At 44.4% G+C, this 72,089-nt stretch overlaps 4 protein-coding genes, 1 long non-coding RNA gene and 1 pseudogene across 5 annotated transcripts; 5 read left to right on the forward strand and 1 right to left on the reverse strand.

Moving 5' to 3' along the window:
* The first annotated feature begins 28,845 nt into the window (after nt 1-28,845).
* On the forward strand, nt 28,846-30,119 carry LOC127319664 (putative F-box/LRR-repeat protein 23). The gene is made up of 3 exons (XM_051349633.2): nt 28,846-28,951; nt 29,041-29,398; nt 29,484-30,119. Exons 2-3 carry the CDS (start codon nt 29,052-29,054, stop codon nt 29,797-29,799), a joined length of 663 nt encoding a protein of 220 aa, XP_051205593.1. The 5' UTR covers nt 28,846-28,951; nt 29,041-29,051; the 3' UTR covers nt 29,800-30,119.
* A 2,331-nt stretch (nt 30,120-32,450) lies between these two features.
* Nucleotides 32,451-40,910, forward strand: LOC127319672 (uncharacterized). Its single transcript, XM_051349639.2, has 5 exons — nt 32,451-32,680; nt 32,912-33,285; nt 34,990-35,225; nt 38,562-39,568; nt 39,792-40,910. The coding sequence occupies exons 1-4, from the start codon at nt 32,529-32,531 to the stop codon at nt 39,126-39,128; spliced, it is 1,329 nt and encodes a 442-aa protein (XP_051205599.2). The 5' UTR covers nt 32,451-32,528; the 3' UTR covers nt 39,129-39,568; nt 39,792-40,910.
* LOC139830826 (uncharacterized) lies at nt 35,500-37,380 on the reverse strand. Its single transcript, XR_011744309.1, has 3 exons — nt 37,193-37,380; nt 36,638-36,762; nt 35,500-36,040 (listed from the first exon to the last, which is right to left on the reverse strand). It is a non-coding gene; the product is annotated as an uncharacterized lncRNA (long non-coding RNA).
* Nucleotides 39,370-40,910, forward strand: LOC127319671 (ABC transporter F family member 1-like; annotated as a pseudogene).
* Nucleotides 40,911-42,268: 1,358 nt separating this feature from the next.
* LOC127319653 (uncharacterized) lies at nt 42,269-51,305 on the forward strand. Its single transcript, XM_051349623.2, has 4 exons — nt 42,269-42,483; nt 42,596-42,852; nt 49,915-50,150; nt 50,721-51,305. The coding sequence occupies exons 1-4, from the start codon at nt 42,281-42,283 to the stop codon at nt 51,303-51,305; spliced, it is 1,281 nt and encodes a 426-aa protein (XP_051205583.1). The 5' UTR covers nt 42,269-42,280.
* A 3,424-nt stretch (nt 51,306-54,729) lies between these two features.
* On the forward strand, nt 54,730-55,526 carry LOC127319654 (putative F-box/LRR-repeat protein 23). The gene is made up of 2 exons (XM_051349624.2): nt 54,730-55,079; nt 55,217-55,526. Exons 1-2 carry the CDS (start codon nt 54,730-54,732, stop codon nt 55,524-55,526), a joined length of 660 nt encoding a protein of 219 aa, XP_051205584.2.
* Nucleotides 55,527-72,089: the final 16,563 nt, after the last annotated feature.

The raw sequence follows: 72,089 nt of genomic DNA on the forward strand, positions 1-72,089 counted from the left end.
CTGTACTCATCTGTTATTCATAGCTGTACTCTTCAAGCCATGCACCTGTACCTGCGCTATAAAAAACAAAGTTCTTTCCATTGAAACAAAACGAAACACGGTCCCGAACTCCTCCTGGTGCGGACATCTACTAGTCTCTTACTCATAGCCGTACTATTCGAGACAAACGAAACACGGGTGCGTGTTCCCCTTAGTACGGGCCTTTGTACTCGTCTTTCCGTCACCTCTGTACTCCACATGCATTGCACCTGTACCTAGAGAAAACGGAGATCTTTCCAGAGGAACAAACAGAAAGACGGTCCCGTACTCCTATTGGTGCGGACGCTGTACTCGTCTCTTATTCATAGTTGTACTATTCAAGAATTGCACCTATACCTGCACTAGAGAAAACGGATATCTTTATGGGAGAAACAAACAGGAACATGGTCCCGTACTACTCTTGGTGCGGACGCTGTACTCGTCTGTTCGTTATATCTGTACTATTCAAAAATTGCATCTGTATCTGCAATAGAGAAAACGGATATCTGCATGGGGAATTAAATAGAAACACGGTCCCGTACTACTATTTGTGAGGACGCTGTACCCATTTCTTCGTCATATATGTACTCTTCAAGAATTGCACCTGTACCTGCGCTACAGAAACGGAGATATTTACAACTTTGAAACACACTGAAACACGGTAAAGGCGTCCTGATCGTACCTCTCGCAATAGGACATAGCCCGGATCGTACCGAGCGTACACCCTGTCAAAGGCGTCCGGACACAAGATACATTCATATAAAAAAATGTCTATTTCAAACATTTCGGGGATACCAACAAACCAGAAAAAACAATGCAGACAACAGACACATTCATAACAAACAAGGAGTAGTTCAAATAAACAAGCAAATCTGTGTTCAGAAGAAACAGCATTACAACTTTTCCTGACGAGGTAGCACTTCATTGAAAAAGAGGTGAGAACACACTCCCGACAAAAGCTTAAGCAAACAAACTAATAGTTCATACAAGCCATAACTAGTCTTTGGACAACTTAGGTGTGCCTGATCTTGGATTGATAACCAATAGATATCTTCAACTTATCCTTCAGCAAACACCTGATTCCTCGTTCATCTGACATTGCAAGTACTTATGTATATAGATTTATGCTGACTCAACAACAGCCCAGGTGTCATTGATGTTCTGCCTGCTATAAATTGACTTGAACGATCCATCAAAAGCAGGGTGTCTTTTCCTTACAGTAGCAACTTTGTAAAACTTCAACATCAACCGAGCACATATGAAGAAGTGATTTATGGAAGTGTAATCAAATGCGTAACGACTGGAGAACTTCAAGTACAGCGAGCCTTCCTCATCAACAGCCCACTTCACATCTGGCAAGTTTGCAACACGCAATGCATACACAAAATCCTTAGGGCCAGCAAAATACTTCAACTCCACCCTGAGCAAACAATCAGCAGGCCCTTCCTCCACACCAAGGATCCACATTGTTGTCGCAGACAGTGTTGGGTTCTGATGCAGCTCCACATCTTCGGGTGGCGTACCAAATCCCCTTGGATAATTCAGTATATCCATCCCTTCGTGTACAGCAAGGAACTGTTGCACATTGCCGTAGAAAAAGCTATCTTCACTTGGTGGCATCAAACTAAGCGTTTGAACCTTAATACAAATGATCAACTTATCATCATGCTTGAACATGATTCGATCGGAACCCAACAAGTACGTATCAACTGGATTACTGCATCTAACAAGCAGTTGAGAATTGTTGGATGTGTTGATCATGTATCTTATTGGAGCAGTGAAAAGTGACTGCACTGTGTATTGCGTTGAACAAACTCTCAGTTCGAAAAGAGAAACGAACACACACAAGCATCACATCGTTCACTGCACCAGGTTCCAGCCCCAGGTACTCCAAAACAAAACGTGAAACAACGGGCCTCCTAGTCTCCTCACCTGCCATAATGTGCTTCCTGTCTATACAAACATACACATGTGTTACATGAATTCAATGACAGACTTATTAGACTATATTCCTTCACATTCATTTTCCATTTATACCATAAAAACCAAACAATAGACTTTAATTTTATCAGTGCATACATAGTGCATTTTACTTGCAAAACATATTCAGAAAAGAAAAAACAAACTAATTGCATACAGCCACCCAAATACCATAAATGCAACAAAACACGAGTACAAAAAACAACACAAGGACAAAAATGGTACACGAAGCTAGCATGTATTATACCAATAATGCACAGATCTATACTGAACATGTTTCCAAAACATATATGTCTACACATCAGGAGCATGCATCATACTAAAAATACAACCATGTATAGTTGCACAAAAAGCATCATGTACTATTTCTGTGTTTCATATGAGGTTGTCGTACCAGATCTTTCAACTGCAATAAGCTGTCGTACCAGTTCTATCAACATCCATATGTCAACAAACTACCAATGAAATATGACAGCGAAAAAATATGAACAAAACATCAATATTAGGTGGAGGAAAAAATCAAAATCAATTGTCGGATCTGTCTATTTAAGCAGTTGAATGTTAATGAATTTTTTACCAGGAGAAAAAATGCCACCGGTAGAGGAATGAGGGTCTCCGAGAACCCTGGCAGCGAGGAATGAAGGTCTCCGATGTCTCTGGCCACGAAGAATCCTCCCTGCGACGAACCACCGAAGCAAATATCTTCACCCTCCACCCCCCACCAGGCGAACTCGTTTACCTTGCAAAATGTCTCCCACACTACAGTTTGAACAGGGGGAAGAGGGTCCCGGGTCTTATCTAGAACAGAGAGGGAGTAGGTGGTGAGACACGTGCTCCCGCGCAACGCCACCTGTGACATAAATGAGAACACTTTGCCACACACATTAATGATTTAAGTTCAGAGATTCGAGACTTTACGATTCAAATCTCGAGGCAGATCCAACGGCACATTAGCATATCCCAGCAACGTGTCTCCGACTTGCCACCGGGTACTGCCAAGTGCCAACGCGTACCCTGACAACGGCACCATAGCAACCGCAGTATAGTGACATCCCTACCTGCCACGTGCCACCGGGTAGACACGCAACTTGGTTGAACTCCCATCAACATGCTGTACTCGTGTTCGTGCCGCCACTGTACTACATACTTTCAGCAACAGTACTTACCCTGGAGAAACAACAATCTACGCATGAAGCCGTGAAGTCTAAAAAAACCCCAGATTTGCCCTAGAACCGACCAGTCCACGACGCACCGTTCCACCTCAATGGCGACTCCATGCGACTACGGCGATGGGTTAGATGGTGGAAGACGCGGCGGGCATTGCGACGAATATGGCGATAACGTATCGGAGTCCTGCGACACCTCAAACAAAGTCGAGGGCGACGTGTCGCTGTTCCCGGCTGCGTCGCCATCAGCGAAAGTCTGGAAGGTGCGCCCGGCTGAGAGCCATCGGTGGACCTCATCACTCGGCGGCGGCGAGTAAGCTTGCTTCCCTCCTCTGTAATTTTTGCGGCACCGCAACCGAGGAAAATCTAGGGTTTGGCAATTTCCAGAATTTTGATTTGATTTTCATGTGGTTTTTTCGTAGCTTGGAGGATGAAGTGTGGGATGTTAGGTTTCACCTAGATGGAAAAGATAATTTGGAGAGGAAACTAGGCAAATCTTACATTACCTATACCAACATGCTAGCAATGTTAGAGATAAGGGGGTATGGCCGGGGTTACAGCATGTACTTTGTAAAAGAAGAGGGGGCAGGCATAGAAGGGATGGCACTCATAAACAGCATGATTGACGTTGAAGAAATGCTGGAACTGTATAAGGATGCCGGATGTGTTTCCATTTCTGTAACCAAGGGTGAATCATGTCTGCCTGCAGATATAAACAGGAAACAATGTGAAGAACAAATTCCTATATCTGAAATAGGAGTGCCCGTTGTTTATGCAGTAGACATGCAGGGTGTGCTGACTACAAAATACCACTTAGTACATGCTATTCCTATATCTGTAATGTATGAGGATTGTCTGTCGATTCAAAAAAGCCAGGTTCCAGTGATTACAAAAGGTTCAGCTGATGATATGTACTCTAGCACCACCGGGTCACAAAGTTTTCAGACTCCACCGAAGGATGCAAAGTACAATTATGTACATGTTGAGCATACTGATAATTTAGACAAAAAGAAGAGGAAACTTGTTTCTTCATCTGAAGCCACGTCAACAAAGAGACCAAAACATACTGCAAGAGATCATCGCGAGTCTGTGGCACAATATAGACCAAAGAAGTTCAAACACCAATGCAAAGCAAAAAGACTGTACAACCTCTTAATGACATCAAACAAATTTGCATCGTAAGTACCTTATCATGCACTGAATAATGTTCATATATTCAACTTGTTAATTTCAACCTTTTGGATTTCCTTGCAGAACTGAGGTATTCAATGCATCAGTTATGCACAGTGCTATTCCTGACTTCAATTTACCAAACGATGGGGCTGACATTGGTAGACAATTTAGTAGAGGTCAGTTACTGGATGGTACTACATTGGACTACATCATTGACGAGATGAGGAGTACCTCCGATTTGTACGCTACTGGAGAACGAGTGTTGTTAAGCCCAGGATTTATCATGGTATGCATTGCAGTCAACAATATATGTTGCAATATAACAGTGATCATATTGTACACTAACTACTGATATAATCTATGTTTGCAACGTATGACGCAGCACGTTCTCCAGGTGGGTATTTGGAATCAGACACAAGAACAAATAGAAGAAGCCTCTAAAAAAAGGGATCAAACATTTGACTACACAAAAGATTTCGATCTGCAAACTGCACTGGACACTTTCCCTAGATATGTTGACAAAGAAAAGAGCCTTCTTGACGCAAAACTTGTAAGCTCCCTACTTCTAAACGTGCAATACAATTACAGCATACAGAACTACATTTTTCATCTTGCTCCTATATGTCCAATCACCAAACAGACATTGATGCCGTACTTCAAAAATTATCACTATACTTTGTATGTGATGAACAAATACAAAAAAGAGTTCGAAATATTGGACTCTAGAAACTATGCTGACACAAAGGGATGTACTCCACTGTATACAAGGAGCACATACCATACGGAATGCGATATCATAGTAAGTATAGAATAATTTTCTAAGCTTCAAAAATAACAATATTTGTTGTTGTGGATCATTAGCTTGTAATCATTTATTTCCTGATTCCTACAGATGGCAAGGATGGAACTTCTGCTCAAAACAGTATATGGTTTAGACGCATACAATGCAAGTAATCAACCAAAAAGATGGGTTTCCCTTGCAAACAAGCCAGTATATATCAGGTGCCCACACCAAGGAGTAAATCGATGCGCATTTCTTGTCTGATGGGCGCGTATTTATACGATGGAAATGTTCTGTTGGGTAAAAGTGAAGGATATCAGCCAATTCTAAATGATCATGTAAGTGTTAGTGAACTACACATTGTTAGTAAGATACAGTGTTTATAAGATATGCAGTAACTACTATTGTTTTCATCCATTGCAGCCCTTTATAAACGACATTAAAGCTGAGTATATGTACATCTTAATATTCACCGTGCACAACAAGGCCAATTTGCCAGAGGAAATCCTAGCATTAAAACCTCCATGCTCATTTTATGAATGAAGAAATCATAGTAAGAATGTTCACATGTTCACAACTGATATTTCATAAAACAATTAAATATCTCATATATTTATTAACTTGTTATTCACTGTTGCCTACTATATTTTTGAAGCACATCCCCTATGGTGAATGGTGGAACACTACACATGAATCGTATGTGTCGATTCATTTCCACGAATACCTTTTGATGCTGTTTTGGTGGCAAAAACTTGAATACATTGCGATGGTCTTAGATCTTAGTACTTGTGTTGGACCTTCATCGTGTACTGTAAACCTATATTGTGTAGAACTTTGTATACACTATAATCCAGTTTTTTTTATGCATTTTACAAGTAAGTACTTGTGTTGAACTTGCCCTTTTATCTGGTGTTTACTGATGAGTCGCATACTAGTGAATATGCTGCAGTATGTACTTTTATATCAGTACTTATGTATCCCAAGGAACCGAAAACTTCCAGAAAACATGAATAAACACTATGTACTCCTGTTGGTGCATAATATGTACTCGTGCATCGTTGACAACTGTACTCGACCCTTTTAGCACCTGTCCCTTAACAGAGAAAACAAAACATGTACTCCTTGCAGAAATCATATAGGAACATTCATGTACTCCTTTTGGTGCTAAACCTGGATTCATGCAAACTTGACGACTGTATTCGTCCCATGAACCTGTATCTTCTTAGAGAACCCAAAACATGCAGAAAACATGAAAAAAACTTACGTAATCCTATTAGTTCCGAGGGTGTACTCACGAAACATTCACCAATGTACTTGATACAGATCACACCTATCACTTCCCAGTGAACAAAAAAACAATGATGAAAAACATAGAGAAACAGTCCCGTTATCCTCTTTGATGCCAAAGATGAACTCTTAAAACCGTCACAACTGTTCTCGAGTCTTTGTGGAGACACCAGTATGTCACAGAGAAAGCAAATCTTGCAGAAAACATGAAGAAAAACAATCATGTACTCAAGTTGCTGTAAAATCTGAACTCGTGCAACCTTCACAACTGTACTCGTCAACTTGTGGCACCTGTATCTCCACAAAGAACCAAAATATTGCAGAAAGCATTAAGAAACACTCCTGCACTCGACTTGGTGTCAAAACTAACCTCGTTCAGTATTGACAACTGTAATCGATCCATTGTGGCACCTGTATGTTCCCACACATAACCAAATACTTGCTCAAAACATGGAGCAACACACTTGTAATCCACTTGCTGTCAAAGTTGAACTCGTGCAACCTTCACATATGTACTCGACCCATTGTGGCACCTGTAAATTCGAAGATAACCCAAATTTAAAAGAAAACATGGAGAAACACTCTTGTACTCAACTTGGTGCCAAAGCTGAACTCGTGCAACCTTCAGAATCAGTACTCGACACATTGTGGCACCTGTACATTTCCCAAAGTTCCAAAAACATGCAGAAATCATGGAGAAACACTCCTGCACTCCATTTTCTGTCAAAGCTGAACTCGTGCAACCTTTTAACACTCTACTATACCAATTGTGGCACCTGTAACTTTCCAGAGAAACTAAAACATGCATAAAATGTGAAGACACATTATGTACCTCACTCCATGCCAAACTGAACTCAAGCAACCTCCATAACTGTACTCAAGCCGCTTTGGCTCCTATACCTTCCAAGAGAACCTAAACATTGCTGAAAACCTAGAAAAACACTCATGTATTCCATTCGGTGCCAAAGATGAACTCGTGTAGCCTTCACAACTGTAATTGACGATTTTTTACACCTGTACCTTCCCAGAGAACGCAAATCCTGCAGAACACGTGGAGAAGCACTCCTGTAATCCTTTTGGTGCCGTAGCTGTACTCACGCACACTTCTCCACTGTAATCTTTACAAAAAACATCCTGCACTAGTGCTAAGAAAACAAACAGATACACTCATGTACTCCTATTACTGCCCAATCTGTACTCCTGCGCCCTTCAAAGTTATACTCGATGCAGCTTGCAGCTGTACCGTCCAAGTGAAAGACAAAACTTTCAGACCGTAATAATACCAGCACGAGCACTGTATCCCAGACTAAAAGCAAAGTAAAACTAGAAACGTACTGATCTTAGTACCTACCTGTAGAAACGAAAATTTCCGAAAAAAAATGAAGAGAAATCCCTATTCGTCCTTCCACCGTAATCATGTCCATACCACCGCTGTATCGTCTACTAAAATTTTGTGATCACCTATACTCACAGAAATAAAAACAACAATTTAAACAAAAACAAATAAAAATGTCTGTACTTACGACCATTAAATTCTGTACACGAAAATCAAAAAATTAAACGTGAACAAACAAAGGCCGGTGAACTTAAGGCCCTTAACGAATGTACCTACTACAACTGGTACTCGTACTCTATCAACAGGTATACTCCTGTCAATACCACCGTTGAACCTAGTACTGCTATACTAAAGAAAATTTCAATTTCCAAACTACACATTATCACACATTACATTGATTAACAATTATATATAAACACATTGCAGTCAATCATATGAATGATAACAGTATCAGTCATACATTGTACATATATCCAGTAATATCGTATCCCTTGATTGCCCACTTTTTTCTAGGAATTTCAAAGCTTAGCCGTGCATCCAAGGCTGCATATTTGACCTGATCAAAGCTTAATTCGGGTCTTGCCCATCCTTCCTCTCTTATTTTCTTGCATGATTCACCTTTCTTTTCCAAATTTGTCCCCAACACAGCATTTGACAGATCATAGAGTGATGGTATTCTTATATTCTTAACAACTGGATCTAGTTTATGAATATTGATCATCTTCTGCAAGTCGAACGCACACCTGATATTTAATCCATAAGGCATCAGCATCTTGCGATCCATATCAATTGCTGCACCAAAAAACCAAATCTTCCCCGAGCTCAAGAATTTCTTTAACAAACATGGAATCTTTGTTGCCTGAAATATCTGCGAAAATTCAAACTAAAGGTAAACGATGTATATAATTCGGAACAGTTGGTAAAAAACTTGTATGGTGTCATTTGTGATACCTGAAAAAGAATGATGTCATTGGCAACACATAGCTGCAAAACTGCTGCACGTTGCCGTTTATCCTCTGGAAGAAGTTTACCTTTGTTCCTTTCACTTTGTCAGTGAACTCGCAATCAAGACCAACGATCTTTGCGCTGGCGTCGCACAGGAAATCTTCGGATACGCGGTAGATCCACTTCTCCATTGTTGCAGCCCTTGTGGTTACGGTGACCTTGAATTCCATTGAGAGATGCTCGAACGAATATACGGTGTCACTTGTTTGGGGCGCCATAAGGATGGGAGAAGAAAATGGTTCAACTGATGGTTTTGATACCTATCCACTTGGTATGGGGTTCCTTTTATACAAGATCAAGGTGGTGACGATGAGTGAGAACACATCAGTGCCGATTTGTATTCCCTCGTTGGAATGTGATCAGACTGATAATTAATAGCGGATTAATCAATAATAACTGTGTGTTAGACGTACAGACGCAAAAGGGGCATGAGAGCAAGGAATTACGAACAAGGAGGGGGTTATCATCAATTATGCCTACTCTCCTACTAAGTTATCACCGTTGACCGACACAGTGGTGCCTTTTTATTTTTCTGCGCTCGTTGTGTTCGTAGGACTGCAATTGTAAGACGTGCTTCACTTGACTCGGCCAGGCCATGTCTAGCAGAAACCACCGTATCAGTATACCTGACCACACTTCCATAGAACATTTTTAGCCACATTAGATACATATATCAAACTAGTTATTTTTCACTTTTAGAATCACCAAGTAAATAATCTATATTTTGGATTTTCTACAAATGTTACATCGATTATAATGTTGACAAAAAAATACACCTGGTGCTACACAATGTATTTGACATGTTAAATAAAGTGAATTGTGCATAATAAATATATATACACACGGCATATTAATAAAAGCGCCGGCAACAACATGCCGGCCCCTTGGCCTAAGGCGCGAATCAGGCACGCCAGCGCCTCAAAACGCGGGAAAGTTTGGACGTGGGAGCCACATATCAGTAACGCTAGAGCGCCACGAGAGATATTTTCACCCACGACGCCCGGCCGGAAACTCTCCCGCCTGCCGCGTAGGAAATTCTACCGCATAGGAGGTTTCCCGCCTCGCCGACAGTCTATATTATCCCACCACCCCCGCCTCATTGGTTCAAACAACATAGAAATGGAAAAATGTTCAATTCGTGGGACGACGTCGCGCTAGAGAGAACATCAGGTAGCGGTGCAATAAAAGCGCTAGGAGACGCGGCCGTTGCGGGACACGCGGCGGCGACTGGAGGAGGAGCAGGAGGAGTTCCCGCGACGGCGGCGGGAGGAGGTGAAGGAGCAGCTGGGGCTCGATGAGGAGGAACGGCTCTGTATGGTCACTGTAATTGTCGGAGCTGCTCGGTACGGTCACCGAGATGTGAAGTTCCATGGTCTGGCAGTGAGAAACAATGTCATGCATGTAGCCTACAAATTGCTGGAGTTATTCCATGAATACTTGCTGCATATGAGATGATTATTACAGAATATGGGCAACTACTGATAAATAAACACAGGAAAATGACAGTCGTTATTGGGCGGCGCCACCGTCGAAATTTTGCAGGCGGCGACCATATTTGGGCGGCGCCGCCTACAAGCCGCTGTATCCTGTATTCAACATTAAATACCACAACAACATAAAAGTTATAAATAAGCACAGCAAAATTATATATGTGAGCACAAACTGATGACATGTATAAATTCAAACTAGTTGCTTTATATTTGATCATAGCATTACATAGCATTGCATTACATAGCATCTCCAAAAGGCTACTGCATCTCCAAAATGTTACTGCACTACATAGCATTGCTTGCAAACTCTAACTTTGGTTAACTCAAAGCTACTGCATTACATAGCTACTGCATCTCCATCTACCACTACACATGTACACCACAAACTACTTCAAAAGCTAGCAGTACACATGTACTGCTCATCTTCTCCAAAAGCATACATCTCCATCATCTACTGGCTCTTAACCATGGACTTCTTCTTGTACTGCATCTACAATTAGCTTCCACTAGCAGGGGGGTTCCATGCAATCGGCACCCCAAGCGGAGCAGCCCCGTGCTCCATGGATTTCATCAACAATCGAGCCATTTCGATCTTCGAAATGTACCTCAAACCAACCCTTGGATCATCTGCATACTTGCAAACCTCAATGACCTCGGACGTGTGCTCCGGTTCGCCGCCGGCCTTGGCAGCACCGGCTCTGTATGCAGCAATGATATGCAGCGGCATCTCCACCAAATGGCGCACCTTGAACTCGGAATCCCAGCGGATGAGAAGCTCCATACCTCTGCGCCTGCACGCCACCCCCAGACGCTTCATATCGACCATGGACCGAGGAGCAAAGACCTCCTCCTGCGGCAGCCCCGCCATATCCATCAGAGCCGCCGCCGCTTTCTCCTCCTCTTGCCCTTCTTTGGTACAGACGACGGTTGCAGTACGGGCGACAAAGAGGCTCCATCACCTGGCCGACAGACTCGCTGTGGCGATGAAGGAGAGGACGTGCCGGCGGTCTTCTCGTGGCGACGAAGGGGAGGATGTGCCGCCGGTCTTCCGTGGCGACGAATCGGAGAGGTTGTGCCGGCGAGCTCGCGTGGGGGCGAATCGGCCGGCCGGCTGCTGTACGATCGGTCGGCCGGCGGCTCTTGTGGGCGACGAATCGGCGGCGGGCTGCTGTGGGCTCGATTCGGCGGCGGCACATCGGCGACGAATCGGCGGCGGCTGCTGTGGGCGACGAATCGGCGGCGGGCTGCTGTGCGGATCGGTCGGCGGCTGCTGTGGGCGACGAATCGAGCCTGGCCTGCTGTGGGGTCGATTCTGCCGGCGGCTCCAGTGGGCGACGAATCGGCGGCCGCCGTGGCCGAATCGGCCGACGGTGCGTACGAATCGGCGGCGGCTCCTGTGGGCGACGAACAAACAAACACAAAAACGAAGAACTGGGGGAGTGCGGGTTGGACGCGGCGGGTGGAGAATGGGGGCGGGTCAACGCCATGGGGAATGGACTTTGCATTTCTCTCCCCATGTGCTGTTTTGCAATTACGCCCCTACACTTTCTGTTTTCTGCACGACGGTCAGCCAACGCAGTTACTTTGATTCAATTCATGTCAAAGTTGAGTGACCTGCACGTCCTAGCTGCTAAATACACGCTCGCGTACACCACCAGTGACCGTATAAATCATGTATGACAAGTTCGGTGACCTCCGCGGCGTATTTCGGCAGTACGGTGACCGTACCGAGCAGCTCCGACAATTACAGTGACCATTGGTGCATTTTACTCTTTCGGGGATGGGGATGGTCGGGGATCGGTGCGGCGATGGTGGAGGTTTCCCCAGAGATCCCAGTACCCATCGCCAACTTGACCCATACCAAAGTGCTAACACATCGGTCGGTAAATGAAATGTTTATATCACTTGTTATAATAAAAAAAAAGATACAACGGGTGTCGGATAGAAGATGATGTGACACAATTTACTAACAATTACAATCGTTGTTACTAAACTGCGCAACATCACCTTATATCCATACACAGTTTTACCTCAACATAAATGACACGTGAGGGGAGTTGAACTCACAACCTATGCATAATACCTTCGAACCACTAGGACAAACCATTCTGTGTGTTGCAATCCTTATCTAATGTATCAAATACTAGTACTTGTACTACATACTCTTCCCCCATTATTAAATTCTGCTGACTGCCAAACAGGGTTAGGTTTATCCAGTCCTCCGAACCAGGGCGTCGTGCAGCTGCGCTAATCAGCAGCAGCACTGCGCGCAGCATAGCAGCATCAACAACCGACAGGAGCACTGACAAAATCAATCTTCAGGACTGCTGATCTACTATAAGTCCTCTCACCGCTAGTCAACCTGTGTCAATTTTGCTTTTTCTGGTCTTGAATTAGGGTCGTCATGCCGGCTGGGAACCTGCTCTCACAGGCGAGTAATTTAACAGGATCTGTTTAGAAGTGGCTGTAATAAAAGATGTTACTATGCTTCCTATTATTATACGGTTTTGTTTGGTGCTGCAGCTGTACTTGTCTTAAGGTAAGAGATGTACTTCACCATAATGGGACCTGTACCTACCCAACGAAACCGAAAGATTGCAGATAAACAAATAAATAACCAGTTAAAAACAACAACACCTTGAATAACCAATAGATCGTTAATGCTTACAATCTTTGCCTTATTATAAGATTCTTCAATACAACCGAGACATAGGTACAAATAAAAATAAAACATCCTTGACACAAACTTCAATAAAATTTCAACACATGGTTTGAACAAAACAACTGCATTATAACTGACTTAAAATATTTCACTAGCAATACTTCTAAAGTTTTCGGACACTTCTTCATATCTAAAAGCCAAATTCAAATCCATTTGTAACGGTAGGAACAAACCACATAGGAGACTCCACAATATCACCCCAGCCAGCCGCAGCATATTCGAAAGAGGAGCCAATGCCAACTCCACCATTGAGTGACATCCTACACCAATCTGGAACAGCCGTGGTACTTGGTGGAAACGCTTGTGAGTAGCAAACACACGATCGATGTGAAAACCGAAGCTGCATTGACATCGTTGAGACCAGCTGCCTCGGGAGGACCAAGCAGAAACGGGTAGTTTATACCAAGAAACAAAGATGTGCCTTGCAGACCTTCAAGCCTGACCCAATTTGGCGTGGCAGGGTCATCACCATAAGAATCTTTAGCATAGACATGACAACGCATCGATGGGTAAATCAGTAGCTCCCTCCCCATATGATCGATCGGATTACCTTCACTGGGTTCACCATGACCTCTAACATTAATCCAAAGAATAGTGCCTTCATAGCCCGGAGAAAGGAACCACGTGCCGGGAGCAATGTTGTTGCCATCATGAACACCACCATGTAGATTTGGCTGCTCAACAATCTCTGGAGCAGCTATCACCTGAGGAGCAGCACCGGCACCTGTTTTTTTTTTTGCTTAAACGTGGTCAAGATAGATCGGATACTATATAACTATAAGAAAAACGTGATGCAAAAAACAGTATAAAGTAAGTGAAGAAATAAAGAAAAAAAAAACTATAAGCACAAAAATCAAAAACTCACCCCAAATAGTTGGATCCCAAACAAGGACATCCCCTCTGGGTGCAGTAACAGCGTAGATCCTACCACTGGTAAGAATGGCATCAACATACCTTGACGGTGCAAGGTAATCGTTGCGAAGGATCCTCCACTGCACGTCCCTACTACCACCACGCATGATTGCAATCATCTTATCAAACACTGCTATGACATAGTAGTTCCATTTGTTTCCAACCCTGTATGGTTCAGCAGTTATCTGAATCTTCAACAACTGCATGTGTGCCAAATCATACCGATACAAGAAAGGCCCATCAGGAGCGATGCCAACGTTACGAACGGATGGCAGAAGGATCTCCTCGTCTGTGTAGACGTTAAGCAGAGACCACCGTGCTTGCTCTTGAACAACTGCAACCCATTCGCCATTGGAACCAACCCAGTGCTTGTCGCCTGGCCCGACCTGTGTACAAGGTACAAATGCTTTTGCGAAAGGAGCGTCTAGTGGCATCAGCGATGCGTCAATACCCTGCGAATTTTCGAATTTTCTAGTATGAAATACAGTACACAAACATTTTGTTGCAATCCATGAAAAACAATGAATACCTGTTCAGTGCGATCAGCGGGCCATGAACTAGGATCAGAATGCAGCAGACACGGCGATCCAAAAGGAAACCTTGCATCCTCACGGATAGCGTTGCGCATACCTGGCATACCTCGGGACATTCTAGCAACGGTGATGACGTCTGAGTGAGCGCTGATATGCGTCAATGGACCAGAAGCGATCTCAGAAACGACAGAGGAAGAACCCTTCTCCATTGATGAAGAAGAGTGGATATTCCTGTACATCAGTATGTTGTTGTTTCTCAGCGGATGATGTGATAGAGATACAAGGAAATGTTCAGAATATAAGAACTAGAGTTGGCAGTTAGTAGTAGCGGTTGCTAATTATAGACCATGAAAAACACTTATGCGCCAACACCTATGAAACCGTCAAAAGTAGTGGGGGTGAAAGCAGTTACAGGAGTGAGGGGGTCGTCCATCAGTTCCAAAAATAAGTTTAATACAGAGCATTAAAATCATCCATTTCATGATATGCAACCGTACTTACGCATCCATTGCATGCTATGCAACCATATTTATGCATCATGTTGTACAGCAGTATAGTGCACCTGCTGGTTTAGCACTCCATCAACAACATAAATGTACCTATGCAGCACATCGTTCGGTACTTATACATACTATGTAATAGTACTCGTGATTCTGATTGCACAGTACTCATCTGGGATCAGCTGTACTCTACCCTATTACAAACTGTACCTATCACATAAAACAGAAGAAACAAACGGAAAAAAATCTGGTTCTCATCTACATGACACAACTGTCCTCGATTTAGTTGCAACACTGTACTCTACGCTATTACTAACTGTACCTATCCCATAGACCGAAGAAACCAACTATACCGACAGAAACAATCTCGTACTCCTCTCCATGCAGCACCTGTACCCCAGGCGGGGCGGCGGCAGCCTTCAACTTCCTCGACGCCCGGGGCACCTTGTCCTTGCTTCCAATAGGGCGACCGCGTCCCCGCTTCAGGTTGCTGACCGGGGAATTGGACGCCATACCTTCAGTCCTGAACAGTTTTCGGAGCGACGGATGAGACTCGACGATTCCTCTCTCGAGGCAGATCCAACGGCACCATAGCAACTGCCGTTCCGCATTCGCGGCGAAGATACTAGCAACGTGTCACGCGTCTGCCACATGCCACCGAGGTACATGTGCAACCTTGGTTTAACCCTTACCAACGATCTGTACCCGAGTTGGTGCCACGCACTGTACTCCCGCATACAGCACAACCGTACTACATAATATCAACAACATTAGATATTACAGAAACAAACTATCATCTAAAACCAAAAAGATACAGTTTTTGATCTTCGTGCCGCATCTGTAATTTCCCCAGCTGCAACCAAAACCAAAAGAAACAACCTGGTAATAATATTCATTATTAAAATAATGAATATTATCGTTAGAGTACAAGTGGTATTGTTCAGAATATCACAAAATCCAACAAAACCCTGACGTGGTGGGTCCCACAATATCAACCAATTCGTCTTCTACATCTATATTATAGCTGTATTAGGGCAAAAACCTACATACTCAACTCTAATCTACTCAAACACCCACGGAAGAACTCACCGCAAGGACGCGGTACAGGCCGACCCCGTTCAAGAACTTGTCGGAGAATCAAGATAGTCTCCACTGCTTCTCCATCCGAGGTTAGTTTCCCATCAAGCAACAGACTGCACTACGATGCCTGAATTCGTTGTCTCCACACCTGTATTCCTTTTATACGAATTAGAACACATAGATCGTGCGACAGCTCCATTTCTTCCCCCACCACCGGTCCAGCAAAAAGTAAGGGCAAACCCTAGCGAGCCGCCAAACACCTATCCTCTCTACACTCCACTACTCCTCATCAACCAGCGGTGAAGGAAGCTGTGGAGATCTGAGTTATTGCTGCGGAGATCACAGTGGCTACTCTACTCACTCCGCCGACTCCGCCGGCCACCCTTCAATCCGCGACGGCGCGTGCCTTTAGAGATCTGTGAGTTCGGGCACAGTATGGATCAATTCCACCGATGGCTCATCCTTTAGTTTCTTCTCCAATGGTATATAGAAATTAAGGAAGTAAATGGCATCTGCGTCTAAAGCAGACCCTTCGTTATTAAATATTTTTTTGCTTATTACTCTGACTGTTGTAAACAGTATTAGCTCTCTAATACACTCTGAATCGCAGGTACAAACCTTATTAATCTAAGGCAAAACTACAACCTTATGTGTGTAACCATGAGTAGAAACCAAGGAAAATTTAAATAATAACTTTACCGCCCTGCACATATTGCCTTATCAATTTAAGACATAATTACAGCCTTATGTGTGAAAGTGCGCTAAGACACTCATCTTAACAAAATTAATTTAAGAATAGTTTCCATGATAAATTTAAACAGTTGCTTTCCTCACATGCAGATTTTTGCATTTCAATTTCAGGAAGAATAGCAAATCTCCGGTATGACAAGTCAGCAGCTATCACCGTCCTTGAATGAAGGTAATGTACAAACTTATCCCTCGATGCAAAAATGTGTTACTCTTATGATTCCTTTGAAGTCAAACCTGTTTATCTATAAAGCATATTAAAAAAAAAATTGAAAATTTCTAATATAAAATTTTTCTGGTACTTACCATCCATGACAATGAGTTTAAGACTAACTAAAACGTCTCTACAACTAAAATGCGTCTGTATAAAAGTATAATAGATTCAAACAATCATATTAAATTTTAAATACGAATTCCATGTATTAACCTTTGGATAGATGATTTCTGCGATATTATTGCAGCCACTATAAATCATGAGGAAGCTCCAATTGCCCCACTAAACTTGAAGCCACTGGCGGTTGTGTTCCCAGAAGAACAAGACAACATAAATGCATTCAATGCAAGTATACAGTCTAAAAGGAAAAATTGTGAAGCAAGAACGAGCGCAGATTCCTCTAAAAATATTGCGACAGCAGTCAGACCGCCTCCTCGCAGAAACATTTTGAATAGCCTTGCAGAAGAAAGCACAAGAATATATCATCAGAGAAAGAGGCAGCAAGAATGGAAAAAGAGTCTGAAAACATGTTAAAGAAAACTGCCGATATTGGTTCTAAAAGTCCAAGGAGAAGCAAACGATTGTCATCTACAAAAGAGACAGTAGTCACCAGCTCTAGCCAAAGTGCTCCAAATATCAATGAAGAAGAAAAAACACAGCCTACAAAATCTGCCAAAGAAGGAAAGAAATCAAAAAACGCCGCCGCAATAAGAAAATCGTATCGCAATACCAAACATCACGCTGAGCATGACGACAACGAAGAGAACAACACAAGCGAAAAAGAAAACGATGAATACAACGAGGTAAATATGATTATTTTTCTTAGTACCTTGGATCCAAAATAAATGCATTTATTATATTGTTAAACATTTTTGTCTAACACAATTGATTTTAATCATGCAGAACATATCTGAAAATTCAGAAGATAAAAAAAATAAAGGCAATAAACAGGAAAAGGCAAGAAGGATTGCAAAAAAAGCAAAAATAAATTTTATGGCCAGAACGATCAACAAGACAGTAAGATGCTCACTTAGACAGCTATTCACCTGTGTTGAAATATTGGAGGAACGGCATATAAAAAGACTTCGGGATGCAGGTTTGGGTCCCTTGCTTGACAGCAAGATCAGACAAAACATTAATATCCGACTTGCCTGCTTCCTTATGAATAGAATAGATCCAACAACCATGACTCTGAATCTAGGAGTAGCAAACAAAGTAATTGAGATTACATCTTATGCTATCCATCTGCTTTTTGGACTGCCAGACGGTTCAAACACAACTCCTAGACCATCAGAAAGTGGCAACGACAAAACATTGCATGATCTGAAGATTGAGCTTGGGTTTAGGAAAAATGAGGATATGAATACTGATGACCTTCGCAAGCTCCTAAGGCTGTTGGTTAAAGACGAAGCAAACGACGATTTGGCTCTGAAAGTATTTGTGTTGATAATGTACATGAAATTCATATGCCCTGGAACAGCTGTCCGTGTGTCAAGGGAGGCAGCAATGGTAAAAAATCTGGACATATCAAAGTTGAAGGACATGGATTTGTGTCAGTTGCTTGTAGATGAGCTCAAGAGAGCAGTCATTCAGTACAGAAAATCTAAATCAAAATGGACTGCCCTGCTCGAGGCATCATAGCACCCGGATTCATTATATCTTGGACGTTGTATGAAACAAGGCCTTTCAGACCTGGACACAAGAACACCTCGTACACACTTCATGGATTATGAAAAACTAAAGAGCATCGCTGCAGCAGACTGTGCTAAAAAAGGCAGGGAAGACCCCAATACCTGGATATTTGGAAACTTACCCGTAAGAAAATTTCAATGACCCTTTATCTTTTTTGTTAATTGTATCTCATATTGCATAAGTTAATACAATGTTTTCATTTTCTCATCCCAACAGTGGAAAGCACCAAATGACATAGTTTACTACCAGAAAAGGAATCCACTAAAAAGAATGTATCCGCACCATGAAGACCAAATGATGTCGGCAAAGCGTACTTTCAGAAAATCAAGCATTCCAGCTGGTGGTTCCATTGAAGAAGAAAACACCAGTGTATCAGAAGATACATTGGAACAGATTGACAACCTGCTGACTAGCGCATACGACCTATCACACAAAGTACCAACTACATTTGACCGCCTCAAAAATGGAACAGCTGCTGAAAACCAAGCATCTACTGTCAAAGAAATTTCTGACAACGAAGCTAAAGTTATAGAAAGTTTACAGAAGACAACATTTCATCTCAGACAAACTTTCGCATTGTTCAAGAAAGCACAGGATGAACGTTGCAAGCAAATTCAGCAAGATGAAAGGATAGCAAATAATGAGGTACGACAAAAGACATAATCACACTGGCAATTTTTTGTTGTGTCTGTTCAAATTTAACTAATCTAACTACTTACAAATCATAATTTTAAATTTCCAAGTACAACAATACTATAAGACTAATAAAGTTTAAATACAAAAAACCAGGTTGACAAAGAAGCTGCATCTCCAACTCAAGAAGGCACTGCAGAAAAAACAAGAAGTGGAAAAAATGTGAGTTAACCTCGACTACATATGAGTTAACTTCAATTACAAATACAAAGAACCGTTTAAATTATTTTTCTAACTTGTTAACATATCGTAACAGGTTGCGAAGTAACCTGCTTCTGCAAAAGAAAGGATTCAGGTACAATCAAACAATGAACATAATATTAACTTGTTCATTGAATACAAAATAAAGTAATACTATTAAGTTGCTGTGGTGAATTTACAAAATAAATAATTTTTTTATAATAAACTTTTTATGTTATATCTTTGATTTACAGGTGCAAGATGATGGCCCAATGGAAGCATCAGAAAACTTTTACTTCTAAAACTGAAGTGTGACGAATGTCTGTACTAAGACGTTGGTTTGAACTACCTACAACTTTTTTAGTATCTGTACTTTTTGTAAACGTCTGCAAAGTTGAAAATCCGCAAACATATCATTGCATAACTTCCTGATTCGAACCAGTGATTATCAATGTGAAACAAGTGTACTCCACAATCCTTGCACATGTAACTCCGCCAGACAAAACAGAAATTGTTGCAGAGAAACAAAAAAAAACACGGTTGGTACGGACGCTGTACTCATCTCTATGTCACCTCCGTACTCCACAATCCTTCCACATGTACCTCCGCTAGACAAAACAGACATTGTTGCGTAGAAACAAACAGAAACACGGACCCCTGCTCCCATTGGTGCGGACACTATATTTGTCTCTCTGTCACCTCCGTATTCCACAATCATTGCACATGTACCTGCGTTAGACAAAACGGAAAATCACAAAGGGAAACAAAGAGAAACACGGTATAGTGCTCCTCACCGTGAGGATGCTGTACTCGTTTCTCCCACACATCTGTACTACACAAGCCTTGCACCTGTACATGCGCTAGACAAAACGGAAAATCACAAAGGGAAACACGGTACCGTGCTCCTCACCGTGCGGATATTGTACTCGTCTCTACCTCACATCTGTACTCCACAAGCCGACCTGCGCTAGACAAAACGGAAAATCACAAAGGGAAACACGGTACCGTGCTCCTCACCGTGCGGATGCTTTGTACTCGTTTCTCCCTCATATCTCGTACTCCACAAGCCTTGCACACAGCACTGCGCTAGACAAAACGGAAAATAACAAAAGGAAACACAGTACCGTGCTCCTCACCGTACGGATATTGTAATCGTCTCTACCTCACATCTGTACTCCACAAACCTTGCACCTGTACCTGCGCTAGACAAAACGGAAAATCACAAAGGGAAACACAGTACAGTGTTCCTCACCGTGCGGATATTGTACTCGTCTCTACCTCACATATGTACTCCACAAGCCTTGCACCTGTACCTGCGCTAGACAAAACGGAAAATAACAAAGGGAAACACAGAACCGAGCTCCGTATCTGTACTCCACAAGCCTTGCACCTGTACATGCGCTAGACAAAACGGAAAATCACAAAGGGAAACACGGTACCGTGCTCCTCACCGTGCGGATGCTGTACTCGTTTCTCCCTCATATCTGTACTCCACAAGCCTTGCACCTGTACCTGCGCTAGACAAAACGGAAAATAACAAAGGGAAACACAGTACCGTGCTCCTCACCGTGAGGATGGTGTACTCGTCTCCACTTCACATCTGTACTCCACAAATCTTGCACCTGTACCTGCGCTAGACAAAACGAAAATCATCCAGAGGAACACAGAACGTGCTCCTCTTGATGCAGACGCTGTACTCGTTAATCCCTCACCTCCATACCAACCAAGCCTTGCACCTTCAACTACAATAGACAAAAACGGGAATAATCCAGAGAAACAAGGTCAAGTGCTCCTCTTGGTAAAGACGCTGTCCTCGTATTTCCGCCACCGCTGTACTGTACAAGCCTTGCACTTGTACCTGCGCTATTGTCTTTCCTATTATTGTCTTTTTGAGAACAATCCCACCCACACATCGGAAACTAATGAACCACAACATCCACAGCATGCTGGAACAATATAATACATGTAAAAGGCACTGGACGACAAAACACCGCACTAGGTCCCGTATGTCATAAAGGCAGAATACAATAAGTGTAAAAGAGAGTGGACGACAAGACCTCACAGTAGCTCCCGGATGTAATAGTGGCAGAATAGAATAAACATAAAACAGAGTGGACGATAATGCCCCCAAGTAGGTCCCGAATGTATAGAGTCATAATAGAATAAATATAAAAGTGAATGGACAATAACACCCCTAAGTAGGTCAGAAATGTCTTTGGGTAAAAACCACACCAAAACTACTCTACTTGGCTTCTAAAATCAACAGTTCCACACCAACCGCTTTGCAAGAATCCACCTCCTTATCCAAAACAGGAAAAGAAAGCAACAACAGCAAGGGAGCATCGCCGGCATCTCCATCACAGCACACCAGCTTCAATTCGGAAAACTATCCCAGGTTTCGGATCATTGGTATGTATATCTCCAAAACTTATAGATTCTGTGGAAACTCTATGTTATAAATAGATCAGTCGCATACAACAATAATGCAGAAAACAGATCTAGGGTCTACTGGAAAACAGTCTCACTACGCTTTCTTTTGCCACCTCGTGAATCAAGCACGAACTTGAAGTTCCGCTCATGGATCTAATAGGAACAAACATCACACACATACATCGTATTCGAGGTCAATCAAGGGAAAAAGATCAAATGTCGGCGGACACAGAGATATCAATAAGTATATAAAATTTTAATTCCAAGTCAACCAAGAAAACAAGGTTAAATGATTAATATAGGTCATGAACAATATATTCGTTGCTAAAATATACTAATATTCCACACTATGATATTTAAATGACAAATAAGAAAAGATATAACTATAAATCAAATGAATTTCATTATCACTTCGAACTAAGTTGAAACAAATAAATTATTTATATCCAAAATGTATTTGTTTGCATTAGTGAATAATCTGTAGTTCCTTGGTCTCCAAAATATATTGCAAGCATATGCAATTTGATGGTTACCTTTTTGTTCTACATAGAAAATGCTCTCAAGGCGCAAAAGGATGCACACAACAGGCAAAGAAGTACGGATACTTGTGCGAAGCTGTCCAATATGCGAGGCCGACCCTCACTACCAGGTTTCAAAAAATATATTACTCATCAAATACAATGAAAGTTGACCTAAATTCAATTTAAATATGATTTATAATGAATGAATTAATAATTGAAATGTCATATCTAGGAAACACTCGCTTGCAAGAATTCAGAGACTGCGCAATCAAGGGCGGAGGAAGACGGAAACTTGTGCAACAACTATCCAACATACGGCGTCGACCCTGAAGACCAGGTTTTCAAATAATCATAAGTTAATGCTTAGTTGCGTATAAACCATATTACTTCATGTCATGCAATGAAAGTTAATTTAATTTTATTTAAATCTTAATGCATCTAAACTATATGATCTTAATGCATCTAAACTGTAGGAAAGTCACGCAACAGGTAATCAGGGTACAACCAACACTGCCACTGAAAAGAGGCAAAGCAATGATGAAAGTGACAACAAGACGGAAAAAGGTGTTGACGAGAGATATTGATGAAAGTTATGCACAGTTTATCTCAGAGGTGTTGAACAAGATAACTGTTAGAGGTACAAATAGTAGCAACCAAAAAAGCAAACATTACAGTGAATATATAGTTTTCAATGAAAAATTTAAAATACCTCTTGATTGTAGGACCTGGACTGTATGGAAACGAAAATTTTGACGAAGCATGCGTCTTTGGAAACCACGTGGAGATGAATTACACTCAAGTATTCCAGTGACAAATGAAGTCATCACGAACCAGACACCAGCTATTAAACATTATATTTGCACCATGACTAAATCATTTGTTACAAGAGGCATATCTAAGATGGTAAGTTTATCGGAGTTTTCGTAAGTCTATCTCGTCAATTATATAAAATACTTACTGTCTTCATGACAAGAAAACTTCTGACATACTGTACAACAAAACTAATAATGGTTCGTTAATATCTTAGGAATTTTCGGAAGAATTCACTAATGAACACATTCGGGGATTCATACAAGAACCGGTTAAAGTTGCCGTCAGCTGCACATCGGGAGACATTACAATGTATGCTACCATGAAGATGGATAAGAATGGGAAAGCTATGATAAAGAAAGGATTCCGAGATATAGTTCAAGAATTTTACCTGAAAGAAGGAGACATTTGCTCATTTAGCTTCAAAGATGAAAGAGGATCTCCATTCTTACATGGCAGTGCCTGGCTCAAGCTTGTCATAACAAAGCTAAAATGTGAGGCGTAAGTTAAAATAAGTACAATGTGTCGTACAGAAACAATGTGAACCACGCAACGAATTACGTTCAAGTATTTGTATTTGGTTATTAGTTAATGCTAGTGTCACGTGTACTTTTCAATATTTTATATGTAATATTTGAGAAACTACTCGAATTTATTGACACTGTAATGTTAATGGTAGTGTCATATGTCTGAAATTCATTTGATGCGAACTGTACTCGACTCGTCCTCACCGCTGTACTCGACAAGCCTTTGCACCTGTAACTACACTAGTGAAAAAGGAAAGAGACACAGTCCTGTACTCCTACATAAGTTGTACTCGACTCGTCCTCACCGCTGTACTCGACAAGCCTTTGCACCTGTAACTACACTAGTGAAAACGGAAAGAGACAAAATCATGTACTCCTCTTTGTGCGAAACATGTACTCGGTTCGCCATCACCATTGTACTTGACACGCATTTGAACCAGTACCTGCGATGGAGAAGCACAGACTTGTACTCATTTTGATGCGAAACCTGTACACGACTAGCCGTCATCGCCGTACTCGACACCCAACAGAACATGTACATACGCTAGAGAAAGCGGAAATCTTTCCAGATAAATCAAAAAGAAAAACACAGTACCGTGGTCCTCTTCCTACCTAACCTGTACTCGTATCTACGCCGGGGATGTACTTCACCACCATTCGAACATGTACCTGCGCTAGAAAAAATGCAAAATCTTTACAGATAAATCAAAAGAGAAATACAGTACCGTGCTCCTCTTCCTACATAACCTGTACTCGTCTCTACGCCGGGAATGTACTTCACAAAGACTTCGGACGTGTACCTGCGCTAGAGGAAACGGAAATCTTTCCGTATAAACCAAAAGAGAAACACAGTACCGTGCTCCTCTTCCTACATAACCTGTACTCGTCTCCACGACGAGGATGTACTTCACACCCATTCGGACGTGTACCTGCGCTAGAGGAAACGGAAATCTTTCCAGATAAACCAAAAGAGAAACACAGTACCGTGCTCCTCTTCCTACAAAACCTGTACTCGTCTCTACGCCGAGGATGTACTTCGCACCCCTTCGGACGTGTACCTGCGCTAGAGGAAACGGAAATCTTTCCAGATAAACCAAAAGAGAAACACAGTACCGTGCTCCTCTTCCTACATAACCTGTACTCGTCTCCACGACGAGGATGTACTTCACACCCCTTCGGACGTGTACCTGCGCTAGAGGAAACGGAAATCTTTCCAGATAAACCAAAAGAGAAACACAAGCCGTGCTCCTCTTCCTACCTAACCTGTACTCGTCTCCACGCCGTGGATGTACTTCACACAACTTCGAACCTGTACCTGCGCTAGAGAAAACGGAAAATCTTTCCAGATAAACCAAAAGAGAAACACAGTACCGTGCTCCTCTTCCTACAAAACCTGTACTCGTCTCAACGCCGAGGATGTACTTCGCACAACTTCGAACCTGTACCTGCGCTAGAGGAAACGGAAATCTTTCCAGATAAACCAAAAGAGAAATACAGTACCGTGCTCCTCTTCCTACCTAGGCTGTACTCGTCTCCACGCCGTGGATGTACTTAACACACCTTCGGACGTGTACCTGCGCTAGAGGAAACGGAAATCTTTCCAGATAAACCAAAAGAGAAATACAGTACCGTGCTCCTCTTCCTACCTAGGTTGTACTCGTCTCCACGCCGTGGATGTACTTAACACACCTTCGAACCTGTACTGCGCTAGAGAAAACGGAAAATCTTTCCAGATAAACCAAAAGAGAAATACAGTACCGTGCTCCTCTTCCTACCTAGGCTGTACTCGTCTCCACGCCGTGGATGTACTTCACACACCTTCGAACCTGTACCAGCGCTAGAGAAAACGGAAAATCTTTCCAGATAAACCAAAAGAGAAACACAGTACCGTGCTCCTCTTCCTACCTAGGCTGTACTCGTCTCTACGCCGAGGATGTACTTCACACCCCTTCGGACGTGTACCTGCGCTAGAGGAAACGGAAATCTTTCCAGATAAACCAAAAGAGAAATACAGTACCGTGCTCCTCTTCCTACCTAGGCTGTACTCGTCTCCACGCCGTGGATGTACTTCACACACCTTCGAACCTGTACCTGCGCTAGATAAAAAGGAAAATCTTTCCAGATAAACCAAAAGAGAAATACAGTACCGTGCTCCTCTTCCTACCTAGGTCAGACTCGTCTCCACGCCGTGGATGTACTTCACACAACTTCGAACCTGTACCTGCGCTAGAGAAAACGGAAAATCTTTCCAGATAAACCAAAAGAGAAATACAGCATCGTGCTCCTCTTCCTACAAAACCTGTACTCGTCTCTACGCCGTGGATGTACTTCACACCCCTTCGGACGTGTACCTGCGCTAGAGGAAACGGAAATCTTTCCAGATAAACCAAAAGAGAAACACAGTACCGTGCTCCTCTTCCTACAAAACCTGTACTCGTCTCTACGCCGGGAATGTACTTCACACCCCTTCGGACGTGTACCTGCGCTAGAGGAAACGGAAATCTTTACAGATAAACCAAAAGAGAAACAATCGACCGTGCTCCTGTTCCTACAAAACCTGTACTCGTCTCTACGCCGGAATGTACTTCACACCCCTTCGGACGTGTACTGCGCTAGAGGAAACGGAAATCTTTCCAGATAAACCAAAAGAGAAACACAGCATCGTGCTCCTCTTCCTACAAAACCTGTACTCGTCTCCACGCCGGAATGTACTTCACACCCCTTCGGACGTGTACCTGCGCTAGAGGAAACGGAAATCTTTCCAGATAAACCAAAAGAGAAACACAGACCGTGCTCCTCTTCCTACAAAACCCGTACTCGTCTCTACGCCGGAATGTACTTCACACCCCTTCGGACGTGTACCTGCGCTAGAGGAAACGGAAATCTTTCCGGATAAACCAAAAGAGAAATACGATCGTGCTCCTCTTCCTACATAAGCTGTACTCGTCTCCACGCCGTGGATGTACTTAACACACCTTCGAACCTGTACCTGCGCTAGAGAAAACGGAAAATCTTTCCAGGTAAACCAAAAGACAAATACGATCGTGCTCCTCTTCCTACCTAGGCTGTACTCGTCTCCACGCCGTGGATGTACTTCACACACCTTCGAACCTGTACCAGCGCTAGATAAAACGGAAAATCTTTCCAGATAAACCAAAAGAGAAATACAGTACCGTGCTCCTCTTCCTACCTAGGCTGTACTCGTCTCCACGCCGGGGATGTACTTCACACACCTTCGGACGTGTACCTGCGCTAGAGGAAACGGAAATCTTTACAGATAAACCAAAAGAGAAATACAGTACCGTGCTCCTCTTCCTACCTAGGCTGTACTCGTCTCCACGCCGTGGATGTACTTAACACACCTTCGAACCTGTACCTGCGCTAGAGAAAACGGAAAATCTTTCCAGATAAACCAAAAGAGAAATACAACATCGTGCTCCTCTTCCTACCTAGGTTGTACTCGTCTCCACGCCGTGGATGTACTTCACACACCTTCGAACCTGTACCTGCGCTAGATAAAACGGAAAATCTTTCCGTATAAACCAAAAGAGAAATACAAGACCGTGCTCCTCTTCCTACCTAGGCCGTACTCTCGTCTCCACGCCGGGGATGTACTTCACACACCTTCGGACGTGTACCTGCGCTAGAGGAAACGGAAATCTTTACAGATAAACCAAAAGAGAAATACAGTACCGTGCTCCTCTTCCTACCTAGGCTGTACTCGTCTCCACGCCGTGGATGTACTTAACACACCTTCGAACCTGTACCTGCGCTAGAGAAAACGGAAAATCTTTCCAGATAAACCAAAAGAGAAATACAGTACCGTGCTCCTCTTCCTACCTAGGCTGTACTCGTCTCCACGCCGTGGATGTACTTCACACACCTTCGAACCTGTACCAGCGCTAGATAAAACGGAAAATCTTTCCAGATAAACCAAAAGAAAATACAGTACCGTGCTCCTCTTCCTACCTAGGCTGTACTCGTCTCCACGCCGGGGATGTACTTCACACACCTTCGGACGTGTACCTGCGCTAGAGGAAACGGAAATCTTTACAGAGAATAAAAGAGAAAACGGAAATCTTTCCAGAGAATAAAAGAGAAAACGGAAATCTTTACAGACAATAAAAGAGAAAACGGAAATCTTTCCAGAGAATAAAAGAGAAAACGGAAAACTTTACAGACAATAAAAGAGAAAATCAAACAGAAATCTTTCCAAAAGAAAAAAAATAGAAAAAAAAAACAACAGTTTGATGCGCCGAAGGCGCCTTGATACGAGGCGAAGCCGAGCCGTAGCAATCGCTTCGACATATGGGGGTAACGACAAACGGGGACAACGACATATGTCTGCCATTCATTATGTTTATTAATGTTTGATGCGCCGAAGGCGCCTTGATACGAGGCGAAGCCGAGCCGTAGCAATCGCTTCGACATATGGGGGTAACGACAAACGGGGACAACGACATATGTCTGCCATTCATTATGTTTATTAATGTTTGATGCGCCGAAGACGCCTTGATAAGAGGCGAAGCCGAGCCGTAGCAATCGCTTCGACATATGGGGGTAACGACAAACGGGGACAACGACATATGTCTGCCATTCATTATGTTTATTAATGTTTGATGCGCCGAAGGCGCCTTGATACGAGGCGAAGCCGAGCCGTAGCAATCGCTTCGACATATGTCATCTCGTAGCACTCTGTTGGAATTTAAAAAAAATTGTAATTTGAAAGTGCTACCTCCCTCCCATTAATTCCCCAGAAAACTCACAGCCCGGAAAGACAAAGGGAAAAAGCAAAAAAAAAAAAAAAGTCCCGCCCAATTTTTTGAAAACGTACTGCGCGCGTAAAGGGAAAAAGAAGATTAACGGGTCCGCATGTAAAGGGAAAAACCAAACCCGGAAAACGATTCGCGTCTTTTCCCGGGGACACGTTCCGCGCGCGACACGTGTCGTCGCGAGAGCGCGCGCGGGATGGGTTTTTCCCTTCTCAAAGGTCGGCCTTCGTGTAGTGGTACCCAACTCCGTGTCTCACATAGATCAAGATTCACAAAACCTTGTCGGCGGCAGCGGCGGCGGCAGCGGAAACCGTCTCGGCGGCGCAGAGGGGAACGCGCTACCGGAGAAGGGACGCACGCGCGCGCGACCAAATCAACAGCGGTCTGAACTTCTCACTCCTCCTCACGGGGTTCGGATCTCTGAACTCCACCAGACGCTCTGACTGACTGTTTTCAGTTTCCTAATCGCAGGAGATCGATCGATGGACGCTGCACCGCCGCCCGTGCAGAAGGAGCCGCCAGCGCCTCGACGATCCAGGGACTGGTCGCTGCTGCCCCTCGACGCGCTCGCCTCGGTCTTCGTCAGGCTCGGCGCCGTCGACGTGCTCATGGCCGCCTGCCTCGTGTGCCGCTCGTGGCTCGACGCGGCGAGCGTGCCAGACGTGTGGCGTGTTGTGGACATGGAGAGCCACGAGGCCGTGCTCACCAAGGACAAAGCCGTGCTGCGCGCAATGGCTAAAGCGGCCGTCGACCGTTCCGACGGTCAGCTTCGGGTGTTCGCCGGGAACGAGTTCGTCACCGATGACCTCCTAAAATATATCGTGAAAAGGTACCTCATTTATGTTCAAAATTTCATCAATTACAAAAGTTTCCACTTTATAATATCCTGTAAACATTGAAGCCATGCTTTGCAGTTCGCCGTCACTGGCTACCCTTCGCATTATATCCAACTGCGAAGACTATACCAAACAGCTCGTCAGTGTGATAAAAGAGGCACCTTTGCTGGAGCTTCGTTGCCTTGAACTGGGCGACATTAACCCCACCGTGGGAGAAATGCTTGATCTCCTCCGCAGCTGTCCTCTCCTACAGGTATTTCGGGTGCGCGGCTACCATTTCGACATTTGGGTAACTGACGAGCGTGTCCCGCGAACGAAATTTGCCGGGACCGAGGTCATGACGGGCAAGTGGGGTGATACGCAGTGGCGACACGTGGCAATGGTAGAAGTATGAGCCGACTGAAGTGGTCTAGGCTGAATTTAGCTACTGCTCCAACTATTGCTGAGAATTTAGGCTCATAACAAACCTAATGGGCCAAAATACCTCACTAATCTTGTCTTAATTTTTTTTAAAGATTGGGTCCCCGTGAGGATCCGCCAACCGTGATAAATATCGGTGAGGATCCACCAACGGTGATAAATATCGGTGCTACGATTCTGATTTAGAGATAAGTTTCCCTTTATTTCGGAAAAGGCGGAAAGCTTTGTATGTCATAAAAGATAAAGCTACAAAATTATCTTGTTAGGCCATCAACCATGTTTGGAAAGCGAACACGCTCTTGACTTTGGAAATTGGAGGATTCATTGTTATCCGAGTCCATTGTTATCCTTATGATTGCTACCTTACACACCTCTAATGTTTGTGATGGAGCTTTGCAACCGGGCCTTTTCTGCAAAAAAAGAAAAGCTTTGTAAATGTATGTGGCATTTAATTGTTTGAATTCTTCCTAGATTTTCCCCCTTCACAACATATTGTATGGGGGCGCAAACTGGTGAACTAGTTTTCCAAAAGAAAGTTATGTGATTTTGAAAATTTTAGCTTCTTGATGAGTATTCTCAAGTGTTGTACATAACCTGAAAAATTCCTATGTCATGTATATTGCTTCTTGATGAGTATTTTATGCAACAAAGCTTCTTGATGAGTATTTTATGCAACATACTTTTTCTGAACATGTCCAGCATTTCACTCTACAACAAAGCTCATGAAACTTATCGGCTACTGCTTTCTTTTGTGGAGGCAGTTTATTGGGATAAAATCCAGTTGCAATGTTAGGACACATGGCCTCTTACGTCAGCCTGTGACTATTGCTCTGATCCTGTCGGCTGTACTAGGATAACTATAAGGATAATTTCCTTATATATGAGAATTGTACTATCGGGGTTATCTACTCACGTGAGTTGTAGTACCTTGTGAGATGAAGGGAAAAAAAATGTACAGAACGCAGCTGAACTCCAAGCATATCGCAGTCGTGCGGTCTGTTGTGCAACGGCCAACGGAGCACAAGGGTCAAGCTCCTTCACAGGAACTTGCATTGGAGAAGCCGGCCGGACCTTGCCGTCCTGGGCCGCGTGTTGGTGGGCCGAGCTGGGCTGCTCGGTAGACAGGCAGGACTTAGGAGAGGCGTCGGGTTTGATGACGGGGGGTGCTGTACGGGAGGGCCTATTCCCCGCTTTAAGCGGGAGCAAGCGTGGCTCCGCTTAAAGGAATCCGAGCTGGGCCAGGCCCATTTATTCTGCTGGTGTTCTCTCTTTCTGTTTTCGTGAGTGACATCATAAGTTGCACAATTGTTCCTGTTTTAAAAATCTCTACAAATTCAAAAGGAAACAAAATTGGAAATCTATACCAATTCAAACGAAAATTCAAAATTGAACAATTTTCAAAATCGAACAATTTTCAAAATTGAACAATTTTCAAAAACGAACAATTTTCAACTTTTAAAAAAGTTCAAATTTAAAAATGTTCAAAATATAAAAAGTTCCAAATTGAAAAATGTTTTAGATTAAAAAAGTATTCAAATTTAAAAATAGTTCAAACTCGAAACATGTTCAGATTAAAAAATGTTCAAAATTTAAAACGTTTAAACTTCAAAATTGTTCAAAAATGAAAAGTTTCAAATTTTAAAAAGTTCGAACTTAAAAAAGTTTAAATTATAAAAGTTCAGAAAAAACTGGTCGGTAAAACCAAGAAAAACGGGAGGAATAACCCAGCAAAACCAGTGAAAAAAAAACGAGAAAACTGAAGAAAATACCAGGGGAACCCTGCCCTCGTTAATGGGCCGGCCCAGGCCGATCCCGCTCTGAGCGGAGCGCGAGATAGCGCCCGCTATGAGCGGCAAATAGGTTCCCCGGTGCTGTACGCCGACCTGGTCGGTGCGGACCAGGCGCCGCACACCCCCGCAGGCGGGTTGTTGGGCCGGCCCAACATTCCCACTCTTTCTTTTTTTGTTTCTTTTGCTTTTTTGTTTTTTCTGTTCAATTTTCTTTTTACGTTTTTTAAAAGCTGATTCTTTTTAGACCTGATTTTAAAAATTATTTTAGTTTTTCTGAAATTTAGATATTTTTAAAATTTGAACATTTTTTAGATTGGAACAATTTTCAAATTGGAACAAATTTTAAATTGGAACAAATTTTAAAATTGAACAAAAAAATTCAAAATTTTTTTTATATATGAACAAATTTCGAATTTGAACAATTTTTTTATTTGAACAATTTTCGTATTTGAACAATTTTTTTATTTGAACAATTTTCGTATTTGAACAATTTTTTATTTGAACAATTTTCGAATTTGAATTTTCTCGAATATTTGAGATAAAACATTTCACATTTAACTATATATTTTAATTAAAAAATTAAATCTTAAGAACGAAAAAACAGAAAAGAAAAATAAACAGAAAATAAAAAAGAAATGAAAAAGAAAAGAACAGAAAAAGAAAAGAACAGAAAATGATCTCAAAAAAGAAAACGGCCAAGTGGCCCAACACCCGAACTGGGCCGGCCCGTACCGCGCGCGGGGGTGTGCGGCGCGCGGTACGCGCCGACCTGGTCGGTGTATAGGAAATCCGTTTGATGACCCAACCACCCCGTAAAGAAAAAAAAAACCACCCCGTAAAGAGGGGCGACGACGTAGTCCGCCGCCGCCGCCGCGCGGAAAGAGGCCGGCAATCGAGATACAAGACGGCGCCGATGAAAATTCTCTCACGCTGGATTCCTCGTCTCTCTCCCTCACTGCACCGCTTCGCCTCTACAGCTCGACCTCGCCACAATGCACCAGCGCTTGCACAACGACTTCCCCCAGGCTTCCCTGCAGCCAGTTCACCTACCCGTCGTGCTCCCCAGTGAGTTCTCTTCTTTCCGCACCAAATTGCTTGCTGGAATCCAGATCGTGACCTTCCTATGCTAATTTTCTTCTAGGAAAAAATAATTGCATTCCATATGACTTCCGACCCAGAGTCCCAAATTTGTTAAACTGATTTCATGCTCAGATACAGTAATTTCAGCCCTGACTGATGGTACCATCTTATTCATGTCGGATGCTGAAACTTTGCTGTTTATACTCCTCGTGATAGATTTCCTCGTCGATATCAGCACATGGCCAGCAGCAGTAAACCCCTTTCTGCCAAGGATTTTATTAGTTCCCTGGGCAAGCACTCTACCATTACCCAAGGCTTGGAAAACGTGGAGGATGTCGACACAACCAAGGTCATTACTTGTCATACCTATGTCCCTCCTGCCAAAAGTGTTGAAGATGAGACGAAACCAAGCGGGGATGCCATTTTTGGTGGGCTGAGCAGTGTTGACGAAGAGAGCTCCGCTGCAGCAGAGACACCTGATTATGTGCCCTCAATGGAGATATTTCCAAATAGCAGCCATCGCGACGGTTCCATATATAGCGGCACAGATGATTGGAAAATTGACTATCGTATTGCTGACCGTAATGAGAGTAAGCTATCACTCTATTTTCCCTTTTTACATTTGTTAGTATTAGGGATTTTTTAAAGCTATAGGGTCAACTGATACATTGTCTTCTGAAATCTCGATGTTAATTTTGCTCTGTGTACTTTTACTAATTGATAGCGGTGCCATGGCACTTATAAAGGGAAATCTTGTAGAATGTTTTTTTTCGAGAGTACGCCAAGGCATACCATATTTTGTAGTCGGTTGTGTGGAGTTTGTGCTACACTCGTTGTTCGCAGTGAGCTGTAGTGTTCTTGTACTCAAAATCTTGTAGAATGTTACCCAGGGGTTTCATTGCTTGGTGTTCGCAGAAGTAGGAAACATCTAGCCATCACGCCTTTCGCATGTTGCAGCTTGTGCCATTGATCATTGTCTTTGTTTGCCCTTGTTGCACCTCATTTCTTGCCCCTAGCCCACCTCTACCCGGGGCCTTCGATAGCATGCTTTTTGTTGTGACTCACCAGACATTATATCTCCTATCTCCCCAGTGTTTTCTCAATGTCCAGATGACTCCCTAAATCACTTTTCAGTTGAGCTTTGCCCTGCTTCCCCCTCCATTGTTTTTTCCCGAATGTGTTCAGTTCACTCCAGAATGATGTTTATTTTTTTATTCCTCACAAAAGCCTATTTTATGTTGAACATTTGTATGATAGATGGCATCATGTCCTGTGCGACGGCATTTCATTCTTTTAGGATAAAAAATGTTAACAAGGTTTCGTGCTCCCTGCATTATGCAGATAGTCATGGAAAATCAGGAAATATTTATAACGTAGGATATGATGTTGTGTACCACTGGGAAAAAATAAACATAAAATAAAATAAATTTCATCAGGTGTCTTGGTAGTTCTTGGAGTGTACTGAACTGAGGAATTTTTTTTAGGGGGGGGGGGGGGGGGGGTGTATGCGATAAATGGACCTTTTCCTTCCTGAGGTGATTATAAATCATTCTCTTCTTAGAGTTCGGTTCCATTGCTTGGCATCAAGTAGAAAAAAATTACATCGCAGTTTTTGCACATACCCACTTCATGATTTGCAGAAGATGGGAAGATACAACCATACAGCTCAGAGCTCAGCCAAACCTCCTTCCTTCTTGTCCTCCTCGTCCTGTTCTGATTTTTCAGGATTCTCTTCGTTCCCCAGCAAGCAGGAACTCCCCGGAAGGTTTGTCAGCAAGGGGCGCCAGTCCATCCATACGAGAATTTCTGGTGACTGCCAATGCCTTCAGCCCTGACACCCACCAATTGCAGTTTTCCAAATCTCATGCTGCACAAAGCAGTGTCCAGCTCTTAACCATGGGGCCATGCTTTGTGAAATGAACGATATGATTCTTCCAGCTGCCATTCTGAAATTGTAAACGGTTCCTTAGTTCCCAAAGGAACCACATAGCTTCTGTACTGAACATAATAAGCACCACATGTTTCTTATTACTAATCCAAAGCCGAACCACTGATTCAAAATTACTGCATACATGGACTCATATGATTTTAGCTAGATCCCAGAAGAAAAACTTTTCAAGGGAGCAAAATTCCTACTAAAGACAGCATCCATAGTTTTTTTTTTCACTTGAATGAGAGGAACAATTTCCGATAGGACCATGGAATCCTTAACGGCATGTTACTTTTAGTAATAGCAAGCATTTGTTTCTCTTATTACTTTCCAATTCTAATAAAACTTGTATTTTTCTATGAAGCTTGGCTGGATGCAATGATGTTTTCCGATCCCACAGATTGCAGAATGTACAATGGAACTTGTGTGTCACACTCAAGTCGTCACATGTTGCAGTTTTTGTCATTAAGGTTGGCTAAAATTCCTGTGGAGCTTGGCTCAGTCGAGTTATATGGATACATTGCAGCTCGGGATAATCTGAATCCATTGCTTAATTATATCGTCAATTTTAGCAGGGATGATCCCATCATCGTGAAGCAGGTGTGCACATCTATATATGTCTGCAATTATTTCAATGAACTAGATGATACCCCGCGCGTTGCGGCGGGCATAATGTAGAAACGACATGATGCAAAATCTGCATCAATAATTGGGTGAGGAAACAATTGACCTAAACTGTAGAGAGGATTTTGGTTACCAGTCAATGAAGATTTTGAGAAAAAAATCGGTATTTTCACACATGTCCTTAGTGTTAGTAACTGCAATAATCTGACTTGCGCCACAGAAATAGCAATTGGACATGAAAGAATGTTCAGAAGTTTGTAAATCCCCACATATTCTGCACTTGCATATGATGTCACCAATATTGATATAAAAGTTTGTGACGTGAACAATACATGAAGGATTTGGCGTGGTACTAAAGCAAACTGAAAATGCCGAAAAGAAAACTATTGCCATAAAGACACATAATGGATTACACTGCGTTATTATGGATTACAATAGAAGCGAGTAAATGCGTTGATCATCAACTTTTCATGTAAGCAACTACATAATTAATTTAGGTAGAAGTCATTGCAATCTTGAATTGTTCCATGCGTCCTTGATGATGCACTGCATGTGATCAGAGAAAGAGCACTATAAGAAATGGAAATACCTATGTTATTTTATTTTTTGTCCTGCTGCCTTCCTTAGATGTTTGCCGCAACGTTGATGTCTGATACGCTGTTTGAGGATAAACCAATGAGAATGGCGAATGAGATGTATGTGATATGAGGAAACATACATACTCTTGCTTAGGTCGTTTGACATTATAAAATTCAAGTTCTTGAGCTGGGAGATCTTCACCTTTTCCACTCCTGCATGTAAAAATTGCATTGCTGAAAAATCGCCAACGCACTGAACATTCTGGTGATCGATATGAAGCACATGAGAATTTAATAAGTTGATACAAATATTGGTCTGTGCAATAGAATGTTTGTATAGACACACTGGTCCAGACTGCGCATGACGGTGTCGATTATCGTAAGAAACTGAATGGTTTAATTGTGGGGTGACAGCAGGTTGCGACTGACGGCGTGGTCATCCACGACTGCGTGAGATGGAATGACTACCAGGATTGTTTGGAGTATTTTGAGAATTTTCAGGGGCATCCATCTCTGCAAGCGCACATGGGCAAATTGAAAAGAAGAGGCGGTGTTTTTGTAGTCTGTGAACACATGCATTGACGGAAAAGTGCAGGAGATAAAATTACAATGTACATTATAATTAGCCGAGGGAAGGTAAAACATAAAAGGTGCATGTGCTCACAGAATGTAAATTCAAACTTAAGTGAAGACGTGCAGGAGATAAAATTACAATGTACATTATAATTAGCCGGGAGGTAAAACAGAAAAGGTGCATGTGCTCACAGAATGTAAATTCAAACCTAAGTGAATACGATTAGATTTGCGTACCAATGAATCCTAAGAGAGCAATCAGGGAAGGCGAAACTTTGAAATAAACCAGGCGGCAAAGTGGTACCAGCAGGTAGAATCGATCCGAGTAAAACATGAGGCGGATCTGCGAGCCTGAGGTTAACCTGCCAGATTGTAATACATAGTGAGAGTGCGTTGTTGCAGGGCATTGAAAATAAACAAAAGTACAATTTAAAGTAGTAAAACTTATAGCGGAAGGGGTGTTGGTTAGCAACGCTCTTATAGAAATCTATTTTGCTATAGACTCTGATTGTAACACCTTTATTAAGTAGTGGAATTCCTTTTTTCCTGGGGGAAAAAAATAGGCCGCCTATTGCAATCACACAAAACAGAGGTATTGACGGTCCGGTGGTAGAAGCTATACATGAGTGGACGATGCAGGTCATTCCCAATTGCTCATACTCGTGCATCCAGTCCTAGTAGGTACCATCCTAACATTCCATCCTATACAGATGCCTTTTTTTTACCAACTATAAATCGTGTGTGCTGACAACAATGAATAAACATCAAGTTGTTAGAGTATAATAATCTTACCAACGGAAACATGTATAGTGCAGAGTCACACAGTAGAGGATATGATGGCCAGCGTCTTCTAGCTTCAGCAATCAGAGCGAGATGCCAAAATATCCAAAAAAAAAATCGAGGGGGCTTCAAGTATCAGATTGGAGGCACCAATAATATCAGATTTGGGGGAAACCGTGAATGGGATTTCCAGGTGGAGGTCAACCTAGCAGAGTAGGAATAAGTATACGTATGCAGGGTTTGAAAAAAAAAGAGGAATTAGAATGGGGACAATGGAGGTACCCGCCGGCGGTGCTGGCTGCGCGAGCAGGGGCACGAGTAGCCTGGCGGGTGAAGCGTATGGCAACATGGACTTCTTTTTAAGGTCGATTTGGCGGCGGCGTATAATTTCGGTGGAGCAGTTTCTATTGGTGATTATTGGGATTTATGAGCAGTTTCTAGTTTTGATTGCTGTGATGTGAAAGGCGAGGAGCAGGCGTTAATCCACGGCTGTTGAGGAGAAGGGAGGCCGGCTGCCCGGCTACGTAAATCGTTGGGAGGAGGGGAGTCGGCTGAGATGTTGATGAAGAGGAAGACGAATAGAGGCGAGGAGCAAGAGGAGAACAGAGGTTACTATTTTTCCGGCAGATTAAAAAGCCCACGAGGTAGATGAGGTGGGCAGCCGAGGAGGAGAATTTCAGCCCATGTCGTTACAGCGGACGGGGGAATAATTCACTTACGCAGCGACAAGGGTATGGACTACGCAGCGAGAACGGGTTGACAAAAAGGAGGCGACGTCGTTCAAAAAAAAGGAGGCGACGTGGCTTCACCGTAGAACAGGAAAATGGGATCACCTATTAAGAATAGAAAGATAAGTCTATTAATAACCTATCATTGGAGCAGATATCTGTCTCCCTGGGCTCCTACTGAGCCACGAAAAAACATGATCCATGACCATAGGCCACTACTATACCTAGTCTTGTATTATGAAATGATGATTTTATTATATGAACAAATCAAAATTATGAAACTAAGTATCACATGGTCAATTGAAAATCAAATAAGATATTTCTGGACTCTTGGTTGCTACCAAGTAAACTTAGAAAAATGATTTCATTTATTTATAAGCATATAAACATACATACCATGAATGATCCCGTCACCGGATCTCATTTCTTACAGGCTTACTTAGTTAACTATTAGGGATTGAAAACAAAATCTAACAAATAGCAGGATCTGATTTCACGACCTAACACTGTTTTGTTTGTCTGATATGTGGACAAAATCTTGGCCATCAATGATAAAATATGCCTTTAACTCAAGTCTAAATGTCGCTACAAGTTACACATCATAAGGGAGGTATTCAGCTTTAGATATTTCTTACTTTTATTTGATTATGTAGGGTTCTCTCATCAACATGGCTGGCCCTAAGCGAGGGATCGAATTAGTCGGTACTATTCTAATCGAGTATGACATGAAGATCAAGGCAGGCGAACATGAAAGCGAAGATCTACAGGTGATCGATGGCGTATCATACTTGGATAACATAGACACATGGGATCGTAGCCCGTTCACACTTCGCATCCACGGCGATTGTGGCGCAATTGATGTAGGTGTATCACGTCTTAACTTTGCATATGAGGCAACAATAGAAGTTGTCATATCACAAGTGCAAAGCAGTTTCAGTATGCATCTTGGTTGTTTTACCAGCGGGTTACATGAAGAAATTCGGCTCTTTGATGGTGCTATTGGTGAGTCACGTGGCTTAAAGAGGTCTGTGGTTGCTGTAGCGAGTGATTATCAGATGGAATTGAAGTTCAAGGTAGCCGCAGACTCGTGCATCCCTGCTGAATATTGCTGTTGCTTCGAGGCGAAGCAGCATGGGCATGCTACTCAAGAGATAAACACTGGTTTTGCATTAATTGCAGTGAAGGTGACTTGGTCTACTTTAATAGAAGATGAAGAATAGCAACGAGCTTAGACTGAACATTGTAAAAAAAAATTGGGTCTATGATGAATGAGCCAAGAGTAGGCAAAGAAGCTAAGTCAGGTAGCAACCAAACATTCTACTAATAATGTTACATCTGCCTTAGAATTAGATTTGGCAACTTTGGGTTGTAATCAAATTAGTGTATGTATTTAGTAAAAGTTTCAGCTGTCTACCTGGGGCAGTTTGAGGGTGGTGCGCTGAGGTTGATGCGGGGGTGCCCATGGCGGGGATAGACCCAATGCATGCATCAACTGTTGAAATGTGTGCTGCTGAGAAATTGTTTGACCTGGGTTTTGACAAGCAGATGCATGCAAAGCCAATTCGAGACTTTTCTGGTGGTTGGCGTATGAGGATTCTGTTGGCAAGGGCGTTCATGAATCCGATCATTTTTTTGCTTGATGGGCCAACCAACCATCTTGGTGAGTCTTGTACAATGATCTGAAACAACTGAAATTTGAACATTTGTTCATTAGAAATAATGTGCTTTTGTAATATTCCCTCAACAAGCTGAGACACTAAAAATAATGACTCCCTTATACGTTTTTCTTACATATTTGTTCTAGTCGCTTCTGCATGACATTGGTGGTCTATTATAGTTACTTGAAAGCAATCTGAGACAATTGTTTTTGCTTTTATTTGCAGATCTTCAGGCATGTGTCTGGCTGGAAGAGAAATTAAACTATTTTGAGTGTATACTTGTTGTCATCTCACGCTCCCAAGATTCATCATCCACATGCAGAAGAAAACCCTCAAGTTATACACTGGTTTTTATGACCAATATGTGCAAACCCGCTCTGAACTTGGAAGAGAATCAAATGAAGAAGTACAAATGGGAGATGGAACATATTGCTAATATGAAGGAGTACATCACACCGTTTGGTCATGGATCTGCAAAAAAGCTTGCTTGTCAGGCTCGCAAAGAGAAAACTCTCGCTCTCTCTCTCTCTCAAAAAAAAGAGAAAACTCTTGCTAAGATGGAGCATGGTCGTCTTGTTGAGAAGGTTGTGAAGGACAAATATCCTGGTGTTCCCCTTTACTGATGTTGGCAAGCTCCCACCACCAGTTCTACAGTTTGCTGATGTCAGTTTTGTATACACTCCAGATAATCTCATTTACAAGAACCTTGACTTTGGTGTTGACCTTGACTCAAGAGTTGCACTGGTCGGTCCCAATGGTGCAGGGAAGAGCACACTTCTTAAGCTCACCACAGGTGACCTAACTCCATTGAATGGCATGGTCAGGCGCCATAATCACCTACACATTGCACGGTTCCATCAACATCTCACCGAGAAGCTGGACCTGGGCATGCCAGCTGTCAGGGAAGGACCAGGTAATGCCAATGAAAATTCTGTCAGATGGGCAGAAGGTTGGTGTTATCTTTGTGTGGTTGGCATTTAGGCAGATGCTGTTGCTCGATGAACCGACAAATCATCTTGACATTCAGACCATCGACTTCCTTGCTGAGGCATGAATGAATGGGACGGTGGATTGGTCCTGGGGAGCCATGGCTTCAGGCTGATCAACCAGGTTGCTCAAGAGAGCTGGGTGTATGCGAACCAGTCGGGGACTAGGTAGGAAGGTGATATCATGGATTTCAAGCAACACTTGAAGAAGAGGGTTGGCCTCTAGGTCCTCTACTCTTTGGAGATCTATAGACAACCCAAAGTTTTGCCTCTGTATCAGAAAAGTGTCAGTTATTCAGAGTAACTACAAGTACAAGCATGAGTATCATTCTATGGAGACAAAACATATTCTTGCACAGTAGGTCATTTTATAACCAGATGATCCATATTATTTTTTTATCTGTTGGTGTTCGTTACTCGGCATTAGTGATCGATTTAGAATGGTTTGTTGCGTTATAGTTCTGTTTTAAGATAAATGCACATGTGCTTGTAAACAAACTCAGTAGATCATAAAAGATAAAGCTACAACAAGATTACTATAAGCACTTATGCATCGATAATCTTCCTTGTTGGGCCGTCAACCATGTTTGGAGAGCGATGACTCAGATTACGGCCACGCTGTTGATTTTGAAGATGGGATTCATTGTATATTGTGATCTGAGTACATTGTGATCTTTATGATTGGTACCTTACATGAGCATGCACCCCTTATTTGTGTGATGGAGTTTCACAATTGAGGCTTTTTCTGTAAAAAAAAGGAAAGCTTTGCAAATGTATGTGACATTTTATTGTTTGAATTCTGGCTTTTCCCTTGACGACACATTGTCCAGAGATTCAAATAGAGCTTTCTGAACTGTTATGTGGTTTTGGAAATTTTAGTTCTTGATGAGTATCCTTAATACCATGGGAAAGTTTGTGTATTTTAGATAATGGACTAAACAACCTGACTTTAAATTAAATAAAGCCAGAATTTTTTGTTTTATGTAGCCCACGTGAAAAAAGCAACTAGGTCTTCAATGGGGAGTACTACCTCAGTTTCAAATTAAGTCTTCAACAGGAAATACTACATCAGTTTCAAATAAAGTGATGTGGCTTTGTCTAGATTTCCTGTCTAGATAAAATCGGGGTCACTTAATTTGAAATTGAGGGAATACAACTTATTGCACCATTTTTTTCCCGATCAGATTCGATGTATTCTGCACATCGATGCACCATAAGGACACTTTCCTTCACTGTAGATCTTGCGAGAAGAAGAAAAAATGTACAGAAAGCTAGCATCTATATATCCTTCACCGATGAACATTGCTGCTGAACTCTAAACACTCTTCTTGTACTCCTCAAAGCACTGTGGCGGCCTAGAAACATGACAGGCGTTCCTGCTGAGAAGAGAGAGAGAAGCATGACAGGCGTTCCTGCTTTTTTATGGCAGTGTGGTGGTAGGCTGATGCTTCCGTTGGGGCAAAAATATCAACACAGATGCTTCAGGCGACTTTTTTTCATGGGGAAGTATGAAGTGGGTGCTTCCGCTGCTCATGCCCTAAATTGTCTAAGAATCTGCCATCTTCACTCCGGCCTTCGAGGAGCAAGACGCCCGGACGTGTGTCCTGTGCCACGTTTTGCCTGGGCCGAGCTGGGCCGCGTGAGAGTCGGATGCACCCCATCCCCTTCACCCCTTGCCACCCCGCCGCCGCCGCAGCTGCGGAAAGAGACCGGCAATCGAGATACGAGATGGTTCCGTTGAAATTCCTCTCACGCTGGATTCCTCGTCTCTCCAATGTCGCCACCACTCCTACCTCAGCGAACCGCTTCGCATATACAGCTCCACCTCTCCTCACTGCATCTGGTACGCCTCGCTGGAGGCCATCAGCGCTTGCACAACGAGTTCCTCCAGGCTTCCCTGCATTCAGTTCACCTAGCCGCCGTCTTTCTAGGTGAGTTCTCTTCTTCTCATGCCAAGGATTTTATTGTTTCCCCGAGCAAGCACTCTGCCATTACCCAAGGCATGGAGGATGCTGATACGACCAAGGTCATTACTCGTTGTAGCTATGCCCCTCCCGCCAATAATGTTGAAGATGAGAGGAAAAGAAGCGGGAACGATAGTTTTTGTTTTAAAGATGCTTCTGGGACAACCTTGGAGGTCATGGATAGCAAACCTGATACATCAGGAGAAGTTGTGGTTGCAGCAGCGACACCTGATTATTTAATGGAGATATTTCCAAATAGCAGCCATCGCGACGGTTCCATATACAGCGGCACAGACGATTGGAAAATTGACTATCGTATTGCTGACCGTAATGAGAGTAAGTGATATTTTTTATTTTGTTACAGTGTATTAGGGATTCTTTGAAGCTGTAGTGTCAACTGATATATTGTTTCATGGAATCTCGATGTTAATTTTGCTTTGCTCTGTTTACTTTACTAATTGATGGCAGTTGTTGATGGCACTTACAAAGGGAAATGTTGTAGAATGTTACCTAGGGGTTTCACTGATTGGTGTTTGCAAAAGTAGGAAACATCTAGTCCATCTGTCCTGAAAAGTATACCTCGGATTTCTCTAAAATTTGATGTATCTAGCACTATTGCATCCGAATTTAGAAAAATTAAGATTAAGACATCCTTTTTAGGACGGAGGGAATAACAATTGCGGCTAGACAAATCTAATACATTATTTTTAGGACTCCTCATTTCTTGCCCCGATCCCACCTCGCCCCGAAGCACAGGATAGCACACTTCCGGTTGTGATTCACCAGACATTATAACTCCTCCCTCTTCTGATTGTCCAGATAACTCCCTAAACCATTTTCCAGTCCAGGTTTACCCTGTTCCCCCCCCCCCCCCCCCCCCTCCCTCCCCAATTGTGTTCAGTTACCTTTTTAATATGTGAAAAATTCATATCCTCTGCTACATCATTTCATTCCTTTTAGGACGTATGTGTGCATACAAAATGTTAGCCAGGTTTGGTTGTTATGACCGGGCTGGTCTATCGCCGGAGGGGGCCCACCGGCCAGGCCGGCCAGACCTAGTTAGGGGCTTAGCCCAATCATCAGATTAGGGTTTAGCAGATTTCTCTTATATATACGAGTTGTAATCGACAAGAACAAGCAAACAATAAACATATTTTGTTGCCGATTCCTCAAGGAGTCGGAGTTCCAAACCCTAGCCGCCGCCTCAGCCTCGCGCCGCCGCCTCGCCCAAGCCGCACGACGGCGCCCTCGCCTCAGCACGCACACCACCCCTTCCTTCCCCTACAATCTCCGCCCTAGAGATGGTAGATACGCTAATTCTACCAATTTGGTATCAGCTTCCTCGGTTACGATCATGTCTTCGGGCCAACCCGCCGCCACCATCGCTGCCACCTCCGAGATGCCGCCGGCCTCCACCGCCGCCGCGCACTTGCCGCCGCGTTCGCCGCCGCCCTCCACGGGAGCCGCGACGCCCATGGCGGAGGCCGCTGACGCCGCTCCCCTCCTCTCGCAGCAGGAGCTCTCGACGGCCATCCGCGACCTCGCCACCGCGGTACAGGGCATCCGCCCGTACCTGATCGGCACGCGAGGATGACTTCGCCATCCCTGCCGCTGCCCCTCACCGCCTACCCGGCCGCGCCGGCGGTTCGTTCCGCCCAAGGCGTGCCTGTGCCGCCCTCGGCCTCGCCGCCTCCGCCGCCGTGGGCGTCGTGGCAGCCGGGTCCCAGCGCCGGCCCCGCCTCGCTGCCCCAGGGCGTCCCCATCCAGCGGGTGCCGTTTCCGCCGTCGCCCTCCCGGCTACCGGCGTGGGTGACCGCGACGGAGCCCCCGCCCGTCTACTCGGCCGCACCGGCGCCTCCTCCCGTCTACACGGCCACCGGGGACCCTCCGAGACCGTCTTTCCCGGAGCCGACGTACTCGCGCTTTGCGGAGCCCTTCGCTGGTCGCGCGGAGTACCCCGTCCAGGGCGCCGCCGGTCTCGCTCCCCCACGCTACGCCAAGCTGGATTTTGCCACCTATGACGGCGTCGAGGACCCCCTCAACTGGCTCAACCAATGCGAGCAGTTCTTCCGAGGGCAGCGCACTCTCGCTTCGGACCGGACTTGGCTCGCCTCGTACCATCTCCGTGGCGCTGCCCAGACGTGGTACTACTCCCTCGAGCCGGACGAGGGTGGCATGCCCCCATGGGACCGTTTCCGCGAGCTCTGCCTTCTCCGCTTCGTCCCCCCCGATCCGCGGCAGCCGCTTGGCGGAACTCGGGCGTTTGGCCTTCACCACCACGGTGCAGGACTTCGCCGACCGCTTCCAGGCCCTCGCTTGCCATGCACCCGGGGTGACGGGGCAACAGCGTGCCGAGCTCTTCATTGGCGGACTTCCTGACCACATCCGTGTGGACGTGGAGCTCCAGGCCCTGCAGGACCTCCAGACGGCGATGCACTACGCGCGCGCTTATGAGCGTCGCGCACAGGCAGTTCAGCAGGCACCCCTGGCCCGCGGCGGCCGCGGCTGCCACCCGCCCCGCCCCACCTGGACCGACCGGCCCCGCCCCCGTGGCTACTCGCTCGTTCCGCCGCCTCACCCCGGCAGAGCAGCTCGAACGCCGCCGCCTTGGGCTCTGCTTCAACTGCGACGACCCCTATACGCCCGGCCACGTGTGCCCGCGCCTCTTCTACCTGGAGACAGTCGACGTGGAGGAGGGAGACACGACGCCCGGGACGGTTTCCACGACCGAGCGGCCGAGCCGACCGCCGCGGCCTTCGTCGTCTCTCTACACGCACTCGCCGGCATCCGCCACGAGCGGACAATGCTGCTACCGGTCACGATACATGGCGAGACCCTGGTGGCGCTGCTGGACACGGGCTCCACGCACAACTTCCTCCCCGCCGCCACTATGCGCTGCCTCGCGCTACAGCCGACAGGCGGGGATCACCTCCGCGTGACCGTGGCCAACGGTGACCGTCTTCACTGCCATGGGGTGGTCCAGCACGTACCCCTCACCATCGGCGACGAGCACTTCGTCATCACGTGCGCTGGCATCGACTTGGGCTGCTTTGACTTCATCCTTGGCGTCGACTTTCTGCGGACGCTCGGTCCAATCCTTTGGGACTTTGACGCCCTGACGATGTCCTTCTGGCGCCAGGGTCGCCACATCCGCTGGGAGGGCCTCGGGGGCGCCACAACCGCACCGCAGCTTTAGCTCATCTCCGGGGACGACGACGCCGAGCACCCCCTCCTGACGCACCTCCTGCAGCAGCACGGCGACATCTTCGAGGAGCCGCAGGCCCTGCCGCCCCCACACGTGTGTGACCACCGTATCCACCTGCTTCCAGGGTCGGCGCCAGTGGCGGTGTGCCCATACCGCTACCCACAGCTGCAGAAGGACGAGCTGGAGCGCCAGTGCGCGCTCATGCTGGCCGCGGGCATCATCAGGATCTCCACGTCCCCGTTCTCCGCGCCGGTGCTGTTGGTGCGCAAGTCGGATGGCACGTGGCGCTTCTGCATCGACTATCGTGCCCTCAACGCCCTCACGCTCAAGGACAAGTTCCCGATTCCGGTGGTTGACGAGCTGTTCGACGAGCTCCACGGGGCGCGGTTCTTCACCAAGCTCGACCTCCGATCAGGTTATCATCAGGTGCACATGCACCCGGAGGACATCGCCAAGATGGCGTTCCGGACGCATCATGGCCACTTCGAGTTCGTGGTGATGCCCTTCGGCCTCACCAACGCACCCGCAACCTTCCAGGCCCTGATGAACGACGTCCTCCACCCATACTTACGCCGTTTTGTGCTGGTTTTTTTTATGACATATTGATCTACAGTGCATCATGGGCGGAGCACCTGCAGCATATCGCCATCGTCTTCAACGACCTTCGAGCGCATCGACTTCACCTTAAGCGCTCGAAGTGCTCGTTTGCGACGACCTCGGTGGCCTACCTCAGCCACGTCATCTCTGCCGACGGGGTAGCGATGGATGCGGACAAGGTGGCGGCCGTCGCCGCCTGGCCGATGCCGCACTCCCCGCGCGCCCTACGCGGGTTCTTGGGCCTCGCCGGATACTACCGGAAGTTCATCCGGGAGTTTGGCCTCATCGCCTCGCCACTCACGCGCCTGCTGAGGCGCGATGCGTTCGCCTGGGACGACGAGGCCACCGCGGCCTTCGAGGCCCTCAAGGGGGCCCTCACGACGGGACCCGTCCTCCAGATGCCGGATTTCGACAAGCCGTTCATCGTCGACTGCGACGCCTCGGGAGCGGGGTTCGGTGCCGTCCTTCACCAGGGCGACGGGCCTCTCGCCTACTTCAGCCGGCCATTTGCCGCACGCCATCTTAAGCTCGCGGCATACGAGCAGGAACTTATTGGCTTGGTACAGGCCGTGCGCCACTGGCGACCCTACCTATGGGGGCGCTCGTTCCGCGTACGCACGGACCACTACAGCCTTAAGTTCCTCTTGGACCAGCGACTGTCGACGGTGCCACAACATCAGTGGATCAGCAAACTCTTCGGCTTCGACTTCACGGTGGAGTACCGTCCTGGACGCCTCAACACCGTGGCCGACGCCTTGTCTCGCCGCGACGCTGACCCAGACACGGCCGAGGGCGTCTCGGAGGGGCGATTGCTATGCATACGCTCGGGACCCTCGTTCGCCCTCTTCGATCGCGTCCGTCAGGCGACCGCGCCAGATGCCCAGCTTCTGCGGCAGCAGCTCGACCATCCCTACACGGCCTTGTCGGTGGCCCGCGCCTTCTTCGACGGCATCGTCCGCCTACACGGGTTCCCCTCGTCCATCGTCTGTGATCGGGATCCGGTGTTCACGGGGCACGTGTGGCGGGATCTCTTCCGCATGGCGGGGGTTCAACTCCGGTTCAGCACGGCGTTCCACCCCCAGACGGATGACCAGTCCGAGGTGGTCAATAAGGTGATCGCCATGTATTTGCGCTGTGTTACAGGTGATCGTCCTCGCGCTTGGGTGGATTGGCTTGCATGGGCGGAGTACTACTACAACACCTCATACCACTCCACCCTGCGCGCCACGCCATTCGAGGTGGTCTACGGCAGGCCACCTCCGCCTATTCTGCCAGTGGACCCGGCATCGGCACGGACAGAGGTCGCTGGCGAGCTCATCCGCGCCCGCGACGAGATGCTAGCTGAGGTGCGACAACGTCTTGTCCAGGCTCAGCAGGTCGCCAAGCACTACTATGACGGTCGTCACCGCGACGTGGAGTACGCCGTCGGTGACTGGGTGTGGTTGCATTTGCTACACCACTCTCACCAGTCTCTCAACCCGCGGGCCAAGCGCAAGCTTGGTCCGCGCTATGCAGGGCCCTTCGTCATCTTGGAGCGGATTGGGACCTTGGCGTACCGCCTTCAGTTGCCTGATGGGGCGCGCATTCACGACGTCTTCCACGTGGGGCTGCTGAAGCCCTACCGCGGCACGCCGCCGATCGCCACTCCGCCACTTCCACCGACGGCAGAAGGCCGTTTACTTCCCAGCCCGGCGAAGGTGCTGCGTGCCCAGCTACGTCGTGATGTTTGGCACTTGTTGGTGGAGTGGGAGGGCCTTCCTGCTGAGGAGGCAACTTGGGAGTCACGTGAGGCGTTCCAGCAGCATTATCCAGACTACCAGCTCGAGGACGAGCTGTTTGGGCAGGCGGGGAGAGATGTTATGACCGGGCTGGTCTACCGCCGGAGAGGGCCCACCGGTCAGGCCGGCCAGGCCTAGTTAGGGGCTTAGCCCAATTAGCAGATTAGGGTTTAGCAGATTTCTCTTATATATACGAGTTGTAATCGACAAGAACAAGCAAGCAATAAACATATTTTGTTGCCGACTCCTCAAGGAGTCGGAGTTCCAAACCCTAGCCGCCGCCTCAGCCTCGCGCCGCTGCCTCGCCCAAGCCGCACGACGGCGCCCTGTCGCCGGTGCCCTCGCCTCCGCACGCACACCGCCCCTTCCTTCCCCTACAATCTCCGCCCTAGACCTGGTAGATACGCTGATTCTACCATTGGTGCTCCCCACATATGCAGATATACTCTTGGAAAACCATGAAAACATTTATAATGTAGGATATGCTGTCCATCGGGAAAAAGTCAACGTAAAAGAGGACTTACAAAAAGAGAAAACAAAATAAAATAAATTTCATCAGGGGTGAAATGACCACTCTTGGTAGTTATTGGAGTGTAGTGAACCGTCGTATAGTTTATGGGGTTATGCAATAAATGGACCTTTTCCTACCTGAGGTGATTAGATATTACTCTCTTTTCTTAGAGTTCCAGTCCACTGCATGGCATCAAGACGAAAATAATAACAGACCATTTTTTTCAGAGCACATGCCCTCTGCATGATTTGCAGAAGATAGGAAGATACAACCGTGCAGCTCAGAGTGCAGCCAAGCCCACTTCCTACTCGTCCTCCTCACATTATTCTGATTCTTCAGGCTTCTTGTCGCTCTCCAGCAAGCATTAACACTGAGGGCTTGTTTGATTCAAAGGAATTGTGTATGATTTTTGTAGGATTTGGATCCATAGGATTTTTTTCTACAATGGTTGTTTGATTCATAGGATTGCAATCCTTTGGAATTCCTACAAATGATTGATTTGCACTATGTTTTGAAGGAAAATTTCCCTTCACTCCAACCTCTTTTTACAATTCTTTTGGTTTTCCTCTGCAATCAAATGCTCGTGGATCTAAAATCCTGTAGGATTGGAGAGGACATGTCATCCGGATCCTGTGTGTTTCCTATTCCTGCATTCGGAAAATCCTGCGAATCAAACGAGCCCTGAAAGGTTCTTCAGCAAGAGGCACCAGTCTGCATCCATACGAGCATTTTCGGTGTGACTGCGAATGCCTCCAGCCCTGACACCCACCAATTGTAGTATTCCAACTTTCATGCTGGACAAAGCAGTGTGCAGATCTTAACCATGGGGTCATGCTTTGCCAAATGAGGGCAGTTTCCATTCCGAAACCACAAATGGTTTCATACTTTCCAAAGCAACCGCATAGCTGCTTCACTGAACATTTAAGCACCACATGTTTCTCATTACTAATCCAAAACCGAACCATTGATTCAAAACTACTGCCTACATGGATTTCTATGATTCCCACTTTCTATTAGAGACCACACACTGGAAAAACGTATGTTGGATGGACTCCTTGCCTGTACAAGGCAAACATGATTGAACTTGGACTCCTGATATTACTTCCTTTTTCCTTGGGTTTTCCTAGAAAAATAAAACTTTTCAAGGGAGCAAAATTCTTACTAAAAAGAACATCGATAGTTTCACTTGGATGAGATGAATTAGGACCATGGAATCCTTTAAATGGCATGTTAACTTTTCGTATGGCAAAAACATTCATTTCTTTTATTACTTTCCAATTCTAATAAAATTTGTATTTTTTCTGAAGCTTGGCTGGAGGCAATGATGTTTTCAGATCCCACAGATTGCAGAATGCACAATGGAATTTGCGAGTCACACGCAAGTCGTCACATGTTGCAGTTTTTGTCATTAAGGTTGGCTAATATTCCTGCAGAGATTGGCTCAGTCGAGTTGTATGGATACATCGCAGCTCGGGATAATATGAATCCATTACTTAACTATATCGTCCATTTTAGCAGGGATGATCCCATCATCTTGAAGCAGGTGTGTACATGTCTGAGTTTTTTTCTATGCATAATTCTATTAATAACCCATCATGGAAGCAGGCATTTTGGTCCATGGGATCTTATTGAGCCAAGAAAAAACATGGTCCATGACCGTAAACCACTGCTATACCAAGTCTTGTATTATGAAATGATGATTTGCTATAAGAACAAATCAAAATAATGAAACTAAGTATCACTTAGTCAGCTAGTAAATAGTAAATCAAATAGAATATTTCGGGACTCTGTTGCTATCAAGTAAACTTTGAAAAAGTTGATTCCATTTATTTATAGGCATATAAACATGCATAGCATGAATGATCCCATCACCACATTTATTTCTTACAGGCTTATCCAATTAAGTATTTGGATCGAAAATAAAATCTAATAAATAGCATGGGCCGATGTCCTTTTCTAACATTGTTTTCTTTGTTTGATAGGTGGGAAAAAATCTTGGCCATCATCAATTATAAAACATGCCTTTAACTGAATTTTAAATATTGGGACAAGTAAAACATTGTAAGTGGAGTATTCAGATTTAGATATTTCTTATTTTTATTTGGTTATGTAGGGTTCTCTCATCAACATGGCTGGCCCTAAGCGAGGAATCGAATTGGTTGGTACTATTCTAATCGAATATGACATGAGGATCAAGGCAGGCGAACATGAAAAAGAAGATCTACAGGTGATTGATGGTGTATCATACTTGGATAACATAGACACATGGGATCGTACCCCGTTCATATTTCGCATTTATGGGGATTGTGGCGCAATTGATGTTGGTGTCTCACGTCTTAACTTTGCATATGAGGCGACCATAGAAGTTGTCATATCACAAGTGCAAAGCAGTTTTAGCATGCGTCTCAGTTGTTTTACCAGTGGGTTACATGAAGAAATCCGGCTCTTTGATGGTGCTATTGGTGAGTCACGTGGCTTAAAGAGGTATGTGGTTGCTGTAGCGAGCGATGATCAGATGGAGTTGAAGTTTACGGTAGCCGCAGACTCGTGCGTCCCTGCTGAACATTTCTGTTGCTTTGAGGCAAAGCAGCATGGGCGTGCTACTCAAGAGATTAGCACTGGTTTTGCATTAATCACAGTGAAGGTGACTTGGTCTACTTTAAATAAGCCAAGAAGAATAACAACAACCTTAGACTGAACTTTGTCAAAAAATAAAAAGGTTGGGTCTATGATGAATGAGCCAAGAGTAAGCAAAGAAGCTAAGGTAGTTTAGTGTTGTCAGCCTGTGGCAGGAACCAAACACTCTACTAATGATGTTACATCTGCTGAGGCCTACATGATCGTTTTGTCTCAGATGGATGTGGAAGATAGGATGATTGTCGAGGATTTGGTGACAAGTGTCAGGCAGGAGCGGGCTATGACAGAAGAAGTGATAGCAGAAGCCTGGATAGTAGAAGCAGAAGCTGGTCACGCGGCAGGAGTTGGTCACGTAGCCGCAGCCAGAGTCTTAGCAGGAGCAGAATCCATGATCAGTGTGCAGGATCAGAATGCAGGCCGCGAGCAAGATCTGGCTTAGATGTGCCGCGACTGAAGCTGGGGACCTGTTTTAGCTGCGCCCTACTGGACCAGTAGCTGATGTTGCTGCACTCAAACCTGGACAATCGTTTGCCGACGCATCTGATGTCACCTTTGTCGCCTGCTCGCTTGGTACAGGTCATGGGCGGGGGCAATGCCAACATCAATAGTGCATAAACTGGCCAGACTTACCATGGGAACGATCTTGTAATACCAACTAGCTTTTCTGCAGCTGAAAAATTTCCAGGCCCGGCAGTTCAGCAGAATGCCCCATGATGTAAGATGGTAATCATCTATATAAGTTTGTGTTTTACGGGTTTATTTATTTTTCCTGTCCGTTCTATGAGCAGACCTAAGAACTGCTTCTTTCACAATCGATGTGTACGTACGAGCCCCCCTAAACAAGATATGATTAGGAGGATATATCTTATAGTCCTAATGATTATTACATTTTCCTAGTTTTCACTTCAACTTTTAGGTGGTGCAACGAACGTAATCCAACTAAGTGAAGGTTAAAGCAAACTGAGATATCATATAAAAGCCATGCTAACTTGTCATTTTTTATTATGATGCTTGATGTAAGGATCGGGTTGTAGTTTATGGGACAATTGTCTATGCTACTCTATCTGTCCGTTCTTTCTGCATGGAAGGCAACAAACTAGACAGCAATTTGTAGGGATGTGCAAATAGGATAAGTGGGATAATCAAACTTGGATTTATTAAGAAGGAAAAAGAGATACTAGAGTCTAGAATGAAAGTCAATGACACGCATCACACTTATCCCACTTCTACATCCTTGGCAATCAACCTCGATTTTTTTGACAACCTCGAAAAACATCCCAAAACGTTCCCCAAAGCGTCTCCCAAAGGATTTTGGGACGCCGGACATTTTTTCGTTTCCAGTCGCACGCCCCCAAAGGTCCGTTCCGTCCGACGCGGCCCAATACGGTGTCCGGCGCCCCGAGCTCGTCCCCGGTGGGGACGCTCCGGGCACGTCGGACACAGCGAGAAGCGAGGCAGGGAGTGGCGGACCCGACGCATCATTGACACATGAAAATTTAACCTAACCATCGCCTACCGCGCGACGGAAGTTATTGACGCGCAGCGACGGTGCAGTTTTCGTAGAGGCGCAGTGATGCGTCTCGTCGCGCCTAGCTCTCCGTGCCGACATTAATGAGCTCCACCGCTCACTCGCCTCCTTCCGGCTTATAAAGAGGGGCGCTCTCGCATCGTCCCTCACAGACAAATCCTAGCGCCTTTCTCCCCAACCCTAGCCACCACTATCTCAAGAGTCGAGGGCCATTCCATAGCTGGTAGAGTCGAGGCCGAGGTCGCAGCCGTGGCCATGCTGGAGCAGTAAGGCATGCACGGTCGCCGTCGCCTGCGACATCGTCGTCTTTCGAGGGGGAGTGGGAGTTCGAATTCATCGTCGTTCTCAATGGCGACCCACTCGGCATACAGAGGTTGTCGGACAAGTTCACCGAGTTCATCTTCGGCAACGAGCCGGCCGCGCTGTAGCTGTGGGAGGCTGGCTGCGGCTTCTGCCGGTGGCCGGTGAATGTGTTTTTCAACGGGCACAACAAGATGTACCTCCACACCGACTGGGAGAAGTTCGCACGCTTCCACGACCTCCAAGCCGGTTGCGTCCTGACATTCCTACCAAGGCGACGAGAGATGAGCGTGAAGGTGTTCGACGACACGTCCTGCCACCGTCACTACCACGACGATTACAAAGAGGACGATGATTGTTCTTTCTTCACAGCAAAAATGGTTACGGAGGTTTCTGTATGTTCTCCCTGCATAGAACCAACATGACTATCATTACCAGCTGAATTTTTAGTTTGGTGACTGAGTGTGCCCGAGAGTGTTCTTTCCTCATTTTGCAATGTTTTAACTATGTATTAGTTTGTGTAAACCATGTTTCAAACTATGTGTTAGTTTGTGTAAAACCATGTCCCCAATTATGTATTAGTTTTGTGTTAGATGTGGATTATGTCGGTGCGAGGAGGTCGGAGCGGAGCAGGACGCGCCGCCACCACGGAGTACAACGAAAACATCGTGAGGAGGAAGGTATCGGAGCAGAGGAGGACGACCGCCAGCAGCCAGGAGCGCGAGCAGGTCGTTGGGGCGGCCAGGAGCACGAGCAGGTCGGAGGAGAGAGATGGGGATGGGAAGAGAAGGTGTGGTGCATTGAGGGAGAAGATAGGGTGGGCCCCGCGGGACACATGTTGGATGCAGGAGGCGAAGGAACGGAGCACGTGATCCCCGGGGGTTCGGCAGAGTTCTCCTTATCATTACCAACTGGATTTTTCAGTTTGAGTGACTGAGTGTGCCTGAGAGTGTTCTTTCTTGGGAGCGAACATACAAATTTGTGAGGCCAACTATAGTAAGGTTTCCTCATTTTGCAATGTTTTAACTATGTATTAGTTTGTAAACCATGTTCCAAACTATGTGTTAGTTTGTGTAAAATCATGTTCCCAATTATGTATTAGTTTGTGTAATGTTCCTCATCTCTATTAAATGAAAATGCAAGAAAGTAGTTTAATGTAAAAACAAGTTTGTGGGCCATCGCGTCCCCCAAATACGGCACGAAAAAAATACACGCCAAACGGTCGATCCAACGCCATTTGAGCATGCTTTGGGAACGTGGGTGAAAATACTCTAAACATCACACGAGGCAGCGTGCTGACCCAAACGACCGACCTTTTGCGTGTTGAATCGGTTAGCGGATGACAAGCATTTTCCTTTAAAAAGTCTTTGGTGATCTCCTTCCCCGCACGACTCGATGTTGTAATCGGATCAACTGATTATTCGGATTGATTATTCTGACTCTGTATCGCTTAGCAATATACGAATCCACATTTTAATCGGATCGATTAATTGATGATTGTTTTGGATCGATTCGATTCTGACTCTTTTTTTTTGCGAATCAATTCGATTCTGACTCGTTAACGAGGCGACGCAACAATCACCAACCTTTGAGATATATAAAGTTCACATACGTGGGACGTACGGTCGGGCTGTTTTGGGTTTCCAAATCGCAGGAGATGGACGCTGCTGCGCCGCGGCCATCCGCGCCGGAGGAGCCGCCAACCAGGGACTGGTCTCTGCTGCCCCTCGACGTGCTTGCCTTCGTCTTCGTCAGGCTCAACGCCGTCGACGTCCTCAGGGGCGCTGGCCTCGTGTGCCGCTCCTGGCTCCAAGCCGCCAAGGTGCCAGACGTGTGGCGTGTCGTGGACATGGGGTACCACAGAATCATGTTAAGGTTCGACGAGAAGGAACATGCTGACTTGTGCGCCATGGCTAAGGCAGCCGTCGACCGTTCCGATGGGCAGCTTCGGGAGTTTGCCGGGAGGACGTTTGTCACCGACGAGCTCATGCAGTACATCCTGGAAAGGTGTGTTTTCCTTCGTCGCTTGCTTGCAGTTCTAAATTGTGTTAATCAATAGCATGCTAGCGCTAACTGTAGTACCTCAAACGGTGACATTTATTCATTGTTCCGCTTTTGTGAGAAGATCGTCATTTTTTCTGCAGGTCACCCTCACTAACCACTCTTCGGCTTGTGTGCTGCGGCAATGTCTTCAGTGCAAGTCTCGCTAGTCTTATAAGAGAATCATCTCTGAAGGAGCTTCGTTCCCTTGAACTTAACAACGTTGGCCTCACCTTGGGAGGACTAACCGCTGTCCTTGAGAATTGTCCTCTCCTGGAAGATCTTACGTTGACGTATTGCTATGGGATGCAAGAGCAAGACGAGCAGGTCCTGCGGGCGAAATTCGCCCGGATCAAGACCCTGAAGTTCGATTGTGATGATGACTTTGACTGGTTCGACTTCTCCTTTTTCTAAAGAAACCTTCGCAAATGTACGTTGCACCTTAATGCCTGGATTCGGGCTTGCACTTCTTCCCTTTCGCAAGTACGTTGTATCTTAAGAATGCATTGTCAAGGTATGTTCTCAGGATTTGGCTATCTGTTGCTAAATCCTCTTACCGCCCGGTAACCGAGTTTCTGAAGCTCCCTCGCAAAATAGTCTAACAGAACAAAAATCTATATTTATTTGACAATTTTGCACTTTAACGCCAAAGTCTAGATAAGTAGGAGGTATCTTTTTTTGATGACCGAGTAATTTTTTTTTTAGGATCAACTTTGTTTGAGAAGCAATTGATCCAATATATACATAGTAGTGTAAAAAAAGTGGAGGGGTTGGCTCGAGCTTACGACCTCATACGACTGCATCATACCTACGGGTAGATGTACCCGCAGGTACCATAACTATATGAGCAGAGTACAACAATATTTTTATACCCATGAACAGTACCATATCCTATACATGTTAAGTTACAGATTTGCAGCGAAAAGCCTACTAGTTAAGTGTGAAATTTATCTACCAGTCGCGGGCTCCCCAGTGGTATATGCTACCAATCGTGTGCCCACCCGGCACGGGGTACACTAGTTGCGAGCCCGTCCGACACGCTGCCATTAGCTGCAATGGTAGCAAGCTGGCTGGCACGCTACTAGCATACGGATTACTACTCACGTGTGGCCCTGCTCGCTACATTACATTATGGGGGTATGTTCGCTTTGTGCACGCTGCCATTACCGTTGCCTTTTTTTTTGCGAACGTCAGCTCATTCCAGCGGAGCCAGGAATTGGGTATAGGGGGGGCGAGGCCGCGTTTAAAAACTTAAATTTTTTCCATTGCCAATTACGCATAGTAAAAGACTTAGTAGAGCAAGTTTAATTATTTTTCTCCATTTCTACACAGGGAAGGCTAAATGAATGTAAATTGCCACTCAACATTACAATATAATACATCCGTAGAGAGTGATTGGCGGGAGTACAAATTGTCCCATATTTTAAATTGAAGGAAAATTATTGAACACTTTAATGGAATCAACAACAAAGAAATATAGGAAATGTAGGGCTAGCCGTTCATTTGTTTTTCTAAGAAATGTTAGATTAGTAATTTGATATGTTGCCATAGTGCATGCTCGTATACTGAATAACTAGACTGCCAGGAAGTAATTAGTCCAACAAATTAGAACTAGTTACTAGGCGTACCTATAGAAAACTGAGGGCTTGAATTGATCAGAGACTTTGCTGTGCTGTGCGAGCGGCAGCGCAAACTCTAGCAAACAAAGTATGAGTTACGAAAGTAAAGCCTTTAGGCTCCGAGCTGATTGCTCCCTGCATCCAGGCATGCGTAAAATATGGGCTGTTTGTTGCCTTCTGAGATTTGATGCGTGCTCAGATATAGTACTTACCAAGTAATCAGTAATTACATACGGCAATTAGTACATACATTAGTATAATTATACTACTACATGCGCCTCAACATATTGAGGGGGGCGACGCATTGGGGGGTGTCTGACCCCTGCTCGCCCCCCCTTGCCTCCGCCCCTGGGAGTGTATGTGCATAGGAGCAACAACATACATAGACATACACAATATTGCATAGAATCATCACTCTTTACTCGATCTCAATGGGAACCACATATCAACATATATACACATACACAGCTCGCAAAATGTCCACCACACAATAGCATGATAATTTACAGTTGTAGAAAGCACTATCGACTATTTGGAAGTTTTCAAAGAATAAAGACATTTTTCTAACTATATAGCATAGACAGTTTCATATTTGCAACATCACAAGCAGTAGTGTGGAACTCTCCTTTCTCTTTAAGCACGTTTTGTACCAAAGACGAGCACTGCATAGCTTTTCAAGTGGCTTATGCGACAGGAGCTGAGATACGCCGAAGCCAGGATGCTAGGTAATAAAAGCGTAAGATCAAAATAGGTACAAAGTATGGAAATATAAGATGTTTGCATACCAATTAAATTTGTCATGGTTTACCATATTGCCCATTAGATCCATATGATAGGCAACATAAAAGTCACATAAGATGGATCCAGTATGCTGCTAGTGGCACTGAGACATAGATCATATTAATTACTTTCGTACATTATCCATACAATAAATTTAGTCTCACTAGTATAAGTGCTAGTAAAACTAACCGGGAGAAAAATGCGATGGGTTAGCGACGTTTAACCGATCTTCTCCTCATTTTTACCCCTCGAGTGAAATGCGGTAAATGATCTAAACAATATAAATGCCATAAAATTCTTAAATTATGTAAATAATATGGACGATATGAAAGAACAATCACCTGTCAATAAGTTTCTTCGCATCCTCAAATTTCTCTCCTCATTATGACGTTGCCATCCAATGTTGAGGTACAAATAAGAATCTAGTGAAAGCTAAAATTTGATTAAGTTAGTTGCGTAAACCCAAGCAATTTCGTGAAACAAGATGCATCAGTAGCTAGTTTACCATTTATTAAAGACTCGTAGGATTAACTTCTTATCTTCAGCCAGATCCATCACATGGGTGATGTAGTTCTCGAGGACGCTCTTGTTGGAATCTATTGACTGCCGCGAAGCCATTTGAGGGTCGACGAGATCTGTGTTGATGTTATATTTCTTGAGTCTAGTAAAACTGAACCTACGTAAACAAAATGTATGAGAATAGCAAAGCTACATAGCTACTATCGTACGTATTAACGCATCTATATCAATTATATATTCACAACGCATAGCTTCTTACTATGCTGGCATTCATCTCTCGAAGGTTTATCAAGAGGTACAAACCTTTCCAAATGACTTGGAAAAAGTTTTCATTATCATGAAGTAAGTGTTCATGTTTGAACGTAACTATGAATCCGGAATGTAGAGGCTTGCTCCGATTCAGGTTCATTAAAATTATTGTTGTGATACTTCACCAAAACTAATACAAGAAGGCCATAGTGGTCCTCAGTAGTACTGCCCGCGGGCACATCGTCTAAAATTTCATCTCTATGACTAATTCTTGACTATCAGGGCAAACGGCAGCTCACGGCCCGAGCCAAAAAAAAAAGATGCCAGCTCTTCTCCATCCATTTGTGCATGGTCTTTTGTTTCAAGCGGCTTCTTCGAACTTTTTGTGGAAACTTTTATCTTAGACCTTTTGGCGGGCTTTGTTTCAGGCTTGGACGACAAAACAGCGGGAACTTTTGTGGAGTGTGTCGCCCTAGTAGGAGCGGGGGTGCGACCTTTTTAGGAGCGTGTATCCCTATTACGAGTGGGGATAGGAGCGGGAGTACGACCTTGGATAGGAGCTTTGGTATGAGCAGGGGTAGGAGTTGGTTTTGGAGCGGGGGTACGACCTTGGATAGGAGCTCTCGTACGAATCCTCTCTAGTCAGACACTACATGTGCAGCATTGCGCGTGAGCCGGTGAAGCATGAGCTCACCAAGTACATAGGTGTTGATGCCTCCTCGTGCGCACTATTGTGGAAGACCAGTTTGTCGCTCTTCAATATGTGCCATCCGAGTTAAAGTTGGTGATTTCTTCACGAAGGCGCAAACTAGAGTGCAACATGGGTACTTTCTCGACAAAATCAGTGTTGTTGATCCATCATGAGTTTGAGGGTGGGCCGGTGTTAGCGATGTATAGATCCGTTTTCATGTCTACACATTGACACACATTTATATGTATTGGCCTTTGCCCCCCGTGTGAATGATAGTTTCTTATTCCCAACATGATGTCAGAGCCCATTGTCTCGAGATCGATTCCTTACTTTGGCAATTTATCCTAAAATGGCTATTGCCCCCCCCCCCCCTATACATTCATTCATGCATGTACTCTTCTTCTATTCACGTGTTGGCCTTGGCCTCTCTGACCACACGTAAGAGGGGGTGTTCATAGAGTGTTGATATATTTATAAGTGGATTGCACTAGAACTTTTTATCAGTTCAACCTTTTGGCTGTGTTGGCTAGTGCATGAACCTTGGCAGGAGGAGCGTCTTGTTTTCTTGACGTACTAACGGTCTTTTGACCTACCAACGCCACCGGGTTGAGCATCGTGTTCTTCTTGGAGGTGTTGTCTTGGGTCTGCGGAAAGGTGTTGATGCTGCGTGTGGCTCGTGGTCTTTGTGTAGCGGAATTTCCTGAGGGGCGGTGGGGCTATATGTTCAGTCGATCTATCTCTGCTTGTTGGCTGGTCGGCGCCCTCAGCCTGGGCGAGAGGGCAACTTGAACAGACCTGGCGTTTCATGGCAACAATGTTGCCTTCTTCTTGGCGTGTCTTCGTGTGGTGATCTTCATCCTAAAGTTGATGTCTTTGCAGGCGGTTGGTGCGGTGGCTAGCGACGACACTCATGGGTATCCATTCGCGCTTGGTTCTGTTCCTTGGCAGGTTGTCCCATGTGAGAATGCACGCTCTTGGGGGTGTTGCTCTGCCTTCGGCCTGTGTGTCGCCATTTGATCTAGGGCGAGAAGGCCACGGCCTTGTTAGGAGGAGGCGGCGAATGTCACAATGGTCCGATGAGCCGATGCTTGACGGTGACATGATCTGTCCCCTATGGTGTACTTCGCCGCATTTTCCTCACCTTTGTTCTAATCGCTCTGATAGATGTAGACCTTGATGATCAAGTTGGCCTTCTTTGTAATTTTTTGATTGCTTGTAGCTCCATGTATGTAAGCTGGTCTTTTTAGTACGTTCTAACTGATGGGTTGTTAGTTCGTTATTAATTCAAAGTTGGACTTATTTAGAGGCTATTGGCTAGAAAAAAAATCACCATTTTTTTTTCGCAGATCACCCATCTTGACTACCCTTCGGATTGTCCCATGCTGCACCATCTTTAGTGCACGTCTGGCCGATCTTATATTTGTGTTCCCTTGAACTTGATGATGTTGACATCACCGTGGAAGAACTGACCGCCATCCTCGAGAATTGTCCTTTTTTTCGAAATGGGGTGACCCCCGGTCTCTGCATCGGTTGATGCACACCGCCTTTTATTAATAAAGTAAATATTCGAAAGTTTAAAATTCAAGGATCAACGAGGGTCGATACAAAAATCAACCATCTAAAAAAGTTTAAAATTCTAAGCAAGCTAGGCATCAAGTAGTCTCTTAATAGGCCGCCAAGTAGCCTGGTAGAAAATATCCTGGGCAACCATTCGAAGGCGGTTGCATCCAGAAACCATGTACTCCCGCTAGTCCTCCAGAAGCAAGAAACGCCAAAGCTGGATCCAGTGAACCATAGTGTGGATAACCTGGAGCTGTGAGGTCGTGTCTGAAGTTGGCATTTTGCATCGCGCTTTCCATCTGAGTAGCATCTGCATTTGGTTGTGCACGAAACCTATCGCTCGCCCGAACAGACAAGGAAGGAGGTGAAATACCCCCAAAAGCCGCCACCTTGCTAGCCACTGAAGTCTTCTTTGTCATTCCTTCGAGGTCTATTGTATTAACCGTTGGAGTACCTGTTTTTTTGTCTCGAAGCACCAGAAGAGTCCACAGCTGCATCGTTCGTAGATAATCCAAATCCAATAGCAGAACCGACCTAACCTCTCTCCCCCGAGGCGGCGCCGCCGCCCGCCGTCCCCGGGGAGTTCCCCTCCACACCGCCCCCTCCCCTCCCCTCCCCTACAGGCCCCCCCTCCTCCGCCGCCGTCGCCGAGGACGCCGCGGGGCAAAGCCCCTGTGGTGAGGCGGCGGTGGCGGCTCGGTCCTCCGTCGGCAGAGCGCAGCGCGGCCTGCGGGAGCGTGTGGGGGCGGCGGCCTACACCCTCCTCCTCCGTCGACTGAACGCAGCGGGATGGCGGTGGCCGGCGGATCTCCGGCGCGGATCTCCGGCGGCCGGCGGCGGATGTTGGCTGCGGTGTGGTCGGATCTGGGCCCGAGGTTCGGATCGCGATCCATCGCGGCTGCGTCTCGTCAATGGCACGAGGAGGCTTCGCTGGGTCTTCTTCGTGGCTTGAGGACGTCCGGGTCTTCGGCCCGGGCATGGTGGTGGTGGCTGACTTCATCCACCGAAGGCAGTCGGCCAGGCTGGCTGTGTTGGATTTTTGATCCCACTTTCAGCGCCGGCAGCGAGACGGGGAGGCATAGTAGCCGGTGAAAACCGAGCCGACTCCGGTCATGGCGGGCGATGGTGGTGTCTGCGCTGTTATCTTGTTGAAGGCATCATGAAGCAACTATCGCTAACCTACTCGTTCCGGCGGCGAGATGGAGGAGCTTGGAAGCCGGCGATGGTGTCGCCGGTGGAGGGTTGGAGTGGCCAGCCCAGGATGGTCGCCGACGTGGGGGTCCGACCTGAATAAAGGCGGCGGTCCTAGGGCCTCTCTTGCGTGAAGAGGAGGACCTACCGGAGGCCTGGACTCGTGATCTGGCTGGAGTGTTGAGTTCCGGAAGGCTCCGCCAGTGAATGTAACAGTGCTTTTGCCTGGAGTTTGCTGGATCGGAGGTATTCGGTCGTGCGCACCCATGTTTTTATTCCGACCGATTGGTTCTGGAGGGAGCGGCGTGAAGCTCTTTTTCTTTGATTGACATCAAGTGACTATGGATCCATGATGAAAGTCGGAAGAAGAGAATTTCATGAAGGCCGGAGGGGAGGACTAGCTAAGGGAGGTTCAAGTCTCTGCGTTGTTGAGGGACTTGCTTGGTGTTCCGGGCTTCACAACAGCGGTATGAAAGTGGGGGCGACAACACAGGTGAAGTGCAAAGTCCTACCTTTCAGGGTGAAAACCCAAGGTCTGGCCTTAATTGGTTGTGCCTGGCAATGTCCTTGGTGGAGGCATTGTTTTGAGAGCGGGGACTGAGAGTCTGTAATTCAGGTGTTGTCTTGGCGGTGGATGTATTGCTGTTGTTAGGCCCGAGATACTGTAGCGGGACTTTTGTTTCTTAGTTTTATTTTCTTGTTTTTGGCTGTGTGCATCCGTAGTGCCATTAGGGTGGTGCGTTGTAGCAGAGGCTGGGTGTAATTGGTATCTTCTTGATATTAATATATTCCCTTTATCGAAAAAAACAGCAGAACCGATTCTCTCCACCCCAAGCTGACCGACAGCATCATTACCTTGCCCATCAACACCTTCTCCCTCGAGAATTGTCCTAGCCTCGAGGTTCTTACCATGTGGTATTGCTTGGGAATGCACGAGAAAGATAAGAAGACTTTGCGAGCCAAATCCCCCTGGATCAAGATACTGATGTTAGACTGACGATTTTTTCAATAAAGGGAATATATTAATACTAGAAGATACCAATTACACTCAGGTTTTGCAACCACTAGTGGAAAACGGGGCTTTAGCACCGGTTGAAAATCAGTTAACTTCCAAGTTCCTTTCCGTCCTGCTTGCAAGTGCTTCGCCTGCATGTATGTGATACTACTATCATATCAATCTTATTAATATGTTGGTCGATGTCATATTTCTTTATTGTTTGAATTTCAAATAATTATTTTAATAACAAAAGTAATGATATTATAATAATCTTGAATAAATAAATAAACATTAACTTTTTAATTTGTATTTTTTTGCCAAACCTAAAACCTGAAAATTTGAAAATCTTATAATTTGCTAAAAGTAATAGTAATCTTTATGCAGGATGCAATTATTAATTTTAATTTAAAAAAATATAAAATATATATAAAATACTAAATTTCTAAAAAAACTAAAAGAGAGTGGATTTTTTGCCCCCGGTGGGCTATACCCCCTCCCCCCTTCCGGCCGTTAGATCTCCCGTTGGAGATTGACAGAATAGTTGCTAGAGGTCTTTGCATCTGACAGCACACAGTACGTAAACATAATTTGATTCCTAATGATCAGCCGCCGTATTGGTGCTGCTTCTTGTCAGCCGCTGCATGCAGCCTTACAGTCTTACGTACCAGCGCACCTGGTCGGCGCATGCGTGTGTGCAGTGGATGCAACAATACACAAAGCAATATGCTGCCAGAAGACAGTGAAACACTACGCATGCACGTTGCACGTGGCACGAAAAATGTTTGCGCGCTGTTCCTTCGCGGCCCAAACACATCGTTGGAGTTGTTCTCAGCGATGTTTCAAACGGACGTAACGGGCGCTGCTAGCATCTATATGTAGCCCTTGCTTTCCAATTTTCCAGATCAATATCAACACGGGGTGTTAGAGTTTAGGAACACATTCAAAGGGGTCAAAAAAAATCGAGCAGCCTCGAGCGAAAAAATGATGCAGCGCACCATCACCATGTACTTCGCTCCGTTACCAGCCACTCCCACCCCCACCTCGCCGACCTCTGTCCTGGACAGATTCGACTCTATGAGCCCAGCAACCCCATCATGGTACGACGCGGTGGCACCAGATGGTGTCGCTGCCACCGTGATTGCCAGGGGATCGGAGGAGGTGGTTGGGGACGGGCACAGTGGAGAGATGGAGGCTATCCAGGAGGTTGTTGATGTAGAGATGGCGGAGTGGAGGCGTGACACCATGGTTGAGATGCAGGAAGACGAAGATATTCGTGTTGCCTGCCGGAACTCCTTGGAAACAGGTCGTCGAGAAGCTGAGAAGAGGCTAGCCGACGAGAGAATTGAACTGGATCAATTCGCAAGTTTTCTGGGTGGGTACATAAGCGAGGATTCGTGCTACGAGCTGCATCCGATGCTAAACCCTTCTTCCAAGAAGAAAATGCACACACCTCCTCACTGCCCGGCGATGCGCGGAATGGATAGTGCCTTCTACCTCTGTGATAGACCTCTATGTCACCGCATGGCTAGCTATATAAAAGAAACGCTACGGCCCTTCCTGGGCTACGCCCCTGCAAACACACTACTTTGACTGTGCATTCAGCTCCCAAATATACTGTCGCGCTTGTTGTTTGCTCTCTAGTTCTGCAGCTGCTTCATCCCATCATTTACTTCCCACTCACCAACCAATATAGTGGATAAGTCGACAAAAATGATGGTACAAGTGAATCCTCTGTGCACTATGCTATACACATGCAGAGCACAGTTATCAATCGCTGGCACCGTGCAGACGATTAGCAGATACACCCGTGCAGACGATTAGCAGATACACTCAGAGGTTAGCTTGTGCGTGTGACACGATAGTAGCTGGCTGCCCGAATTTTGGGGATGCATCCAACGCCTCTCCACCGGGTGGTATATGTTAACGTAAATAATTGTTGGGTGGAACGGTGTGACCTTTCGGTCCACCGGTTTCATGTTAATATAGACGAGGAATAGCCCCTCGTAGGGCAATACAGAGTTGGATACGTATACGAGTGGTGTACTACACCATCTCATATACGTATCAGTATTACATCTCTAATAGTATAGCCCCCCGGTGGCAGCATAAAATTTTCCAAACTAAAATCTTCCTGCTTTCATATTTTAATTTGGAATTTTGAGAATCTAAAAATTGGTTAACTCATTTTCCGATGCTTTCATTTCCCAATGTTTCGTGCATCTCCTTCACTCGTAGGAGAAGCTTTCCCTTGAAAGTGTTGTGTGCCCTTGATAAAATATCTGATTAAATGAAATAGAGAAAACAACAAACAAACTAGATCAATGTTGTGGTGTGGAAATGAAAAAGAATTAGATTCATATCTTTGATCTTTCTATGCTAAACAAATTAATAAGAGAGTTACTTTGTTGTTTTAGTACAATTTTCTTTGTACTGGTTAGGAATTGATTGATGTGGTCACTGTTTTGAGAAGCATAATGAAAACATGTAGAAAAGTACTTACATGTTTAGCAATGAATTGTCTTGCTCATGGTATATGTTGCTCGATATGGATGTTTATCACAAGCTGGGTTGCTGTTTTTTCTTGGACGGCTTGAACATCGACATGTGTGAACACAAATATATATATATATATATATATATATATATATATATATATATATATATATATATATATATATGTGTGTGTGTGAAATTAGAAGCAGTGTATAAGGATTGCGGAAAAGATTCTTACATGTCAGATATGAAAATGGAAACCCGTGTATAAGGTCCATATAGGAAAAAAATAAGGCGAATACTGTAGAATTAAAAAGAATGAGAAACTGCTTTCAAAAAAAAAAAAGAATGAGAAACTAACATATATATGAAATGAGAAGCAGTCTATTAGGATTGTGGAAAAGATTCTTACATGTCAGATATGAAAATGGAAACCAGTGTATAAGCCTATAAGGTTCATATAGGAAAAAAATAAGGCAAATACTGCAGAATTAGAAATAATGAGAATCTAATTTTTGAGAATGAATATTGCAGAATTAAAACTCCCATGATTTAGCTCCTTCTCCTTCACTTGCCAATTTTTTCGGTCCAAGCCTACGGCGACGGGCCTCGCTCCGCTCGTCAGAAGTTAGCCTCCCTTCGGTATATGAATTTGGATCACAATACAACACCTTGAACATATCATGTCATGTCCTTTCGCTAACCTTGAACATAAAAAAATGAACGGATTCTTAGTATGAACATTTTGTCGCCTAAAACATAAATATATTTCATCCCTTGAACATTTTCTTGCATCGAACATAAAATAAAAGCATGAATAAATTCTTGGCATTAACTATTTCATCCCCCATGAACGATTCTATGCCTTGAACATATAAGAAGCATAAAAATGGAATCATATCATGTCCTTTTGCTAACCTTTGAAAATTTAAAAAAACATGAACATATTTTTAGTATGAACGGTTTCTTGCGTTGAACAAAAATTAAATCATGAACAAAATCCATGCCTTCAACATAATTAATAAGGAAACGGATTCTAGGCATGAACGGATTGTAGGCATGCAAGGATTATTAGCATAAATGGAATCTTGACTGGAACTGAATTCTTGCCATGCACAGTTGCTAGGTATGTTTTTTTAAAAAGCATGAACCATTTCTTGCCATGAACATATTTTAGCATAGAACGGATTACTATCTTGATTGTGATTCCTGCCATGAACAGATTTTTATCACGGACGAATTCCTACCTTGAACGTAAAAAGAGCATGAACAGATTTTTTACATGAACGATTAAATGCCTTGTACATAAAAAAAACATGTTGATGAATCATACCATTTTATTTTCGTTAACCTTGAACATTAAAAAACAATGAATGGATTCTTAGTGCGAGCGGTTTCTCGCCTAGAACATTAAAAAACTGAACATATTTTATCCCTTGAACATAATTAAGCATAAACGGGATTCTTGCCGTGCACGGAATCTAGGCATGAACGAATTTTTAGCATGAACTGATTCCTACCTTGAACGGGATTCTTGCCATACACAATTCTTAGCATGAACATTGTTAAAAGCATTGAACGGTTTCCCCTACCTTGAATGGATTCTTGGCATGAACGGTTTCCTGCCATCAACGAATTTTAGCATGAACGGATTCCTACCTTGAACGGGATTCTTGCAATGAATGTATTTTTAGCATGGACGGATTCCTACCTTGAACATAAAAAAACATGAATGGATTCTCGGGATGAATGATTCCATGCCTTGAACTTGAAAAAGCATAAAAACAGGATCATATCATGTCCTTTCGCTGACCTTGAACATAAAAAAAATGAACGGATTGTTAGTATGAACAGTTTGTCGCCTACAACATAAATAAAATCATGAATAGATTTAGTGCCTTGAACAATTTGTTGCATCGAACATAAAATAAAATCATGAAAAAAGATTCTTGACATGAACTATTTCATCCTCGAATAAAAAAAGCATGTAAGGATTCTTGGCATGAACGATTCAATTTCTTGAACATATAAGAAGCATAAAAACAGAATCATATCATGTCCTTTTGCTAACCTTGAACATTTAAGAAGCATGAACGGATTATTAGTATGGATGGTATCTTGCCTTGAAAAAAAAATCATGAACAAAATACTTGCCTTCAGCTAATTAATGAGGAAACGGATTCTAGGCAGGAAACTGGTTGTAAGACATAGCAATTCCTATTCATTCGCCGATTTCATTGATGGGATCCTCTATGTGTCAAGATCATTATGAGGTTAATATGTAGCCTCCCCCTTATAGAAATAATGGCAAGCTTAAAAGAACACTTTTCTTAAATTTCAGCTAGATGAAAACACAATTGGCTTCAAGTCAGATCTTTGGCCGTTCATTTGTCCTCCGGCGCGTATCTTGGCGCAGTCATTTCTTCCCGCTCATCCCGCGTCTGGTTCGGCCGGTTTTTTCAGTTTTGGTTTTTTCTGGTTTTTTCTGTTTGAATTTCGTGGTCCGTGCCTTCTTGTCCGTAGCGTGCGTTGCCCTCACTTTTCCTCTGTCTCGTTCTCCCCGGTGGAGGAGAAATATACCCACAGGTGGTCGCCGTGTAGATCTCGGCGGAGGGGCTGGCTCCCGGAGCTCCCCACCGTCGCTCACCGCCGCCCTTTGCTCCCGAAGCTCTCCACCGTCGGTCGGCACCGCTCTCCCCCGTAGCTGCACGTCGCCGGCGTCCTCAAGTTCTTCTCCGACCCCGGCTGTTCCCCGCGTCTAGGATCCCTAGCTCCGCGCCCAGGTGAGCGACGTTTTCTCTCTAGCGCGTGAAGGGTAGGAGAGCGTTTTGGGGGCGGAGTGCACTCGTTCCTCACATCAGCGGAAGCATGGGTCCGCTTCGTCACCGAGGACGTGGGTTGGTCCATGGCGAGTCCAGTGAGCGTCGATGGGTTCGCCCATGTTGTCGAAGCCGTCGGTTCCGGCGGGATGGGTACGGTTTCTCCCCGTATCGGCTCATATCTTATCCTGTACCTTTATTTGTTGAAGTCATTCATAATCCCCAAGTCAGTTTGTTTGTTTTCTCACTGTGATTCAGTTTGTGTTCGTCTGATTGGAGTGATTTTTCAGTTTTGTTCGTCTAGTTGGTTATCTGTATAGAGCTAGTAGTTTATGTTGTATATGTGTATTTTGGTAAACTGCAACTCAGTGGTCTAATGAATCTATTGATGCTTTTTAGTTAGCAATTGTTCTCACTTTCTTAGCATGTCCCTTGTTATCCAAGGATTTTGTAATGAATGACTTCAGTTTTTACTGCAAATATCCTGCATTGTTTGACTAGTTCTGTCTCTGCGCAGCTAGGTAGAAATTTTTGCAAGCTCCCTAGGAATTGTTTTCCATTTTTTCTGCTAGGATTGATTTTCTATCATCTTATTACACTGCTCTACTGTATACAACAGTTCTCTGTTTTTGTAGTGTGCCATTCATTCACCCAAGCAAGTGCCCAACATGGGATTTTGTGATTTTGTGATTCTACTGTCCATTTTCTCAGTTCATTTTTGATTCTAGACCATCACAATTGCACATTTTCTTTTGTAATTTAAAATATTTTCTACGTGTATTAATTTGGGTATCATATGTCAGCTAGTCCTATTTTGGTTAATCACTGCAATTGAGAAGGACTATCTAGTCTAGAAGCATATTATTCTAGTTTTTTTTTGTTGTTTTGTGAAATTCAGATTTACTATGTTCTACATTATATATCCATGAGTTCATTTCTCAGACTGTTTTAGAAGGTAACTCCATAATCTTGTTTTCACTCAATCGATTTTTTTGTACAATTATTGGTTAATCTGACCACCCAAGTTTGTCTACTGAATTGTGATTTGGTCTTTTTTATCAGTTATTCTCACTGCTAGAATTGTTCATTCATCTTCGTAGGCATCGTGTTGATCCTCTTTGTGGCGATGTTTCTCACTTTGGCTTATCAAATGCGGATAGCCATTATGACATAAGCTCAAGTTCTGATGAACTAGTAGTTAATACTCTCCCTTTTTCTCTGCATTTTTTTACCTTTGCTTTGTTCCTTTATTTACTTGAAGACTTTTGCAATTATATAGGATACTGCCATCCCTAGAAGGAAAAGAATATTGGATGATGCTTTGTTTAAGTTTTTCAGCAAAGATGTATCATTTTTGTTTTTTGTTGGATAATTGGTTTCCATGTGTCTATTTTCACTTCTTTCTTTTTAAATTCAGATGATTTTCTGTAGTTATTTTCTTATTTCTTCCTCTTTTTTATAGGCTGTTAAATCTTTGAAGAGAGATTTCTCAAATTTCTGTAGAAGTTCTGATGTATGGAGACAGGTCTGGTAGTTTTTTGATTTTATAGTGTCTATGAAACCATGCTTTCTTGTTTGATTACTTGACACTTGTTCATTTCCTCAATTTTTTTAGAAGAAAAGGTCAAAGGTTTATGGGATTGACAAGTCCTCCTTTACAGTATATTCAAGCAAGTATTTCTTTGAGATGTTGCATCGGCTTACTCCAGAGCAGAAGTCTGTTATCGAGAACTTGGGTTTCAGTTGCTTGCTTGTTTTTTCAAAGACACACATTCCTTCTTCGTTCATCCGGTGGCTTGCATGTCATGTTGACACTGATTGTTCACAGATTATTGTTGATCACAAGATAATGAACATTTCAAAACATTCTATTCATTTCGTTCTTGGCTTGTCGAATTCTGGTGGTGTCATTGTTGAGAACAGTGATGGTGGAGTGGATTTCATTGCTTCCTTGTTTGATTTATCAGAAGTTCCTCACATTACTTTCTTTGGCGACAAGCTAAAGTCTGGTGATCCCCTCTCTGATCAACAGATTTTCGTGTGTTTCATGCAAATTGCAATTTCCTGTTTCCTTTGTCCATCTGCCAACGGTTGTTTAGACACCAAATACATATGTCAGTTAGGTGATCCTAAACGAGCCAGCAGTTTTGATTTGTGCCAGCTAGTTTATAATCATCTTATACTTGGGGTTTCAAACTATTTGAAGTTCATAAAATCAACAGGAAGGAAACCCAAGTCATTTGAGTTCTGTGCATACGCTCTTGCAGTAAGTTTGTTTTTCCTAATTGCCAAATTCTTTCTTTTTCATTTATTTTCTTTTGTGTTTTTATCTGCTTTTGTTGTTTCTTTTTTAAAACTTTTTTTCGATTTCTTCTTGTAGGTATATTACCTGGATTGTCTTGATTTCGGTGTCCACATTGCTGGTAGTGGAGTTCCTAGGTCAGTTTCATGGTGTGGTGACATGATCAAAGAGTATTCGGAGCTGGATCGTGCAAGTAGAAGTGGTTTTGGGTGGAGGCGTATGAGAAATGATCTTCCTAGCTGCTACTTAAACGTAATTTTCTCATTATGGTTTTTTGTCCTTTGTTATTTTTCTATGGCGATGTGAGTGTTTATAATACTTTTTATTATGTTTTCGATGTATAGAGAGTCCATATGAGTAGCAAATCTCGCATGAAGGTAGGTGCACAGTTAGAATCTATGTTGGCGCAACAAAAGCAAACTTTGCACAAGGAATTTGGGATGATTTTGTCTAGCAAGGTGAAATCCTTTTTCTTTTTTTTAAGCTGTGCTCTTCTGTCTATAGTGCTTTGTCTAATGTTTCTTTTTATTCTATCTGGCAGACAATTGATGGTATCATTGAGATTATTCAGTGCTATAATTCTTCTGAGACTGGCATCACCAACAAGTTGGCACATGATGTTCTGCAATTCTTGTCAAATGCTCGCCCTTTGTATAGGAGTATCAATTCAACTCTAACAGAGGTTCACTGTTTGGATACTGTGTTTTCTGAGTTTTGATCATTTTTTTTGAGTTTGTGTATATATGTTTATATCCACTTCTTTTTCTTTTTTGGTACAGACACTCCAGTGGCCATTCCAGGTGATGCAGGTGTTAAAAATTCGAATATAACAGGTTATAATTCATTAGATTTTTTCAAGGAAGAAACATCTAGTTATTGTTATTATTTATTTTTCTATCTATAATGTTATGACTTTTTCTCTTTTCACTTCTTTTTTGTTTTCTAAATGAATTTCAGCTCCAGAAATGCATCCTGTAGCTAAAGTCAAGTCAAGACTAAGTTTACATGTACCTGATAATGCCGATACCGTTTTCTGTCAATCTGATCTGATATCTCCAATTGGCCGTATGAATTTGTCACCCTGTCCTGGTGGCAAGGTTAGTTTCATGCTTTTAAGTGTTTATTATTTGCTTTCTTTTCACTACTATTTTTTTCTTCTTCCTTTTCTGATTGTTCTATATGTTGCAGGAAGGTACCAAGGTAGAAGGGATTCCTTTAGTTAATAAACGTGCAGCTAACAAATTGAAAGGAAGCAAGCAAGCTCCAATCCCTGTCGCTGATACTTCGCCAAAGGCCGAATTGGTATTTTTTTATAGTTTCTAATACTTATTTGATCTCACTTTTCCGGTCTTTTTTTATCTCCGAATTTTGTCTGTTTTCTCATTTCTGCACTTGTTGAAACTATAGCCGGATAATTCACCTGAAGTTTCTATCACTGGTGCTATCAACTTCAAGGACCGTCAAAGTGAACTAGCTATGGAAGCTGATGCAGTTTACAATAGGAGTGTGCACCAAAAACATAGTGAGGTTAGGAATTCAGTTAGAAATCCAGCAACCACTTTGCCAGATCTCGCTGATGTTGCAGAGGTAGTAGATCTGGATAATTTCATTCCTAAAAGGAAATCTTCTGTCAATGGTCTTATCATTCTCCAGCCAAAGAATACTTTAGTATTTCCTTTAGCAGAGAATTCACGCTTCCCCGTTTCAGTTGATGATATCATGCACTACTCTGCTATTGTCGAATTGGCTTACACTGA

The sequence above is a fragment of the Lolium perenne genome, chromosome 4, assembly GCF_019359855.2.
Source record: "Lolium perenne isolate Kyuss_39 chromosome 4, Kyuss_2.0, whole genome shotgun sequence".
NCBI classification, from domain to species: domain Eukaryota; kingdom Viridiplantae; phylum Streptophyta; class Magnoliopsida; order Poales; family Poaceae; genus Lolium; species Lolium perenne.

Excerpts from the sequence above, each read along its gene's own strand:
- LOC127319664 (XM_051349633.2), top strand. The coding sequence starts at position 29,052 with ATGGACGCTGCACCGCCGCCCGTGCAGAAGGAGCCGCCAGCGCCTCGA. Across the intron at positions 29,399-29,483 it reads CTAAAATATATCGTGAAAAG|TTCGCCGTCACTGGCTACCC; the intron begins GTACCTCATTTA and ends CATGCTTTGCAG.
- LOC127319672 (XM_051349639.2), top strand. The coding sequence starts at position 32,529 with ATGAAAATTCTCTCACGCTGGATTCCTCGTCTCTCTCCCTCACTGCAC. Across the intron at positions 32,681-32,911 it reads CCTACCCGTCGTGCTCCCCA|ATTTCCTCGTCGATATCAGC; the intron begins GTGAGTTCTCTT and ends TCCTCGTGATAG. Across the intron at positions 35,226-38,561 it reads ATCCCATCATCGTGAAGCAG|GGTTCTCTCATCAACATGGC; the intron begins GTGTGCACATCT and ends TTGATTATGTAG.
- LOC127319653 (XM_051349623.2), top strand. The coding sequence starts at position 42,281 with ATGGTTCCGTTGAAATTCCTCTCACGCTGGATTCCTCGTCTCTCCAAT. Across the intron at positions 42,484-42,595 it reads CCTAGCCGCCGTCTTTCTAG|CTATGCCCCTCCCGCCAATA; the intron begins GTGAGTTCTCTT and ends TACTCGTTGTAG. Across the intron at positions 42,853-49,914 it reads TATTGCTGACCGTAATGAGA|CTTGGCTGGAGGCAATGATG; the intron begins GTAAGTGATATT and ends TTTTTTCTGAAG.
- LOC127319654 (XM_051349624.2), top strand. The coding sequence starts at position 54,730 with ATGGACGCTGCTGCGCCGCGGCCATCCGCGCCGGAGGAGCCGCCAACC. Across the intron at positions 55,080-55,216 it reads ATGCAGTACATCCTGGAAAG|GTCACCCTCACTAACCACTC; the intron begins GTGTGTTTTCCT and ends TTTTTTCTGCAG.